Source organism: Sceloporus occidentalis, unplaced genomic scaffold, assembly GCF_023333645.1.
Source record: "Sceloporus occidentalis isolate IW3139 unplaced genomic scaffold, rSceOcc1.0.p SCAF_2, whole genome shotgun sequence".
NCBI lineage: Eukaryota > Metazoa > Chordata > Lepidosauria > Squamata > Phrynosomatidae > Sceloporus > Sceloporus occidentalis.
Genome location: NW_028316982.1, coordinates 240168641 through 240240729, shown reverse-complemented (window position 1 = coordinate 240240729; position 72089 = coordinate 240168641). Strand labels below are relative to the sequence as shown.

The 72089-nt window shown below is 43.4% G+C and overlaps 2 protein-coding genes across 9 annotated transcripts in view; both read right to left on the bottom strand.

Annotated features, from left to right (window-relative positions):
* Positions 1–11958: 11958 nt before the first annotated feature.
* Positions 11959–63003, bottom strand: CCDC169 (coiled-coil domain containing 169). Of its 7 annotated transcripts, none has more exons than XM_089508198.1 (10): positions 61560–61608; positions 58514–58568; positions 54819–54901; positions 52981–53091; positions 52835–52902; positions 37499–37555; positions 34597–34695; positions 34338–34391; positions 28867–28943; positions 11959–12263 (listed from the first exon to the last, which is right to left on the bottom strand). In XM_089508198.1, the coding sequence occupies exons 3-10, from the start codon at positions 54895–54897 to the stop codon at positions 12161–12163; spliced, it is 648 nt and encodes a 215-aa protein (XP_089364324.1). In that variant the 5' UTR covers positions 54898–54901; positions 58514–58568; positions 61560–61608; the 3' UTR covers positions 11959–12160. The 7 variants fall into 7 exon arrangements, with proteins under 7 accessions (XP_089364324.1, XP_089364323.1, XP_089364319.1 ...); XM_089508193.1 differs by lacking the exon at positions 58514–58568 and adding an exon at positions 62941–63003 and having other exon boundaries at positions 11960–12263; positions 61560–61678; XM_089508194.1 differs by lacking the exon at positions 58514–58568 and adding an exon at positions 62604–62656 and having other exon boundaries at positions 11960–12263; positions 61560–61678.
* Positions 63004–71814: 8811 nt separating this feature from the next.
* The window catches only part of SPART (spartin), a 23733-nt gene continuing 23458 nt past the window's right edge, over positions 71815–72089 (bottom strand). For both annotated transcript variants that reach the window (XM_089512499.1, XM_089512500.1), the window contains one exon: positions 71815–72089. This exon is cut by the window's right edge and continues 974 nt beyond it. The gene's annotated coding sequence lies outside the window, so the exon portion shown is untranslated.

Here is a 72089-nt window from a genome sequence, read left to right as displayed (position 1 = left end):
TGGACTAAATCCTCCCTACATATGCTATTAAGTAGGGTTACCAAATTTTGAGAAGCAAAAAAAAAAAAAAAAAAAAGGAAGAAGGATTTATGGACTTCCCACCCATGTGTACTGGGCCTTTGACAACTTTCACTTTAAACATCCTATGACCTCCTTATGGTTTTAAGAGAAGCCAGCTTGTGTCAGCCCAACAGACATGACAGAGATTCCTTGCAGCTGGACACCATCCCAGTGGTGGCAGCAGGGTGTCTTTCCCAAGTACCATCTTCCTAACTGACAAGCCTTCCACTCAGGACAGAGCAGGATGGTGGCCCTGACCCCATTGGAAGCTAGTGAGTCACTGGGTAACTTCCACAAGGCTGAGGGTGGGCTGCTTTGGAGAGTTCTCTCACCCTGCTTTAACCTGGCATGTCTCTTTTTCTCCTCTTCAGGAATCCCCCCCCCCAAAAAAAATTGTTGTATCTTGGAAAAAGATAATTTGTGAAAACCTTGTATTATCAGGCCCCTACTACTTATTCAAATTTCCGTGTCCATCTATTAATGGTGAGGAACCATCTCAGGCTGTAGAGGAGGAACAATGTTCATCTTGAGCACAATGACCTCTCCCTTTAGTTCTTTGGACGCCAGGGCTGTGTATGTCACACAGTCTGCCCTGCCCTGCCCATCCTAGACAGGCCAGCTGTCTTTTGGTGTGGCAGAGGACCCTAGAACATTGCCATTAAAGTTCAATTGCCAGTCCTGTCCATTTCTGTGGAATGGAGGAGGGTACCAAATATAATCCTTGCAAATTACTGGTTTCATTCAGTGCATAGTGACACCCTAAAAGAAGGCCTGTTCTTACCAGATGAATTCAGAAAAAGAGAGAGAGCTGAGCTGGAGGAGAGGCGCTGCAGTTGCAAGAGATAAGAATTAGGTCTTTTTCACTTTTAATCAAGCAATAGGATTTTCATTTATGTGTTTAGGAAGGGACAAAAGGGACAATTCCTTATAGTGAAATTTCTGTTATGCACTTGTACCTATTTTATATCTTTCATTTAGGGCTGAAAGGTTTTACCTTGATATCATTTCCTTTAGGCAGCAAAATCTTCTGGGCTTATTTTAACTATTAACCAAGGAGGAAAGGACAAGAACATTATTTATGTTTGCCTCATCATCCATGGAAAATAGCATATTTGGGGGTTAACAGAAGGATCATGGAAAGGAATAGTTAAATTATTCATCTCCTATTATCACTTTTCCCAATTTCATGGAAAATTTTAATCAGAAATTTTAAAGGCTAGTTTTGTCCTGCACTTTTGAGACAAGAGATGGATAGAAAATAGGAAACTGGAGGTTAAAATACATGAATGGGATACAGCTAATTATTGTATGTAATTTCTACTAAGCATGTGCTGGACAATCAACATATACGAAAAACAACTTCTACATGCCTACTGGACTTAGCTTCAAATAATCAGAGCAAAAACAAGCATTTGGAAATTATTTTTCTGGGATGTAAGGTCCAGAGTTTCTTAGCTTCTGGGGATCTGTAATCAAAACTCTGGCAAAAACAACACATGATACAACAGTAAGGCAGAGCAAATGGAAGAGACTGGTAAAGTACCATAGTGGTGGGGGGACTTGGGGGGGGGTGCATTCATTCTACATTGTGCACTGATTTTGTTTTGCTCAGAGCTGTCAGACTGACATTGCCTAAGCCTTTGGTTTTCCCAAGTCTAATCTCCTCTGTGAGTGCAGTCATCTTTATTCAAAGCTCAACAAAACAGGAAAGGTATTTGTCATCAGCCTGCCTGGAAGCAAGGTTATGACAGCTGGTGATTCCAGGAATCAGAGATCCAGTTTATAAGTAGGTGTTAGTGTGGTTTGGGTTTGGACTAGGCCTCTAGGAGACAAGAGTTTGAATCTTTTCAGCCATGAAAACCCACTGGGTGACCTTGTGTCAGTCACACTCTCTCACACCCTCAGAGGAAGGAATGGCAAACCCTCTCTGAGCATATTATGCCAAGATAATCCTGTGATAGGTTTGCCTTAGGTTCACCATAAGAAATGACTTAGTATACAACATGTGAATAACAAACACAGTAAAAGATTAAAAGGGATAACACAGTACGCCCATTACAATTGGAAAGTGAGCAAACAAAGACCAAACGCATTTTGACTATGCGTCTTCATCAGTGGTCATGGAAAACTAATATAGCAGCCTTGTAAGGTATATTATAAAATCTGTAGAGACATCCAGTCACAGTAAGCAAATTGTTGGTCCTCTTGGACCTGGTATGATGCCAAAGACTTGGATGTCCCACATGTAAATACAAGTCCTTTCTTTTACTAAGAGGTGCAAAGAAATTTATCTACCATCGCATTGGTATTTTGTATGTCTGACACCTCCTCTTGTTTTGCTTTACTATTCGGGATGTGCAGTTTACTAGCCTAGTACTGATTGGTATCACTAGTCTTGTTTGTTAGGGCGTGGCTTACAGGCCAGCATAAGCCTGTTTGTTTTCAGGATTGCATATACTTTATGCTTTTTAAATTTCTTTTATCCTTTTAGCACCCATTGCAACATATTGTTCTAATAAAATTACAGTGTTTCCTATTTTCATTTCCCCTAGACTTTTTGTCTGCACACTGCACATCATACAATCCAGGGGCCACATGCGACCTGCCAAAGGATTTCAGGTGGCCTGTGAGGATGTAGAACAACTTCAAGGATCCTCCACTGCCCTGCTTTCTCCCAAAGAGAAGGCTGGGCAGTGGAGGAGGAAGATGGGTGTACGCTCACTCTGCAAGGCTTCTCCACTGCTCAGCTTTCTCCCAAGGAGCAGTGGCATCACTATGATTGATATCACCCAATGCAGTAACTCATGGTGTCACCCCTCCATTGACTTTCTCCCATTTCACACCATACAGAATCCTCAGTCATGCTTTTTTTGCACTAATGTTACTTGTAAATCATAACTTCCACATACCATCGAATGTCATGCTATTAGCTGTGACATAAACAACTTGCAAAATTAAAATTATACCTTCAAATTACAATATCATACACACAGCCTAAATATATTTACCTATACATAGTTAAGATTTGGTTAAAATGTGATGTTTATAAAAAAAAATTAAAAGAATAAAAAGTGTGAAGTCAAAGGCTTTCATGGCCAGCATCCATAGCTTTTGTGGGTTTTTTTGGGGCTGTATGGCTGTGTAAATTCTTCCAGAACATGGCCACATAGCCTGAAAAACCCACAAAAAACTAACAATATAAAATTTTAAATTTTAAATTTTTAATTTCAATTTCAATTTTTTAAATTTGAAATTTTAATTTTAAAAAATTCTGGTGCCCATCCTTTCTCCTCTCACTGAGCCTAACCCCATTGCCACCATCCCTTAAAGGATTTTAAAGGGAAGCAGGTGAATGCCACAGCCCATTTCTGCCAAAAAGTAAGTGTTTGAGTAGCAGTGCTGTTACTCTCCTTAGGGTGTCACCTGGTGCAGTCCGCACTCCCCAAATGATGCCAAGGAGAAGCACAGATGCAGGAGGAGGATGGGCAAACACTCGCCCTACAAGGCTCCTCCTCCACCTGGCTTTCTCCTGAGAAGGCCAGGCGGTGGAGGAGGAAGAGGGACAAACATTCATCCCTCAAGGCTCCTCCATAGCTTGGCCTTCTCCTGAGGAGAGGTCTGGGCAGAGGAGGTGAAGGAGAGACAAGGCTCCTCCACCACTTGGCTTTCTCCTAAGGAGAAGGCTGGGCAGAGGAGGGGGAGGATAGAATTAATATTAATTAATTCTAATTAATATTAATTATTATTAATTAATAAATATTTAATTAAAACCCATTTATGGCCCTAAGAAGTTTAGCCTATTTTAATTTTGGCCCCTACCTACAGCCAAGTTGTTCAGGCCTGGGCTAGATGTTCACATAAGTTTCATGTACTCCCAGGTATGAACGAGATGACACTTGATGTGCTCCCATGCAGTTTAATTACTTCTCTTTTCCTTCCTCCTTTTATTGTAAAATGGGACATGTGGCTTTTGTTAGTGGATGTTATTAAATATATTATGAAATGTCTTTTGATCCACAAGTGCCCACAAAGTACTGTCAGAGGAAATAAGCATGAGACCTGTAGGGGTAATCTGAGATTTATGGATCTCACCTCATTAGTAACACTGGAAAATCTGGTCTCAACAACCTTGGTTCATTGTATGAATTACAAATCCTATATAAATTACAGCACAATTGTATCCATTTCAATGCAGAAGGCCTATTAATTTCGGTAGGACTCTTTCCCACTTAAATATTATTTCATTTGATCCAACTTTTCTTCTAAAGCTGGGACCCAAGGCAGCACTTAGCATGATTAAAAACAGAAATTCAAAAACACAATTAGATGATAATGTTAAAATACAATTAAACAGATTAACATTTTAAAACAACAGCAAGATGTAAAACAATGTACCTGAAGAATCAAGTGCCTTAAAAAACATAAACAATGGCGGGATACAGACGGGCAAAAAGGGGTGTATTCATGACGTCATGAAGGTAGAGCCTTCAGACGGCCCTTACCTGAATGCTGCCATGAACACGCCCCCCGCACGCCCCAAGCGGGAAGAAGCGGCATTAAAAAGGTGCTGCTTTTCTCCGCTTCTTTTTGATTTGCGGCGTACGTGCGCAGCTCCGTATGTAAGCTGCTGCACCGGTACGCCCGAATTGCTACGCCGCAAATATAAGTTGCCCGTTTAAAAGCTCCGTGTCAGCTGCGTCGCATAATGGGTCGGGGTCCGGGACATGCGTAGTTTGCAGTCAAGCTTTAATTGCAACGTCCGCTGCCATGCAGCTGTGGAAGCTGCAGCACAGCTGCGGCGCATTTTAAGACTCGTAACCCTAACCCTAGAGCCACTTGTGCGCATGCGTTGCTGGAATCGCGGGAAGTTGTAAGTTTTGCCGGCGGATGTTTTGGTTGTAGAAAGTGATAAGGGAAAGTTTGGAATTTAAAGTGACCCCCTACACACATTCCTGCGCCATGTTCACCTGGGAACGGGCACAGTTCTGCTGCTCCTGGCACAGCTGTGCGGCGGCTCCCCTTTGGCACCAGGCAGGATGGCACAGCCATCCACCAGCACCCCAAAAAAAGGCAGGGGGACGTCTTGGTCTCATACTGAGACGGCTGACCTCATAGCTATATGGTCCCAGCCAAACATTTTTCAGAAACTGGAGCAGTCCTACCTGAATGCTGACACATATCGAGAAGTGGAAGAAGCCATGAGAGCTGCTGCACCGGTACACCAGAATTGCTACGCCGCTAATTTAAGTTGCCCATTTAAAAGCTCCGTCGTATAGTGAGTTGGGGTCTTGGAACATGCGCAGTTTGCAGTCAGGCTTTAATTGCAACGTCCGCTGCCATGCAGCTGTGGAAGCTGAGGCACAGCTGCGGCACATTTTAAGACTCGTAACCCTAACCCTAACCCTAGAGCAACATGTACGCATGCGCTGCTTGGAAAGTTTGGACTTTAAAGTGCACCCCTACACACATTCCTGTGCCATTTTCACCTAACAATTAAAAACGCTAAAACTGTAAATATTGACATATGTACAAGGGAGGTGAGGGGAGATGGCAGGGGGACAGCGGTGGCAGCGGAGACAGCTGTGGCTGCACACTGCAGATTCAGCAGGAGCGCGGGGACCAAAGGAGAGGAGGCATCCATGATGCTGGTGACATTGGCAACGTGCAAGTGGACAAGGATGCCAACACCAGCTGATCACCAACTGGCAGGAGACCACCATTGTTTTTGGGCAGAGCGGGGGGGAAAGGTTTAAAGGGGCTTGGGCACTTTAAATATGCCCATAGGCTTTCTGCCGCCCCTGCTTTAGCGCTGCGCAGCTGCGCATCCACCAGCCGGCAAACGAAAAAAAAAAAAAGAGAGACCCCGGAGCTTGAATGTGCCCAAGACCTTTTGATGCCCTCTAAACTTGCCCCCAAAAGCAAAGGGCAACTACAGGGGGCCTGGGCCTGGGATCAAGGGGCAGGGAGCACTGATAAGGCAGTAGGTCCCATGATGTCCCATAAAGACATCATTTCGCCTCCCAGGGCATGTGTTCCCTCCCAGCCCTATCTACTCTATTCTACCCTTCCTGTTCTCTCCTCCCACCAGGCCTGGCTCACTGGTCCCCAAACCAGCAATCTCCAAACTCTGTCCTCCCAGGCGTTTGGACTTCATCTCCCAGAATCCCCAGCCACCTTGCCCTGTGGTCTGGGATTCTGGGACATGACGTCCAAATGCCTGGAAGGACAGAGTTTGGAGATTGCTCCCTCCCAGCACTCCTGCCTAGCTTTAGACTGCACAGTTGCGCCTCATTCACACTCACAGCCACACTGCCGCAGTTGCGCATAATTAACCACACAAATTTTTTTTTAAAAATAAACTTTTTTATTAACAATAACAATAAATTTTTTTACTATGTACATATATACAAAGGGAAGGGGGAGGGTGAAGAGGGGTGGTGAAGGGGAGATGGCAGAGGGGGCAGGGGAGGGAAGCTGCTTCAGGGAGGGGGAGGAGGCGGTGGGGCGGGAAGCCGGCGGAGGAGTTCCTGCAGGGTCTCTTCGATGGAGGAGACTCTCTCCGCCAGCTTGTCCACCTTCTGTTCAATGGCAGCGAACCTCCTCTCCGTCCGGTTCTCTGTGGGGGGAAAAGAAAGAGGATGGTTAGGGTCAGCCTGTGGAGCCCATCACCCACTCCCACAGGCAGGGTTTCTGGGTGCCCCCGCTCCCTTCCCTGGGTTCACCTCTGCACTTACCTTGCTGCCGGGCTTGGAGGACACGATCCAGGGCACTGGCATCGAGGGCCAAGTGCCCTGGCTGTCCTGGCAGGCGGCGGCTCGGCCCAGGCTCCTCTTCCTCGGCAGCAGCAACAGCAGCGAGGACTTCAAGCCCTGCAAAAGAGGCCCAAGTTACCATGCTGGCATGGCAGACGAGGGCACAAGTGTTGTGGGGGCTGCAGTCAGGCAACCCCCACCCCTCACCCTGGGGACCTACCTGCCGCCAGAGGAGCCTGCTCTGGCTGCGGAGGGGCCACAGCAGCTGGTCCCGGCTGTGGCCCACCCTCGGGGACATCCTCGTCCCCCGAGGATGGTGGAGAGGGCGACCTGGCACGGTGCCCTCCCTCCCTCCGCCTCCGCCTCGGCCGCACGCCTGCAGAAGGGAAGAGGAGGGATGGCATTGGCACCATGCAGGAAGGAGAGGAGGGCAAGGGAAGGGTCAAGGGGGGGGGGGGAGGACAGGGCATGGCAAGAGCTCTGACTTACCTGGAGGACGGCGATCTTCCGGTCTGGGCCGATCTCCCCTGATCCACAGGTCCTTCAGCCGCTCAAAGAATGGTGGCCGCCTGTCAGCCGGGGGGTGCTCCCCGAAGTCTTCGAGGGTTTCGAAGAAAGATGCCTTCAGAGTTTTAAACTTTACTCTGCACTGATGCATCTTTCTTCGAAACCCTCGCTCTTCGAGGGCACAGGACGCCTGGAGAAAATACCCCCGGTTCGGCTTGTTGGTGCTGGCCATCACCCTTCGAGCGGCTGCCTGCGGCATCAGGGAGTCCAGGAGGATCCCGACCTCCTCGTCGGTCCAGTAGGCCATGCGGATCGGGACCCTCCTGCGTGGCTCTGCCATGTTGATCGCCGTCCTGGGGTCTTGCACAGTTGCGCAGGGGTATATATGGGCACCTGTGGCTCAGGGCCGTTAGGCCAAGGTGGTCCTAGGCCAATGATAGCTTTCAGAGGAGCAGTTTGAATCTCTCCCCCAATAGATGCCCTCTGGGTGCCCTATTGATACATTCAAATGGGCCATTAGGAAAGCTTGAATTTGAGGGGGATTGATACATTGTCAAAGGGGCAATTGGCAGTTGGAGCTGATGTATCTTTTTCACCCAGGAAAACAGGCGCCAGGAGACCTTTTGTGTGTGTGTGTTTGTGTGTGTCCCCCTCAGGCACGTGGCAAAACATGCCCACAGCACAGATCAGGAATGATAGGCAGACACAGGCTGTGGATAATGGGATACATTTATTCATGTGCTTATGCTATTACAGAACATTGCACTCTGACATCACAGATGATGGCACAGGAGCCATCCTTCAGATTCTCCTTGTCAGAAAAAAATCTGCCAGGGCATTCCTCACATCCTCCCCTGCTGCCTTCTTGGCATCCTCTTCATCCTCCATGATTGCTCCCAAGGTGGGCAGCACAAAACGGCGCCTATATCGCATGCCCTCATCCAGGACCCTGCCCTTGGTCTCACAGATGTTGTGCAGAATGACACATGATGCCAGGATGGGCACCACGTTTTCCTCTGCCACCTTTGTTCTTGGGCAGAGTGAGGGAAAAAGTTTTAAAGGGGCTTGGGCGCTTTAAATGCGCACATAGGCTTTCTGCCGCCGCTGCTTAGCGCTGGAGATGCGCAGCTGCGCATCCGCCAGCCGGCAAAAGAAAAAAAAAGTCGCGGTTTGGGCCGCCCGTGCGGAAGCTGCCCCTTTCTTTGCGGCGTCCTCCGAGGCGGCGGTATGGAAGCTACGGGTCCGAAACGGACCCAGGTGAGGCGTCTTCACTGCCCCCCGTGTGGAAGCCCCAACACCTGAAGCACGTCCCCGGGGCGGGCCGTCTGGAAGCTCCGCATTGAGCTAAATACACCTCCAAGACGTCTTCTCCTGCCCGTCTGTATCCCGCCAGTATGACTTTTGAGCAGATAGGAGCCAAAAGCCAAACCTTAGCCAGAGTAGACTACTTGAATCAATGGGAACCGGGGAAGGCTATACTTACATAAATTCAATTGACAATGTGTCTGCTCTAGATCAGACTAACAGTTGGATTTAGGCCATGGCTAGGATTGTACAGTTGTTCCATTTTAATTGAAGGCAGGGAGAGGTTATTTCTAGAATCATAGAATCATAAAGTTGGAAGAAACCACAGGGCCATCCAGACCAGTCCCATGCCATGCAGGAATACACAATCAAAGCACCCCCGACAGATGGCCACCCAGCCTCTGTTTAAAAATCTGCAAAGGACATTCTACCACACTTCAAGGGAATGTTTTCCACTGTTGAACAGCTCTTAATGTCAGGAAGTTCTTCCTAATGTGGAGCTGGAATCTCTTTTCCTGTAGTTTGCATCCATTGCTGTGTGTGCTAGTTTCTGGAGTAGCAGAAAATATCCTTAGTATGGCATCCTTTCAAATATTTAAACGTGGCTATCATGTCATCTCTTAACTGTCTCTTCTCCAGGATAAACATACCCAGCCCCCTTCACCATTTTGGTCACCTTCCTCTGGACATGCTCCAGTTTGTCAACATCCTTTTTGAATTGTGGTGCCTAGAACTGGACACAGCATTCCAGGTGAGGCCTGACCAAAGCAGAATAGTGGCACTATTACTTCCTTTGATAGACACTATACTTCTACTAATGCAGCCTAGAATCACATTGGCTTTTTTAGCTGCTGCGAAAATTCTGTTGAATTTAATTGAGCAAAATCTGATGAGACTTTTATCCAACTTCCACTTTTTATTGTCCTGCCTATCTCCTGAGATAGGCCTCAAGGCCATTTTCTTTAAAGCAAAATCACCTTCCCTGTTTGAACTGCCACAATAAAAACCTAACAAGGGCCTGTTACAGACTGCCAAAATAAAGCTGCTTCGGGTCTCTTTGGAGGTATGCTGTTTAAATGATGCATGGGTCCTAACAGTCTGGAAGTCGCGCCAAAGCCACACTCCATTCCTAAGCACTGGAGTGCAGCTTTGGTGCAGCTTCCGGATTCTTAGGATGCATGCATCATTTAAATAGCATACCTCCAAAGAGACCCGAAGCAGCTTTATTTTGGCAGTCTGTAACAGGCCCAAGAGTGGGGAGGGAAGCAGCTGTGGAGAGAAGCTGGATAAGCTTGGCTAAAGCCAGTCAAGCACCACTCAGGGAATGTTGTGAAGGGGGGCCTACAGGAGTGGAGGGATGGATACAAGCTAGAAGCTTGTTTATAAAAAGGTTTAGTTAGGGCAGTTTGAAGGGCCCTAAATACTGTAAAGGCACCAGTTTCCATCTGATCTTGGAAGCTAAGCAGGGTCAGCCAAGGTTAGTATTTGGATGGGAGACTGTCAATTAATACCAGGCATTGTAGGCTATATTTCAGAGGCAGGAACTGGCAAAACCACATTTGATTAGTCCTTACCTAAGAAAACCCTATGATATTCATGGGATTGCCATAAATTGACAGGTGAACTGAAGGCATATACACACACAGGCAGTCTGAGAAAGGCTGAAGTCTGATTAGGAGGTGAATAAAATCTGAAAAGGACTTTGGGAACTGTGAAAGAGAGATACTGAAGGCACAATCTCAAACAGTTCCAGTGAGAAAGAAAAATGGGAGGTGTCTCAAGAAACCAGGATGGATGACTAAGGAACTTTCAACCGAGCTAAGTTTAAAACAGAATTGGGAGCATACTTATCAAATTTGCAGATGACACCAAATTAGGAGGAATAGCAAATATTCCAGAGGACAGGATCAACATTCAAAATGATCTGAATAGACTAGAAAGCTGGGCCAAAGCTAACAAAATGAAATTCAACACAGAGAAATGTAAGGTACTGCACTTAGGGCAGAAAAATGAAATGCACAGATATAGGATAGGGGACACCTGGCTGAATGAAACTACATGTGAAAGGGATCTGGGAGTCCAAGTAGACCACAAGTTGAACATGAGTCAACAGTGCGATGCGGCAGCTAAAAAGGCCAATGCAATTTTAGGCTGCATCAATAAAAGTATAGTGTCTAGATCAAGAGAAGTAATAGTGCCACTGTATTCTGGTCTGGTCAGGCCCCACCTGGAATATTGTGTCCAGTTCTGGGCACCACAATTCAAAAAGGACATTGAGAAAATGGAGCGTGTCCAAAGGAGGGCAACTAAAATGATGAAAAGTCTGGAAACCTTGCCCTATGAGGAACGACTCAGGGAGCTGGGGATGTTTAGCCTGGAGAAGAGAAGGTTAAGAGGTGATATAATAGCCATGTTTAAATATTTGAAAGGATGTCATATTGAGGAGGGAGCAAGCTTGTTTTCTGCTGCTCCAGAGAACAGGACCCGGAACAATGGATGCAAGCTACAGGAAAAGAGATTCCACCTGAACATTAGGAGGAACTTCCTGACAGTAAGGGCTGTCCGACAGTGGAACAAACTCCCTCGGAGTGTAGTGGAGTCTCCTTCCTTGGAGGTCTTTAAGCAGAGGCTAGATGGCCATCTGCTGGGGATGCTTTGATTGGATTTCCTGCATGGCAGGGGGTTGGACTGGATTGCCTGTGCGGTCTCTTCCAACTCTATGATTCTATGATTCTAAGACATGTATTTTATGCATTTTGGTTGGTCCATTTAAGGTATCACTGTTTTGTGGATTTTGGATGTTATTGTACTTCTTTAAAAACAGTTCAGAAAGCCAACATATATGTTGAAATGCTTTCACATCCTGCATGACATTTGGGATCTAGGAAGTGGTGTGCGTTGTCTCTTGCCTATTAGAGAATGTCATCAGGATAGCATGTATATTTGGTACAGCATGTTGTTTCTAAACTTGCTAATTCATCCATGTTTGGAACCAACCCTGCAATGAAAGGACAAACCAGGTAGAGATGCCACAACAAACTGGACATTTCACAAATGCACACATGGCATTTTGATAAATATATTACAAATTAGATGGTGCATACACACAGGTATCATATGAACATTCAAACACAGAGGTTAATCCTTAGCACAATTAATATTAAAGTGACATATTTTAATATGTTATAATTTAAAGTAATAGTTTCTACTTTACTATGATTTCCACTTGGAAGAGGAATAATAAGAGAATAGAAAACCATGAATTAAAGTATCAAATGTAGAATTTCTACAGAAGAAAGGCAAAACCACTTTTTATTTATTTCAGAGGGTAAAGAACACTTTTGATATGATGACAAATAACATGGACTTAAGTTAATATTATTTTAAGCCAAAATCTCGGTGGAAGGACTAAAATAGCCAAGAAGAAGAATGAAAAGATGTGTACACCCATATAGCAAGACAGTTGTAAACAACAATATATGCTATATTTAATTGTTTTTATAAAAACTGTTATAAACTAAACTTTGAAAAAAGTATCAGAGCTTCAGTTTTGGAAGTTGTTTCACTCCTGCAGTCTTTTTAATGGGTCCTTTCTTTGGGTCCAATATTCTTTTGTTTCTTGGAATATTACACTTTCCCCTGAAATATAAAAAAGAGTTAAGAGAATTCAGAAAATCAGAATTATGTGACACTGTTGCTGCAAAAATGGAGATTGTTTTGTAATCTTCGTACTACCACTAGATCTAAATCCAACTGTTTGTACCTATTAGAGAAGGCCCACTGAATTAACTGCTTGACAGAGAGTTAATATTAATGAAAATCCCACTGATTCAATGGGTATACTCTAATTTGGATTACCCACTGGATTTACACTCATTTATGATCAAAATGTTATTTTCTCAGTTACAGAGAAACACATAGATTCATCTAGTTTTGGAGTGAAAGATGACCAATATGTATTAATTATCACCCCTAAAATTGCTATATACTGTGGCAAGAGTAAAGTAGATGGTATGACACATAAAGAACACTACTCAAAAGAACAGAAAACTCACATAGCAGTATCTCATCAATTCTTTTGAAATGTGGTGCTGGAGAAACTGCTTCCAGAAAGACAAAATCCAGAGCACATCAAGCCTTAATCAAGCCTTAATCTCACTAGAGGCCAAAATGACTAAACCCAGGCTATTTTATCATGAGATGACATGATTCACTTGAAAAGCCAACAATGCTCAATAAAGCAAAAGGCAATAGGAAAAGAGGAAGCCTACAACACAGGTAGATTGACTCAATCCAAAAAGCCATGGGCATGAGTCTGCAAGACTTGAGAGGCGCTGTTAATAACAGGGTTTCTTGGAAGTCTTCTATTCATATGGTTGCTGTAAATCAGAGCCACTTTAACAGCAACAACCAAAGATAACAAGAAAAGTCATAACACAGCACTAGAGATCTGATGTATTCATTTGACAGTTTACTGACATCTTTGATCTAGTCTCCAAAACATAGCCTAAAAATCCTGCAACTGTCCAGCTGATTAAAAATTTCATCCTTCCATACATATGAACAGCTTGGAATGGCTTGAAAGAGATACAGATACTGGATTAAATGACTTCCATATAGGTTCTTGATGTATTTTACGATTTAAAAATGTGTCAGTGTTTCATTATGCCCACAACTTTGACTCCAGATCATCCTTCAAGCAACAAAGACTAAGTTTAGATTCTGTAGACAACTAGCACTTTACATAAAGTTAGGGTATGTTATCTGGTGAACTAATGGTGACCTGATGTAGTTTGCTTGAGCCACCTAGTTCTGTATCCTTGGTTCTTTGCCTAATTGGCAGCTCATGTTCCCCCTGGCCTCGTGGCATCTTGTATGGATGACGCAAGCCAATAGCCCCAAGATTGGATAGACCAGATGCTGATCCAGTGGTCCTGTTCTGATCCTGGCCCAAAAGGTCCTTAGCATGGGTCAAAAAGATATGTCTTTTGCTATGGAGTTTCCTGGAAACTCCTCAGCAACAGTAGCAAACCACTTGGCCTCATACATCCCTTATCTTCCTTCACTGTTGCATCTTTTCAGATTGCCCCCATGCAACCTCTGATGTGGAAAGGGGGTGCCTGAGCATGTGAGTGTAGCCAAGTGCTGCTGTTTCCACTGTTAACAGCTGCAGTGGTGGACATCTGAGAAGATGTGGTGGTGGAGGCAGGTAAAGGGAAAGCAGCAGTAGTGGCTGCAATTGTGTGGCAGCTGCAGCAGCCTGGGGTCAGAACCCAGGGTAGGACAGCACGTCTGCTCAGGCCCACTTGGGGTGGGGGAACAGTGGAAATTGAGCATAGTCAGCAACTAAGAAATACCTCTCTTCAAGTATACTATTTTTGCTGTTAGATCTTTAAACACATCCAGTAGGAAAAGATCAGTTTCTATGTTTTATTTGCTAAGCTATGGAGCATTTCAAGCATTGGTATGAAGTTCAGTGAACCCTTGTTATACGCTAGAGTTTGGTTCCAAGATCTCCCGTGGATAACAAAATCCATGGATGCTCAAGTCTCATTAAATATAATGACATAGCAAAATGGTGTCCTTTATAAAAATTGGAAAATCAAGGTTTGATATGCGAAATTTATATATTTTTTTGAACATTTTCAAACTGTGGATAAGAAATCCATTTATAAGAAGGGCTGACTGTATCTAGATTTTCAACTACAAACAAAGTGATCATACAGCAGTCTCCTTTTATAAATGGGAATATAATGTCTTTTCATCATCTAAGACAAACCTTGCTGAAATCACAGATTACTGTAAAACTGTCTGCCAGTGAGTGAAATTCACCAATCACTATTTGTCTTAATTGATTCAGTGACCAATGGTGTTTGGTCTAGAAACCTCACCAGGTGAACAATCAGAGATTAAGTCTGAATTTTTGAGCTTCTTTAAGAAATTCTACAGGCAAGTAAACATCTATTGCAGGAGTGGAAATCATTCAACCTTCCAAAGCTTAATGAACTTCAAGTTAGAAGAACCTAAACCAGCATAAATTGAGGAATGCTGGGAGGTGCAGTTCAACATCATTTGGACAGCCACATGATTCCCACTCTTGATTTAAAGGTATATGTTCATTACAATCACTACCATTAGAAGTACTTATCGTAGATTCTTAGAGTGACCATTAAGCAAATTAATGTTCCTGACACTAATATTCAAAACTATGTTTTCATTTAATGACATATTCACCAACAGTTACCATGTTTTTCTGTGCTTGTTGCTTCACTGAGGTTATCAGATACTATTTCTGATCTGCAAGTTCCCATTCATTATCTGTCCTGTATTTAGCATGAATTCCCAACAGATTTTTTCCCCCCTGTTATTCAAGTCCTCTCAAATAATTTGTTTGGGTTTATAGAGGTAGGCCTATAGTTGTTATTATGTGCCTTCAAGTCGACTTCAACTTACAGCAATTTTATCCTAGGGTTTTCTTGGCCAAATTTATTCAGGAGGTTTGTCACTACCTTTCTTCAAGGTGGAGTGTGACTGGCAAAGGACATCCAGTATGTTTCTGTGGTTAAGCAGTGGTTCGAATCTTGTTTCCCAGAGTCCTACTCCAACACACAAACCTCAGTGCAACAAAGCCCATATACTTTGGCCTAAAAGTTGTTTTAGATGTTTTGACAATAATTTTTTCATTAAATTACTGAACAGTTCAATTATATGAGGGCTCAACAAAGAAAAGGAATTATTTCCTGATTTTAAAGCTGTATACCCATCTATATATTGATATTTAAACAGTAAGCTATAGCATTTGAACTATTTTTGGACACATTAAGGTATTGTCAGCTTTAGAATGGTGAGTTCATGTCTTATTTGAAGGTAAGCAAATCCCTGAGTAATTGATGACTCTGTAATTTGCATGAGTAATTGTATACTGGCATTCATCCTTATCTGGAGTCCAATACTTAGGTTCCATTAGTGTCTGATCCAAGGAGCCCATTCTAAAATTAAAATCATACCTAACAAAATCTGGGCAGTTGGTGGCAATGCAATTAAAACTAGAAAACATTCTTCAACCAGGATTCCATTCCAATTTTGTTTGTACCAGGAGGTAAATGTGTATTAGCAATAATTACACTCAGTCCATTGAATCAAAGCAAAATTGCAATTACGTAAGTCTTACATTAGGGAAATTCCTCCCTCAATGTAAACATCTACATTGTTGGTTGTCTTCCTGGGAAAGCAACTGAGCAGGCTAGTACTAGACCTATCCTTCTTCATAGTTTTCATTGTTGCATTAAAAGCTCTCCATTTCTCCCTCAGAAATGTTTCCCTCCTGGAATGATGGCACAGCATTAGCATTGTTCCAGGATGAAAGTATTCAGAAGGATTAACATGGCAGTCTGAGCCCCACTTCAGCCATGGTTGAAAATAAGGGTACAGAACCTATGCCCCCTAAATATGATGGACCCTATTTCCAATCACCCCTTGCCAGGCTGGCCGATGGTGTAGGCTGATTGGAACAGCAGTTGCTTAACATCTAGGGAGTCACCAGTCTCCCTTCCACTAGCCCTGGTTTATACCAATCTTGTCAAATCTAGAGCCCTACAGATGTTCTGGAGCACGGCGGCTATCATCAGTTATGATCATGCTGGATTAGAGCTGATGGAAGCCGAAATCCAAAACACTTGAAAACACCTGGACAGCGGAAGGCTGTTGTAAACAGTGTAAAGAAAAAAAGAGCTTTAAGTGCATCTGTCAGTGGTTATTAAGGTTTAAACCGTCCAATTAAAAAGATTGTATGTGCAGCGCTGTGTAAATTTACAGCGCTTTATTAATAAAGGTTAATAATAATAATAATAATAAGCGGAAGAAGAAGAAGAAGAAGAAGAAGAAGAAGAAGAAGAAGTAGAAGTATTTAGTATCAATAAGCACTCCTTTCCCTTCCCTCTGAACCCAGCTAAATCCTTTTGCGTCTTCAAAACTGGGTAACTCTAATTCTGAGGTGTTTCACCACAGATATACCACATCCTGCCACTGTGAAGGACAGGTTGCTTACCTGTAACAGTATTTCTTCAAGTGGTCATCTGCGAATACATACAAATGGGTTTTACTGCGCTTGCGCAGTGCTGTTCGGAAACTTCTGGAATCACTGGGCAAAGTTTACTTTGCAACATATAGAAACTTTTTGGCGGTAACTCCGCCCACCCGTTATAAGGCCCCTGCCTTCCCGCTCTTTCCCCAGTTCCGCAATTTTTCCGCCAAGCAGGCGATGGAAAGAGCCAATAAGAGCAGGACACTGAGGGGATGGACGGGTGGGATTTGTATGTATTCGCAGATGACCACTTGAAGAAATACTGTTACAGGTAAGCAACCTGTCCTTCTTCTTCGTGGTCTCTGCGAATCATACAAATGGGTTTAGACTGACAAGCTTAGGTATGCGGCTGAGGGAGTGTCCTGAAACCACAGCTATGGTAAACCAAGGTGTATTTATTGGAACAATAAACACTTTGAACCATAAAAAGAGTCAGTCTCTTGTTGATGCACAGACCAAAGATAGCAATAACATTGCTAGACCTGGGAAGGGAACAAAAGGTCATGCAAGACCAGTCCCATAGAAATTGTGCAAACCAACATTTAACAAATTGGAAACAGTGGCATATGTACATAGGCGCTGAAACACAAACCATCAGTAGTGCAGTCAATGCAACCCTGAAACCAACACAGCCCTCCCGAAAGCTGCGTCTCGGATGGCTCTGGTGTCCAACCTATAATGTTTAATAAAAGTCAGAGGTTGGGACCAGACAGCAGCCTTGCAGACATCCTCCAAGGAAATCCCCGACAGGAATGCAGAGGATGCTCACATTGCCCTTGTGGAATGAGACCGAACCCTGCCCAGGAGAGGTTTGCCCAAAAGTTCATAGCAGAGGTGGATGGTACCGGCCACCCATTTGGAAAACCTCTGCGCAGACACCGGCAACCCTTTCTTCGGCTCCGAGTAGCACTGGAAGAGTCTTTCGGAGCGGCTGGAGGCAGCAGTTCTGTCCAAGTAAAAAGCCAGTGCTCTCCTGACATCAAGAGAGTGCAGGCTTCGCTCCGCATCCGAAGTCGGGTTGGATGCGAGAGTAGGGAACACAATGTCCTGGCACATGTGGAAAGCAGACACAACCTTAGGCAAGAAAGTAATGTCTGTCCGAAGGACCACCTTGTCCCTGTGAAACCTCAGGAAGGGTTGGTCCCTCCGCAAGGCACAGAGTTCGCCCGCACGGCGGGCAGAGGTGATGGCCACAAGAAAAGCGGTTTTCCAAGTCAGTAGTCTCAAGTCCGCTGTGGCCATCGGCTCGAAGGGCTTGGACTGGAGCACGGACAGTACCGCCTCCAGGCTCCAAGCCGGCGCCGGTACCGACACAGGAGGATGCAAGTTGGCACATCCCGTAAGGAACCCTTTCACCAAGGGATCCCTGAAAAAGGAAGCCCTCCCCCCGAATTGGTACTTGGCACAAATGGCAGATAGATAGCACTTGATGGATGCGAGGCACAGCCCCTCATCCAAAAGCGCCATCAAAAACTCCAGCACCACTGGACACTTGAGCAGGAGACAAGCCCTTTTGGTCAAGGAAGAGGCTAAACCTCTTCCATTTCAGGGCATAGGACCGCTGGGTGGAAGGTTTCCTTGAGGCCAGGATCACCGTCCTCACCGCCTCCGGCAGGCCGGTTAGGACTGTATCCTCCAGGCCACCAGCAGCAGGCTCTCGATGTCCGGGTGCAGGATCTGGCCGTCCTGGATCGACAACAGGTCGGGACGGAAATCGAGGCGGAGGAAGCATCTCCTGGAGAGGTGGAGAAGGGATGCGAACCAAGGCTGTCTCGGCCACCACGGGGTGATCAGGATCGCATGCGAACGGTCCGTTGTCATCTTGGACACCACCCTGATGATGAGAGGGAAGGGAGGAAAGGCGTAAAGCAGCTCTCCCGTCCAAAGGAAGGCAAACACGTCTCCGAGGGATCCGTCCATTTGCCTTCTGGAGCAGAACTGGGGACAGTGGCTGTTCCACTCGGTCGCGAAGAGGTCGATCCGGGGGGTTCTCCACCTCTCGAACAGGTCGCTGACCGTCTCCAGATGGAGTCTCCACTCGTGGCACATCGAAGAGGATCTGCTTAGGCGATCTGCCAACTCGTTGTCCTCTCCTGGGAGGTGAATCGCCTGGAGGAGCACCTGTCTTTGGATGCACCAGTCCCAGATGCGAAGAGTGATCTCGAGCAGAGTCCTGGACTTGGTGCCTCCTTGCTTGTTGATGTAATACATCACGGTAGTGTTGTCCGTCCTGAGGAGGACCACCTTGCCTGTGACAGTGAGCTCGAATGCCCTCAGGGCCTTCTCGACTGCGAGCATCTCCAAAGCATTGATATGGAGAAGCTTGTCCTGGGCCGACCACTTGTCCTTGACCACCAGGTCGAGCAGGTGGGCGCCCCAACCCTCCAGGGAAGCATCGGTCGTCAAAGTCAATTGCGGCTGAGGTTGATGGAAGGGCATCCCGATGCAGACATTGTGGCCGTCCAGCCACCATCTCAGCGAGGCGGCCACTGGTCTCGGTACCGTGAGCCACTTGGAAGGAGGGTCGTCCATCGGAGAGAAGACTGAGAGGAACCAGGACTGCAGTGGTCGGAGGCGAAGCCTTGCCCACGGCGTCACGAACGTCGTCGACACCATGTGGCCCAGCGCCACCTGGACGTCTCTGGCCCTCACTCTTCTATGAGAGGTGCAAGGCCTCAACGATGCCACCAACGCCTGGAAACGGTCCGGAGGGAGAAAGGCGGAGCATCTGTCGGAGTCGAGGATGGCTCCGATGAACTTGGCCTGTCTGGTCGGAGTGAAGTGGGACTTCTCTTCGTTGACGACCAGACCGAGAGAGTCCAAAAGGTGCAAGGCAAATGAGACCGCCTCTCGGAGCTCGCGCTGTGAATCGGCGGCAAACAACCAGTCGTCCAGGTACGGGAAGACTCTGTAGCCCCTCTGATGAAGGTATGCCACCACCGGGGCCATACACTTCGTGAAGACCCTCGGGGCTGTGGCAAGACCAAAGGGGAGCACGTTGTAGTGGTACGCGGTGGAGCCGACGGCGAAGGCGAGGAATCTCTGGTGGGACTCCCAAATTCCGATGAGGAAGTAGGCATCCTTCAAGTCGACCGTCGCGAACCACAGGCCCTGGTGGAGAAGCGGTAGAATAGAAGCCAAGGTGACCATCCGGAACCGACGGTATTCAAGAAAAAGGTTGAGTTCCCTCAGATCCAAAATGGTCTGATGCCCCCATCCGCCTTTGGTACCGTGAAGTACCTGGAGAAAAAGGCCCTGGAGGACTGGTCAGGTGATAAAGGGGAGATTGCCCCTTTGTCCAGCAAAGTGCGCACTTCGTCGAGAAGGGTGTCCGAGGGGGGAGTGGACATGAAGGCTCCAGTTGGGGTGAGCTCTTGGAACTCGAGGGCATAACCCCTACGGACGATGTTGAGGACCCACGAGTCCGATGTTATAGAGGCCCAGGTGTTAACAAAGGGCCTCAAAATGTCCAAAAAGAAAAAGGAAGGAGAGACGAAGCGCGCTGCAACCCTTCAGGCTCTCTTCTTCCCCTGGTCGGTATCCTGCCGGCGGGACTTTTGGTACCGGGAAGGAAAGTTGCGACGGCCAGAGGAGGAGAAGGACTGAGAGGGGTACCGGCGTCTCTGGGAGCCCTGCTGCTGAAGTTGACGGTCTTGTTGAAAGGTCCCCTGTGACTGACCTTGCGGTTGCCACGGGCGCTGCCTCTTTCTGAAGGGCGAGATGGGAGCCGATGACATCCCGTGCTTCTTCGCCACCGCCTTCATTCTGAACTTGCAGTTCAGGCGCTCGTCGGTCTCGGTGTGGAAGAGGCCGCTACCATCCAGGGGCATGTCCTCTATGGCTGACTTGACGTTGGCATTGAGGTCCGAACCCCTCAGCCACGCATGCCGGCGCAGAGCCAACGAAGCCGACATCGCCCGTCCTGCACAGTCAGCCACATTCCTGGAGGCAGTGATGAGCCAGCTGCCGATCGAATGGGCCTCATCACGGATCTCTACCAGGCGTCGCTGGGTCTCATCTGGGACGTCCGGGACGAGTGGCGAGATCCCTTCCATGAGTGTCTGGATGTATGCCCCCATGCAGGCGTTATAGTTGATGGCCTTGACTGCGAGGGCTGCCGCCGAGTAGGCCTTCTTGGCCAGACCATCTACCTTCTTCGCTTCCCGGTCGACTGGGGAAGTTGCCTGCTTGGGGACGAAGCCCTGCTGCGCCCCTTCTACAATTGCCGAGTTCTGCTTGGGGTGATCGGCCAACCAAGAGCAGCTCGAAGGGGAGATCCGGTAGAGGGACTCGATCTTCCTTGAGGATCCGACGAGTGAAGCTGGCGCATCCCACGACCTCCGGACAATGGACTTGATGGAGGGCAGCAACGGGATGGAGGGGGGTGTGGGCACCCGGCCATGCACCTGACGTTCCACAGGGTCCCGAGCCTCCTCCTCGGGGTAGGAGAGCTCAATGTCCAGGGCCCTTGCCATCTTAATGATGTGCTCATTAAAAGAGCGCACATCATCCGTGGGGGAGGAAGGCTCCGGGTGGTGCATCTGCTGTGGAGACGCCTGGATGGAGGTGTCATCATCGTCGGAAGGCTCTCCCGACGGCAGCAAGGGTTCCCCCTCAGAGTCGGTGTCAGATGTGAGCGGGATGTCTGGGACCCTGACTCGAGTCGCCGAGCGCGCCGGGATCTGCAAGGGCGGTAGCTGTGTGGGGGAGCGACGCGGTGCAGAGGCTGAGGCTGTAGCATGGGAAGGGGCAGGCTCGTCATCTTGGGGGGCCACCGGGCATAGGTTGAGCCGGGTGAACTCCCTGAAGGCAGTCTCCCTCGGCACTGACATGTAGTATCTCCCGGAATCGGGGTCAAAAAACATGTCAGTGTCCCTCTCCGTTGGTTCGTCGACCTCCGAGTGGATGGAAGGCGAAGGTGACAATCTCCGAGGGAGCTCAGTTGGCAACTCATCGGCGCGGGCAAAGTTGACCGTCGACGGTAGCGGAGTGTCCAGGACAGTGGCTGCATGCGAGGTGGACGAGCCATCGGGGCGTGAAGAGGTTGGTGTTGGAGCCTTCTTCGCCGGAGAGCGCTGCTTGTGGGAAGCGCGCTCCTTTCCCTTGGAGGAAACCTCCGACCCGGTGTGATCCTTGGAGGACTTAGGCCTCTTTGGTGCAGAGCCCTCCGTTGTGTCCTTGTGGTGTCTCTTTTTGGACGAGTGTGGTGTCTCGACCCGATCCTCGGGGGGGAAGAACGGGTTGTCCGGCAGGTCCAGCAGGACGGCAGCTCTTGTGGATTGAGGCTTAGATGTCTTAGCCTTTTCCACCGGTGCAGTCTTTCCTGACGAGGATGCACCCGTCTCGGGCCGCTCGGAGGCGTGTCGAGATGGCTTCGAAGAGGCCTTGGAGGACGGAGTCGGGACCGACGAGGCCTCCGCACACTCCTTCGCGTGCGAGCCCACCGGGGACAGCTTTCTCCCGGGCTTTTCCTTGGGCTCGGTACCCTTAGACCCCGACTGTTTGTGGGGGTGTTTGGAGCGCTTGTCGGTGGCACTGGGTTTTCGTGAACCACGGGCCACATCGGTGGTGGTGGACGAACCCGCCATCGGTGGGGCAGACATCACGCTGGAGACGCTCGCCCGGGAAGATGAGGCAGCCGGCGGAGCTGAAGGAGCCGATGATGGACGGGGGCCTCCCTCCTGAACCTTGCCCAGAGCAATGGCCGAAGTCAGCCGGGACTCACGGTTCTTGCGAGCCTGGGATGAGAGGGACTTGCAGAGTGGGCAAGCCTTTGTGTCATGGTCTTTGCCCAAGCAAAGGAGGCAGGAGGAGTGCGGGTCCTGGATGGGCACCTTGCCCCCGCAGACATCACACTTCTTAAATGGAGCAGGCATTTTCCGAAGTCGACAAGTTGAAAGGGAAAGTCCAGAAACGAGGTCAGCAGTCCGAGAGTTCGAAGTTACCAGGGACGGGAGACAAAGAATGGTCAAGAGACGGTCCGAGGTCAAAAACGAAAGTGATTCCAAATGCAAGCTAAAGCGAGCGAAGTTCCCTGAAGCAGCTAGCGCGGCGGAAAAAAGGCACTGGGGAAAGAGCGGGAAGGCAGGGGCCTTATAACGGGTGGGCGGAGTTACCGCCAAAAAGTTTCTATATGTTGCAAAGTAAACTTTGCCCAGTGATTCCAGAAGTTTCCGAACAGCACTGCGCAGGCGCAGTAAAACCCATTTGTATGATTCGCAGAGACCACGAAGAAGAATTATTATATAGCATGGTTACCTAGGCCCTGAGGGATAGATGGGATGCAAACCTTTTTTTTTAATAGAGTTAATACATCTATAAAACAAGATATTCCTACAGGCACCAGTAAAACATTTTATTTTACAATCATTACCTTGATCCTGAGGGACAGGCAAAATGCAATTTTTTTTAAACAGAGTTAATAAAAGTATAAAATAAGATATTCTTACAGGAACCAGTGAAACATTTTATGTTACAGTCGTTACTAAAACTATCTATTGTATACTACTGGGATGACACGATTTATAGGAACAACAATTAGAATGTTGGAGAAACTCCAGAAACGTTGCAGTCTAGGGATAACTGAGATATCAGTTACTTCTTCAGAACAGATTGAAATTGTTCTCTGTAGCTCTAATTAAGAATTCTCTGCAGGAAGTATTCTCTAGAGTCAGTCTTCTTCTTTGTGCTCTTATGTACAAATTTAAAGTAGCTGGTCAGCCACAGTCTGTTGTCTTCCTGGGAAGTCTGTTGCCTACAGAAAATCTAGACAGACAGAACCTGTCAGCATATCTCCTGCTGAGACATACTGTATACTTCTGGATTTACACTCACAAATTGCCTACAGGAAAAGGAACAGCCTGACATATTTTGGCCCATTCTGAGGGATAGGAAGATGAGAAAAGTTACTTGTTTGGACTATCACTCCCAGAATCTTCCAGTCAGCATGACTAATCCAATTGTTGTTGTTGTTGCATGCCTTGAAGTCATTTTTGACTCAGTTGCATCCCCACCTCTTGTGTCACCCAGTGGAGGGTTGCTGGGTGGGGCAGCCAGGTTGGCAGTCAAAAGGGTGCACTGGGCCTCTCCTTTGCTGTGGCGGCAGAGGTCTTTTCATGAGGAAGCTGCTGCCACTGCAGCAAGCCAGGAGTGGGTTACTTGGTCCACTCCTTTATTGCAGTAGTGGAGATTTTCTCATGAGGAGGCTGCTGCCATCACGACAAGCTGGGAGTGGCAGTGTTAAACACTTCTCTATACAGAAATTCTCCATGGAGTCCTCACAGCTCATGTAATATAAGAGAGGTGACCAGGGAAATTGCCTGTGATGAGGTAAAGGAGATTTTTCATGCCATCCATCTCACAATGTCTTGGTTTTAAGGACCTCGCAAAAACAGGTCTTAGTGAAATAAGACAGTTTCAAACAGCCACGGTCATGCAGCAGTGAAGAGAAGCATATTTGTTGCTGACAGCACTCCACCACATAAAACAACTGCTGCACCAAGCTCCAGGGTGGCTGTGTATATTTCACTAAACTCTAGGGAGGGACTTCAGCACAATTGTCATGACCCTGAACAAAAGGAAAAGCTAAACTTCTGATTTACCTTCATTTTCTCATGTTGTGCTAACATACCACAAGGCTGGCACACTATTGGTGGCATACACAGGTGTAAATAAATCTTATGCATATTTATGTCCATTTAGGGTCACTGTGGAGGTTGGACCTACTGTAGGGTCACTGTATCTTCCACCCACACCATACTATGCCTGGTGGAGAGCAGGAAGGATTTCAGAAACATCTGGCTTAGTCTCTTTAGTCATACAGTATGTGAAATTATTACATCAGCTGCTAACACTTCCAGAGGACCTCAGTGGCTGATATAACTGCTTTGCGTCTACTTACAGGGACACTTCCAGATGCTTCTAACCCCCTCCCCAACCAGATACAGAATGGCCATGGGTGGGGGCTTCAGCAGCTATGGTAGGTCCAGGGGGAGTAGTGAACGGCTTGGCACAATGTAATTCTGCATAGTGTGCTATACTGAGATAGAGAGGACTGCAGCCTTAGATTGTATGCCATAGGCAGGTTTACTCTTATATATTTATTGTTTTTATGTACAGCGCTGTGCAAATCTACAGCACTACATAAATAATAATAATAATAATAATAATAATAATAATAATAATGTGTTCATATAATAGAAGTGAGCTGGGTTTAGTAAAAATAGGTCAAGCATGGTTTCACTTGCAAACTGAAGAGGAAATCAAGCTGTGCTAAATAACTGGTTAAACAATGAGTCTCACAGGTTCAATTTTAGACTACCTACACTGAAGATAATTAACCCAAATATAGTGGGCATATCTCTTGTTGCCATTATCCCCTCAAGAAGACCACCATACATTCAAAATAATCAACAGTTGGCCTCTACATTTGCAGCTTTGACTTTTGCAGATCTGACTATTCACCGATTTAATCTCTACATCCTCCAGCACAATTCTGCCAGACATTGACCACAGAATCATGCTGGAGGCCCTAGTGATTCTTAGAGAAAAAAAATTCTTTAGGCATTTGTAGGTCTTCCAGTGCTATTCTATGGTTAAACTCTGGCAGATGTTGACCATAGAATTGTGCTGAAGAACCTAGAGATTCCTAGAGGGGTGTTCTCGCAGGTAAAAACTGCCCTTCAATAGTGCCTGTTTAACAAACTTACTCTAACAAACTGTTTACTCTAACAAACTTTTAATTAGTATAGTTAAAGAACAAAATCAAGACAGAAAGCTCTCTTTCTGGACATACACATAACCATTTCAACATATCAGTGACTGTGAAACTGAAACTCCTGAAATGATATTTCTTCCTAACAAACTGTGTGGGAGACAGACATTGGAAATGCCATGCATATAGGCTTTCAAGTTAAAAATTTCACAGAGGTTTTGTTGTTGTTGTTTTAGGCAAGGAATACTCAAGAGATGCTTTGCCATTGCCTTCCTCTGAAATATAGACTATAGCACCTGGTATTCCATGGTGGTCCCCCATACAATTACTAACCAGAGCTGATCTTGCTTAGCTTCCAAGATCAGATGAGACCTGATGCTAATTGGATTATGACTCCTCCTTAAATGTAAATCATTCAGAAAACTAGTATCCCATAATCAGCAGTGTGTTCTGACTGGCCTCTGGAGCTGCCCACTAATGCAGTGCTCACAGGGAGTCAACTGAAAACAATTGGTTGCCAGAGGAATAGAAAACTGGAGCCCACATCACTCCGCATGCTACATACAGAAACTAACTGGCCCAGTAAGTGTAGCTCACTTCAACAGTGGCAATGAGACACCATCCTTCACATATTTCACACACATCTCCAACAGAAAGGGACAACCAGGAGATTTAGGAGGAATGGCTGATAGACTGCTACTGCCACCACTAGCCTCTGCTCCATGAGGCAGTTGCCCCTCTCTCCTATATTATACAGCTGTGGTTCTGAAAGCTTGGTCCTCCAGATGTTTTAGATTTCAGCTCCCAGTATTCCTGACTTTTGGCCAAGCTGCCCAGGACTTTGGGGCTGAAGTCCAAAACAACTGGAGGACCAAAGTTTGGAAATCGCTACTCTAAAGTAACATGGTCCATATGTTCCATCTGCAACTTCCTTAACATCTATTACATCCCTTTATTCCTCTTAGTACCAGATGTGGAAATTTGTCCAAAAATGCTACTATTTCCTAAACCCTTTTAATGACACCAAACTGAAACAATTGTTTGCCACAGCGTAAGTGGGTTATTAAAGTTTCAACTTTATCAAACATATCATTGCCCAAACTGGCCTATCTCAAGAACTGTTTAAGCAGTGAAGATAGTGACTTCAATGCCAGTGCATTGGTGTATCTGTTCTGGATTTCAGTCTGAATTTGAAAGGAACTACCCAAGGTTCTGAGTCTATTTTGAGGATACCACCATGGACAGCTCTTTTAATGTTCAGAATAAACTCAAAGCGGGCTCACTGCCCCACTGATATCAGAATAATTATCTTCTACTACTTAAGTAGCTCTTGTGAAACTGGCCATATATTTGAATTAAGATCTTTTCTATGTACAAAGATGTTCAGCATCTGAACACTTATACAGTCGCCTCTCCTAACGCACAAATCTGAGATCCGTGGCCTTGAATATACATGGAGGGGCGACCTCCACTATTTGCAATGGCGCACGCCCGTGCCACACTGCATTCAAGCCTATGGGGCTTGAATAAGCGTGAGCCTCCATTTTCGCTGGGGTGGGTACCGGAACGGATCCCCCGTGAAAATGGAAGGCCAACTGCGAAAGATTGCATTTAACATGATCTATCAAAGAATATTTTTCTGAATTATTAAGACATAACTTGCCAACTGAATTGATCTATACATGTTTGTTTTAATACTGTAAGATCTGTTTAATGAATAAGACAAAGCAATTAACTAACAAGTCCTTAATCTGTGATCCGTCAAACTATGAATATTATGATAAAAAATGAGACTGCTGGATTTTGTTTAAATAATGGGGCACTTTATTCTAGGTAGATTTTTTAATGCAATAGTTATCTTCTACGTATAAACTTGGCACAGAAACACTACACTGCAGAACAATTTTGTATTCTCAGTCCCCTCAAATATATTAGTTCTTGGTGCATCATGAACATTTAATAATATGGAAAGATTTCTGCTCCACCGGTATAATTAAAAGACAGAGTTTGACTTTTAACAAATTCATCCAAAGCAATTACAAAGTGGCATAGTGCCAGCTTAAAATTATCCACCTTATTAAAAAGAGAACAATAGCATCTCTAAAATATTAAAGAACAGGTAAAAATTGTTGCTTAAGTATTTTGTAGTACAGAGGGAAAGCTGGGGGGACCGAGGAGGAGTTGCTATAAGGAAGAAAAACTACTTGTTAGAAAGAAGAGTAAACTAGGGATATTAACTATTACCCATATCTATTTAACTTGATCTGTAAGCCCCCCCAAAATTCCTGGCTTCTATCTTAACTTAAATTTATATTAAATATTTTTAAAAGATTCTGGATGTGAAAAACGATAGATTACTTCACAGGTGCTATGGAATTAAATAGTTTGTCAGCTAAGTACTATTTGTCAGGAGTTAAAAAAAGACTGGACATGACCTGCATACTTATGTGAGGCAGTTCCAAGTAAGGTATTTATGTATTTATTGCTTGAACTAACCAGACTACTTCGGGCAGTGTACAGAATATTAAAAATATAAAATACTTATTCTAACAATACAACAGCAACAGAACATACTAGTGACTAAAGGTAAATGAATATAAAATCAGTATAAATTCATTGTAGAAAGTAAAAAGAGAGAGGCAGGCCAGCTCCACCAGGCCTGCCTGGAAGAAGAAATGCCCTCCCTCCATCCACCGTCTTGAGGGAGAGAGAGGCAGGCCAGCTCCAAGAAGCCATGTCCTCCCTCCAGTCCATCTTCCTTGGTTCAGGCCTCAGAGGTAGAGAAGAAATGCTGGATGACATCCTCTTCCCCGCCACCACTCCCTTCTCCTTTTGTGTCGTGTCTTTTTAGATTGTAAGCCTGAGGGCAGGGAACCGTCTAATTAAAAGATTGTATGTACAGCGCTGTGTAAATTTACAGCGCTTTATAAATAAAGGTTAATAATAATAATAAAACATTACCTATTGTAAGTTCAGAAAGATTTTTTTATTGAGGTGCCAGTGAGAAAGGCAAAAACAGACACAATCAGCTCCATTCATACACCCTCCCAAGCAACATAGATGTACATTGTAGGAAAGTTGCTGCCAGCTGTTCTGGATAGGTTTGGGACTAATAGCTAATGCTAATGGCTAGAGAGGTTGTGGATATGGGTTAAGATTGCAGCCAGGGCTCTGAAGACAAATAATCAGACTGTGGCCTGAATAACAAAATATATCAAGTTGGAAATAACAGTGCGTTGGTTTCTTCAAAGAGTGCCCCTGTGCTCTTTCCGTTGTTCAGCCATTAAATTGCTTGAATAAAGAAGAATCGGTAATTATCAGCCTATGCAATTTTATATAACACTGTGATAAAAAGAGGTACATTTCAATACAGGCTGTAATGAGCTACTTCAAAGTTAGGGCTAGATTTGTTTTTAAGAAACAGTTGCAGAATGAGTGTTACATACTTCAAAAGCTGATTTTCCCTCTTCATATCTGCTGTTTCCATTTTCTGCCTCTCAAATGGTTTCAGTGATCCTGATATCTGCAGATGGAAGCACATGTCAATTCCTAAATCTATCAGATCTTTGAATATTGTTTTAAAAACCACATTTTTTTTTAAAAAAGAGCAATATCTGTTGGACATTATGTTCCCTTACTTCTATATTTATTTATTTACAAAAATATGGTTAAAAATAGGAAAAGGGCCTCCAATCTCCCAAAACATGTTTCAGAAGTCATGTGTTACCTTCCATTCCCCAAAATGAAGTTACTTCATAAAATAACATTGTTATGCCCAGGTAATAACACTCCTTCACCAAAATAACATGACACTATGACTTGTAATGCATTAATTCCAAATCTGAAATATATATGTGCTGGAAATACTAGACCATAATTAGGAGATCCCTGACAATAATATCCATACAAATTATGCTGAATTTAACTCCTATGTTGTCTGGCTCAGCATAAAGTCATTGTAAAAATTACTGGGTAAGACAAACCAACACTAGTAGGAGCCTTCAAGAAGAAATCTTCCCCGTAGCAATCGGTGTTCAGTTTTGGGTCTGCAGGATTGCCATATAAACTGTAATTTTTCAGTTCAGTTCAGATAAAACAGTGAACTACTCTTCACTTCAAACCATGAAGTAGGGAGGCAGCTGCTATACATAAGAAAATGGAGTGTGCAAGCCAGGGCTCCTCAAAAGGATAGTTCTTGTAGCCATTTGGCTATATAAATATTATTATTTACAGTCAATGAATTAAAGCACATAATTGTGACTTCTATCCAAACAATATAGATATGCTACCCACTGACCATTATTATTAGTGGATTGCCAGTTAATACTCCAGGATATTGAGTTAATAAATTTGTTACAATCCAGTTGCAGAGCTGTTTAGGGCAGACATCAGTGAGCAAGAGAGACTTTTACTATTAATTCAAAATGATGACTACTCTTAAAATTTATCAAAATCAAGAAGGAAACAATAGGAAACACTATGTGGAGCTTAAGAACAAGTGTTCACAAGTTTACACATATTTCAGTCTTATTACTGTACTATTTCTATACTGTCGTCCAATATGTCTAAAACTTTGTGAAGGAGAAAAAAGAACTTTATAGCCAGAGACATTAATCTCAAGAGTTATACCTTGTCCTAACTATAAACTGCAGAAACATCCAAATGCAAACATTTAAAGAGTGCCCACTTTTCCCCTGGCTTCACTAAAAGGTTAAGAGCCTTGTCACGTAGCAGTGTTGGGCAATTGTGGAAGAGGCTGGGGTCATTCTCCCTCCCCGCTGTACCTCCTGACATGATCAGAGGTGACATCATTTCAGTTCTGGTTTTGTTTTGGCCAATAGGGAGAGTGGAATGGGGGGAGTTTGGATACTGTGGGAGCTAAACTGCTGAGTTTTGTGGCAGTTTTGAACCATTTGGGGGGGGGGGACATTTTTATTCTGGGGAGATCTGGGACTTTGGATTTTTAAAGAACTGTTGCAGTTTCCAGGCCACATATTCCCTACCCCTGACATACAGGAAATTAGAGAATTTAATTTGAATTACAAAGTGCCAGTGAGTGAACATACATAATGCATGTCTGCCTTCCACAACTTGGTGCCTTCCCAAATATGGCATGCTAGCTGAAGATGATAGGAATTGCTACAATCTAAGGCTACAATTTGCAGATGGCTGGTACTGGAAATGGCTCGTATACTGATACTGTGCATGTTGCAAAAGACATTCACATCAACTGGTGTACATGGGAGAATGTTCTTTAGCAATTACATCTCATCCCAAAAGACAGAGATAATTACATACTTGGAAACACTGCTAATTGCAGCCTTCTCTTTTCCTTGCACTGGTAGACAAAGAATTGAATGACAGTTGTTTGTTTGTAGTAGAGGCAAAGTATCATGACAAGCTCCTGCTTTTTATACTATTTAAAGAGCAGTTCCCTTAAAACAATATAAAGCACTGGGGAAAATATCTTTCTTAAAATATATATTATAGAATCTGTGTATTTGACTATCAGAACATCACTGGCTGATCACACCACAGAAAATTGTATTTCTTACAGTATTTCCCACTGAACTGGGCCCATATATGGCCCCAAAAAGAGCTCCAAGTATAAGAGCTCCAACACTGACATTTATACATTTTGCACACAAAGTCACAGGAGTCACAGAAGGAGTCACAGACAGAATAGGCAAAGTGGTGAGGAAGCACAACCTTCAAATGGTTTACAAACTGACAAAGAAAATACAGAAAATGCTGCACTCAGCCAAGGACCAGAGAGACCCTCTCACAGTCGCAGGAGTTTACCGCATACCATGCAGCTGCAGACAAATTTACATAGGGACCACAAAATGCAGTGTGCAAACAAGAATTAAGGAACACGAGAGACACTGCAGACTGCGCCATCCAGAAAAATCAGCAGTAGCAGAACATGTCACAAACCATCCTGGGCATAAAATACTGTTTGAAAACACTGAAATTCTGGACCATGCCAACCACTACTATGTCAGGATGCACAGGGAAGCCATTAAAATCCACAAACACCTGGACAATTTCAACAGAAAAGAGGAAACCCTTAAGTGAACAATGTTTAGCTACCAGTCCTGAAAAATAGCAAGATAAAGACTCAACAAATACAAATGAGAAATCTCCCAGCAGATGAGCACTATCAAGCAGATACTAATCCTCTTTTGCAGACCCTCCCACCCTGAGGCCTGCCATTAGCAACAAAACAATACACATGCAAATCACTCCTGCCTTTCCAGGTCACACAATATATATATACCCAAGTCCTTTCCAGGCAAGCATTCTCTGAAGATGCCAGCCACAGATGCTGGTGAAATGTCAGGAAGAAACTATTCTAGAACATGGCCACATAGCCTGAAAAACCCACAAATAACTAGAGAGCATTCAGTGTAAGGCCCTGAATATTCTTCAGTCATCTACTTTTCAAAACATCATTATCCATGTTAAGTACTGAATCTACAGAAGCCTGAGCCAAACAAGTCTGAGGAATGACAGGTTGACACTATGGGACTGTATGCCTGTAGAAGGAGCTACTACAACAGTTACCTTTTGAAAAGTCCATAAAAATATTATTCCTAACTTATAAATAAGGACTCATATAGCTGAAGTTGAAGGCTTTCATGGCTGGCATCCATAGTTTTTTGTGGGTTTTTCAGTCTATGTGGCTGTGTTCTAAAAGAGTTTATTCCTGACGTTTTGCCAATAGCTGTGGCTGGCATCTACAGAGAATGCTGGCATGGAAGAGAGGGGGGTATATATACTGTTGTTTGAGAGGAAGTGATTTACATGTTAATCTGTGTATTGTTCTGTTGTTGAATGGGTTTCCCAGCAGACAATGGATCATTAATTAAATAGACACCCAGAGGCCTTGCCATTCAGCAACAGAACAATACACAGATGAACATGCAAATCGCTTCCTCTCAACCAACAGTATACAGTGTGCCTGTGTCACACACAGGTGCTCCATATGCGGCTTTGATCTTATGCTGAAAGCCGTGCACCAGAAACAGTGATGGCACGCGTGCTGTGCTGCATGCACAATCCCCATTGTTTTCAATGGGGCTCAAGGTTATGTGGTATCCCCACGTAAAGGAAGGGCTGATTGTATATACTCCACTCTCTTCCACGCCAGCATTCTCTGGAGATGCCAGTCACAGCTGCTAGCAAAACGTCAGGAATAAACTCTTTTAGAACACAGCTTCATAGCCCGAACACCCCCCCCCCCCAAAAAAAAAAAACCCTCATATAGCTGCCTGTGAGTTTCTGTTTCAGATCCAATTCAAGGTACTGGTTTAGACTTTTAATCCTATGCACACTCATTGGGGAGTAAACTCCACTGGAAAGACCAGAATGTATCTCTAAGTAAACATGCATGGGACTGCTCTGTTAAGTGTCCTAAAGGCATCTGTATGTAAAGGACCATTTTCCTCAGTAACAAATCTATCTGTAAGCTGAGATTACCCTCAAATACTCCTCTATAAGGGCATACAAACTGATTAAATTAATAGGTTCTCATGCATTAAGGAAGAAGCTACCAAACTGAAAGATTTTCCTAATAACAATCACATTCTCTAGACAAGTACACTTGGCAGCAACCAAACTCTCTAGGAATTCCTACTCAAGGATGCTCAGGTGGTATTTCCATTGTGCGGCTTCTTGTTTGTGGCATCGTAAGGGCTGCGATGCAGCCCTTATGCAGCTTCCGCTAAAAGACGTGGGGGCTCTCAGACGCCCACACGTCATCTCTATGCCCCCATGTGGGTGGTGCTGCACAATAGTGGCACTATCCGCATGTAGTAGGGCTTGGGAGCGTGTGATTGGTGTGCACTCTCGAGCCCTACTATCGCTGCCAGGACACCGCTTCCTGGCGGTGTGTATCGAGCCATAGTTAACTGTAATTAGTTACTGGTTGTATTTGTGAAGGGTTGTTTTGGTAAAGAAGATATAACGAAGTTACAATTCAAAAGTAACACGAATGGGAATTAAGTTACAGTTGGCCCTTCCCTTACGCAGGGGATCCGTTCCAGACCCCGCCACATAAGGGAAATACCACGTAAAGTCAAACCCCATTAGAAACAATGGAGCTCATTCCCGTGGTGTGCATGTGGTACGCCACAGGTGTGCACCTCATTGTTTCTTCCAGGGCACGGGAGAAGCCTTTCTGGTGCGGCTCCCAGCATATGCTGGAATCCACGTATAGCGTGCCGGCGTATGACGCAGGCGCACTGTACTTTATTGGTGCACTGAGTTATACATTCTAATAACTGTTTCAAATCACCTTTAAAGACATTTTGACATATTTTTCATGTTTTATGCCATACTGTGATTAATTTTAGCATTTTTAAAGTGACAGAAATTAAGGTTTAATGTGCAATGCAATTAGTAAAGCAACACATTTTTCCCAATATTCTAACAAGCAAAAACAATTAATTATTTTTGAACAGTATAACAAATAATGGGGACAAATTACTTTTGCAAACAACTTTCCTGACACAAATAGTAAAGAGAGACTGATTCATCTACTGTCTCCTTAAAGACAATGGTCCAGAATGACTAAGGAAAATCACAATAACTGGAAAATGAAATATATGAGTGAAAATCTTTTACTTTATGGGGTTTTCAAAGAGATACAAAGCTTTGGATTATTTTAATAGAACTAACTTATGAAAAAGCAACCTGGGAGCATAAAGAGAAGGAAGGAGTCTTATGGCACCTTTAACTAGTTTATTTTAGGATAAGCTTTTGTGAATTCCAGACTGCTTTTTCAGAAGCATGTCCATGAGCAATATTACATATGTCTGTGAACAACACTGCCTGATACAAAACCAAAAATGAGTCAGAATAAAGTTTAGGATAAAATGTTTTCTCATCAAGCTATAGAAATTCTCGTACTTACTTGTGAAATCATCGCTAAGTATGCACGGCGTTCATCGTTAGCTTTATGGTAAGCCTAAATGCCAAAACAGTAACAAGTTACAAAGGAAGAGCTGACGAAAAATTGGAAAAAAAATGAACAGCCCAGGATTAGTACAAACACATGCCCTCCTCCAAGATGTATTGTGTTGCTCTCATCAATACTGTAGGTAAAAATATATCAGATAACAAAGCATATATTGCAAATATGTCTAAGCCAATGGCTATGGCAGAATACAAACCTTTGCTTCTTGCTCTAGTCTAAGTTCATAATCTTTCAGTTGGTTTTGGAGACGTTTCTTCTCTTCTTCCAGGTTTTTAAAAAACTGATTTAAAGAACCCTGGTCCAGAAATAGAGCAAAAACAACAGGTTACAAATAGTAAGGTTACTATATGTAACCACAGATACAGAATCTGTGGATGTGTGTTTTAACTGCTGAGCAATTGTGGCCACTGCTGTTTAACAGAGTTTCTACTTTGATTTCCTCAAGGAGATGCGAAGAGGACAAAACAGGCTGAATATTACCATCAATTTAGCACTGCAAAATTTTAGGCTCTTTACAGACGGCCAAAATACGGCGGTCTGCCGGCGCTGCTCTTTGCTGCGCGAGGGAGCCACTGCGTGCAAACCGCACGACTCCCTCACGCAGCAAAAAAGGAGCTCCAAAGTGGAGCTCCTTCTCGCAGCTATTACGCCGCGAAACGCTGCTGGCGCACTTGCGGCGTCATAGCCGCCGCGACACGTGCGGACGCACAGCATCCGCTACGTAAAAATGATGGCGGCCGTCTGGAACGGCCGCTGTCATTTTTTACGCGCAGAGCGCGTATTAGGGTTAGGGAGGTGCGGAAGCACCGCACCTCCTTAACCTTAGTACGCGCTCTGCGCGTACTTTAATGGCGGTGTGTAACCCACCTTAGTTTCTGAGTAACATGGTTCTCATTGAATTCTGAACTAAAAAAAAAAAAGGGGGGGGGGAGTCCCCTGTTATTCCACTCTAGGTAAATGCAATGATTAGAAAAATAAAGGTTGGTAAACTGTTTAAGCTTACTTTGGTTTACAACTTTCTTGCCTAATCAGTAACACAGCATTACCAGTACGAATTACAAAAATCTGCCTCTGAGCCTTTTTTTTTCCAAATCCATATGCATTGTCCCAGTTAAGACAGAATAAGAAACTATGGCTGAAATCCAGCTAGTAACATGCATGTACGTGAAATGTGGCTTACATGCATGTATATCTCTTTGGTTAGAGCACAAAGTGTAATTCTGCAGCCACTTGCACAATATCCAAACCCCCCTCCCCAGGTGCTAAATCCCAGGAGAAGTTCTGGCTGCTTACTGAGGAAGACAGCAAGGAGAGAGTGATTCATGTTTTCTTTTCCCCTCTGAGCTGAGACAAGCCACTTCTTTAGCATTTTATGTGCCTATCCAAGGCTTTCATGGCTAGGGATGGAAGAGGTTTTGGATGGTGTACAAAGGGTTACAGAAAAATCGCTTGTACCCCATTCAAAAGAGACATGTGTGGTGAACACAGAACTGCACAGAGCACAGTTTGATGCAGAATATGCTTGGTGCAGAATCATGGCAATTATCTCTTTGCTACTTGAACAGAATTGTTCAAGTCATTGTATTCCCATCACCATGTATGGATGTGAGAGAGCTGTACAATTCACTTTTGTTGTTGCTGTTAATTAATTAATTAATTAATTAATTAATTGCCCCCAAGTTGTCCCCTATTGTATGGGGTCCAAGACCCCTGTCCTATACTGCTCTGCTTAGGTCTTGTAATTTCAGGCCCATGGCCTCCTTGATTGAGTCTATCCATCAGGTATGTGGTCTTCCTCTCCTTCTACTACTGTCCATCTTTCCTAGAATTATTGTATTTTCCAGTGAGTCATGTGGCCGAAGTATGACAGCCTCAATTTGATAATCTTGGCTTCTACGAAGATTTCTGGCTTTATCTGCTCAAGGACCCATTTGTTTGTCTTTTTGGCTGTCGATGGTATCCTCAGCACAATTTTCCAGCACATCATCTCAAATTAATTGATTTTCCTCTTATCTGCTTTCTTCATTGCCTAGCTCTCTGTACATCATGATGCGGAATACAATGGCTTGGATGATTCTACCTTAAATGTTCAGTTGTATATCTTTACTCTTTAGGATCTTGTCTACTTCCTTCATATCTGTCCTTCCCATTCTTAGGCCCCATACAGACAGGCCAAAATAAAGCTGCTTTGGGTCACTTTGGACGTATGCTGTTTAAATGATGCATGCGTCCTAAGAGTCTAGAAGCCGTGCCAAAGTCATGATCCAGTCCTTGGACTGGATCATGACTTTGGCACAGCTTCTGGACTTTTAGGACTGGAGCACAGCTTTGGAGCAGCTTCCGGACTCTTAGGACGCTTGCATCAATTAAACAGCATACATCCAAAGTGACCCGAAGCAGCTTTATTTTGGCAGTCTGTATGGGGCCTTAGTCTTCTTTGTGTGTGGCATTGCAGTGAGAGCTGCCTCTCTATTCTGTATATTATCTTTAGCTGGAAACAAGCTCCACTTACAAACATGCTTAGGATTTTCATTATAACTCTCTCACTAGAACTTCAGCAGATTCACAAATTCTTTAGAAATTCAAGCCATGTATATTGTGGGTTAAATGACATGTGCACAGAAGACAAATAGTACATAGTTGCAAGAGTCATTTGGATTTGTTCTTTAAAAAACATATACTAGAAGAGCTATCTGTTTTTGAGCTTTCGTAGAAAGAACTGTTTTAATGTCAGACACTAGACTTCAGTGAAGTGAGCAAAGGTGACATGTTATTAAAAAATATGCTGGCATGCCTCAAGAAATTCCCTGCTGATTTTAAAGTCAGAAACTGGCACCAGGGCACAGATTTCCAAGAAACTTCCCCATGACTGGGTCACTAGTTGTTCTCTCTTCTGTAGTGAGGAAGTGGCAGGCAGCATGACAGTATTCAAAAGCTATTTTTATTTCATAAGTTAAAAAACAAACCACAATAAACCAGGATACTGTCTTTTCATGCATCTAGAAAAGTAATGGGACTGAGCAGTAGCAACTTTAAGTTGGATGATGGAAATAGCCAAACAGATACATAATGCATAGCTAAGCTGAATGAATACCTACCCTGATATTGATGTGTCTATCTGCTTTGATCATCTTGACAATGCTTTCGTTGTTGGGCTGACAACAAAGGTGAAATAAGTGAGAGCCTTTTCGGTTGTTTAGCTCTCCCTACAGCAGTAAGCTTGCTTGGCAGCTTCTTATTCTCCCAAGTTTTTAAATACATTATCTGTGTACTTTGAGCACTAAAAATATTTTGTGTGCTTGTTTGCTGTTTTTGAAGCTGCTGTTTCATCACTTTTTATTATCATTTGATATTCCTTATTACTCTTTCTTGGGCTTTACTATTATTTCCATATTGTAAATTGCCCTAGAACCTGTTAGGAATAGTAGTACAGGCTGAATCTCCCTCATCCAGGATTCCAAAATCCAAAGCTTTTTTTCATGAGTGGCTGTGACAGTGACATCTTTGCTTTCTGATGGTTCATTATATGCAAGCTTCGTTTCATGCACAACATTACTCAAAAATATTGTATATAATTATCTTCAGCCTATGTGTATGAGGTGTATATGAAAGAAAAAATGATTTTTGTGTCTAAACTTGGGTGCCATCTACAAGATACCTCATTAGGTAAATATATGAAAATTCAGGTATTCTAAAAAAATTTTTTTTTAAATCTGAAATCCAAAATATTTTTGGTCCCAAGCATTTCAGATACAGTGGACTTAACCTGAATATACATCTCCTCCATAAACTAACACTAATGGGGAGAATTCACTGTTGTAAATTGTTATGGTAAAAGTCAGTATCAAGGTATTTACAATAATCACAAATAGATTTGGTTTTGCCAATGAATTAGAATGACTATGGTTGGGGCATAGGGACAGTTTTCAAGAAAAAGAAATAATGAAGTATGGCTCTGATAGTGAATGTTGTAGGTTTATTCCAGTACCCACAGCCCAATGGCTAAAATTCCATTTAAAAAAATTAAACAAATATTATTTATTAACATTTATTTCAAGAGTCCACATGCACACACATATATACCAGTACAATACCCTCAATGTCAAATGGAAGTGGTAGAAATAAAAGTCTTATATTTGGAGTACAAACATTTCTTTTAAATTTTCAATGGGTTTTCCCCCCTCAAAGCAATTGGGAGAAAAATCTTTGTAGTGAAGACAGGATGAAAAAACATCAGGCATGAAAAGTCTCAACTGTCATACTAAACTCACTTGGGATTTGACAAGGCAAACTATAACTGTCACTGAAGGATGAAACAAATATTTACCAGTGGATATCCCATGTCATTTGAGAGACAAGAAATTATAAACTCAAAGAGCTAAAGAATAAACAAAAGAGCAAACAGCAGTATTTTGCTGCCAAAGCTATTGCTAGAAAGCTTCAGTGCAAGTTCTATTTAAGGGAATATATTCCTTCACTAACTACTCTGTGCATATTTTTAATTGGTGATAATAGAATCATAGAATAATAGAGTTGGAAGAGACCGCAAGGGCCATCCAGTCCAACCCCCTGCCATGCAGGAAATCCAAATCAAAGCATCCCCAACAGATGGCCATCCAGCCTCTGTTTAAAGACCTCCAAAGAGGGAGATTCCACTACACTCTGAGGGACTTTGTTCCACTGTTGAACAGCCCTTACTGTCAGGAAGTTCCTCCTAATGTTGAGGTGGAATCTCCTTTCCTGGAGCTTGCATCCATTGTTCCGGGCCCTAGTCTCTGGAGCAACAGAAAACAAGCTTGCTCCCTCCTCAATATGACATCCCTTCAAAGATTTAAACATAGCTATCATATCACCTCTTAACCTTCTCTTCTCCAGGCTAAACATCCCCAGCTCCCTAAGTCGTTCCTCATAGAGCATGGCTACCAGACCCTTCAGCATTTTAGTCGTTTTCCTTTGGACATTCTCCAGTTTTTCCACATCCTTTTTAAATTGTGGTGCCCAGAACTGGACGCAATGTTCCAGGTGGGGCCTGACCAGAGCAGAATATAGTGGCACTATTACTTCCCTTGATCTAGACACTATACTTTTATTGATGCAGCCTAAAATTGCATTCACCTTTTTAGCTGCTGCATCGCACTGTTGACTCATGTTCAACTTGTATTCTACTTGGACTCCCAGATCCCTTTCACATGTAGTTTCATTCAGCCAGGTGTCCCCCATCCTACATCTGTGCATTTCATTTTTCCACCCCAAGCGCAATACCTTACATTTCTCCATGTTGAATTTCATTTTGTTAGCTTTGGCCGAGCTTTCTAGTCTATTCAGGTCATCTTGAATTTTGATCCTGTCCTCTGCGGTATTAGCTACTCCCCCTAGTTTGGTGTCATCTGCAAATTTGATAAGTACGCCCCCAGTTTTGTCCTCCAAGTCATTGATAAAGATGTTGAATAGCACTGGCCCCAGTGGGACCCCACTGGTCACTTCTCTCCAGGATGAAAAGGAGCCATTGTTGAGCACCCTTTGGCTTCGCTCAGTCAACCAATTGCAAATCCATGTAAAAGTCTAGCCCACATTTTACAAGCTTGTTTGCAAGAATGTCATGGGGAAATTTGTCAAAGGCCTTACTGAAATTAAGATATACTATATCCACAGCATTCCCTTCATCTAACAAGCTAGTAATTTTATCAAAGAAAGAGATTAGATTTGTCTGGCATGACTTCTTTCTCTGAAACCCATATTGACTTTTTGTGATTATGGCATTGCTTTCTAGATGTTCACAGACTCTCTGTTTAATTATCTGCTCTAGAATCTTTCCTGGTATTGATGTCAGACTAACAGGACGATAATTGTTGGGATCCTCTTTTTCCCCCCTTTTTGAAGATGGGGACAACGTTTGCCCTCCTCCAGTCTGCTGGGACCTTTCCTGTTCCCCAGACGTTTTCAAAGATTATTGCCAAGGGCTCCGATATTACATTTGCCAGTTCTTTTAATACCCTTGGATGTAGTTCATCTGGTCCTGGAGACTTAAATTCAGTTTGATTAACAGGGTATTTCTCTACTATGTCTTTACTTATTCTGTGCTGAAATTCCCCTATTCTGTCTTCTGCTCCATCATCCTCAGGTTGAGCACTCTTTTCCTTTTCTGAGAACACTGAGGCAGAGAAGGTGTTGAGTAATTCTGCCTTTTCTCTGTCTTCTGTTAGCATTTTGCCATCTTCTCCCCGGAGTGGCCCTACCATTTCCTTCTTCTTCCTTTTGCTGCGGACATATCCAAAAAGCCCTTTTTTATTGTTTTTAATCTCTCTAGCAAGCCTGAGTTCATTCTGCGCCTGTCATGCCCAGCCTGGAGGACGGCTTGGAGGACTCAGAGGATGAGCTAGAGCCCCTGGGACCTGAACCTGTAATGGAGGAGCCAGAGCCCCTAGGACTTGAACCTGTAATGGAGGAGCCAGAGGCTGGCCCTAGTTCTGCTGGAGCAGAGTCTATGGCCCCTCCAGAGGTTCAGCAGTCAAGTTTGCCTGGTGCCGAGGCTGTGAACATGGAGGAGGATCTGGGCAGTGTGCCTACCTTCAATGAGCGTCGAGCAGAAAGAGAGGGCCTTCGAAGATCTCAGAGGCTTTATCAGAAGCGTCTTCGTAATCAGACACAGCTGAAGGCTGGCTCCTTGCCTTCTTAAGCACCTGGAGCATGTGTGGTTCTTTGCCAGTGGATATCTGACTCTTTTAGAGGAAAGACTCTGTCTCTGGCTCCTTGTCTTGACTACCCGGAAACCTTGACCTTGGACTGCTTTATCGACCTGCCTATCTGTTACCCTGAACCTCGGACCGTCTGACAATTCTCTTGGTAATCCCTTTTGGTAGAACTACTGTGAATCTCCAGGACTGTGTAGCTTACACTGACTTTGCTGTGCTGGTAGGGGGTTTGTTTGTTTGAGAACTAGCTGCCTTATCAGCTCTTTGGCTGCTTTCCCGGACAGCACCTTAGCTTTTCTGACTTTACCGCTACATGTGCTTGCTATTTGTTTGAATTCCTCTTTGGTGATTTCCCCATTTTTCCATTTCTTATACATGCTCTGTTTAAAAGTTAGCTCAGCTGAAAGTTCCTTAGTCATCCATCCTGGTTTCTTGAGACACCTCCCATTTTTCTTCCTCATTGGAACTGTTTGAAATTGTGCCTTCAGTATCTCCCTTTTGAGAAACTCCCATCCATCTTGAACTCCCTTATCTTTTAGTATTCCTGACCATGGGATCACCCCCAGTATTTCTCTAAGTTTACTAAAATCCGCTCTCTTAAAATCTAGAAGGCGTGTCTGACTATGCCTGGCTTCTCCTTTCCATTGTATAACAAACTCCAGGAGAACATGGTCACTTCCACCTAAGGATCCCTTCCCTTGCACTCCATTAACCAAGTCATCCTTGTTGGTTAGGATCAGATCCAAAATAGCTGCCCCCCTTGTTGTCTTTTCCACCTTTTCGACAATGAAACTGTCTCCAAGGCAAGTGAAGAATTTGCTAGACCTTGAGGATTTGGCTGAGTTTGAATTCAAGCAAATATCAGGATAGTTGAAGTCACCCATCACTACTACACCTCTCCTTTCTGAGTGCGCGGTCATCTGTTCTAGAAAGGCATAATCCAATTCCTCCATCTGACTCAGGGGTCTGTAGTAGACTCCCACAATAACATCCTTGTTGTTTCCCTCCCCTTTAATTTTTATCCAGATGCTCTCCACCTGGCTTCCAGGATTGATGTCCTGGATCTCTTCACTGGTGTAAATGTCCCTCCTCCTTTCCTGTTTGGCCTATTTCTCTTGAAATTGTTATACCCCTCTATTCCTACATTCCAATCATGAGACTCTTCCCACCAGGTTTCAGTGATGCCTAGTATATCATATTTGCTTTGTTGTACTAGGAGTTCAAGTTCAGCTTGCTTATTTCCCATACTCTGTGCATTAGTGTAGATACATTTAAGACCATGTGCTCCCTTTACTTGCTGCCTGTGCAAACATTTTTTTCTCTCACTGTTGGGTCCTTACACTGCTTGTCTTGTTCCCTCTATGACAGTTTGGCTATTTTCTCCATCCCTGCTGTCTCCCTCCCCCACATAACTCAGTTTAAAGCCCTCCTGATCAAATTCTTGAGACTATTGGCAAGAACGTTTCTGCCAACTGGCGTGAGATGCAACCCATCCCTTGTCAGAAGTCATTCTTCATGGAACCTCAGTCCATGATCCAAGAATCCAAACCATCCGCTATTTTCTTCTCCCTTCCTGGACCATGCCTGTTGACTGGGAGAAGAGATGAGATGACAACCTGTGCATCCATCTCTTTCAACTTCCTACCCAAAGCCTCATAATCCCTTATGATATTCTGAGGGCTGTGCCTTGCAGTATCATTGGTTCCCACATGAACCAAAAGAAAGGGAGTCTTGTCAGCCTCTCTGTCACATCACGGATCTTTGATGGTGTCTAAGAACAAATTCTGTCATTACAAGTTAGTTCACTATGTGTGTCACCAAGACACAATAGTAAAATATATAGCCTAAATTCATACTATGAGGTTCCCTGGGCACTGAGATCCTCAAAAGAAGAGCATTTCACAGGTGCACTGGCCTTGGGCAGAGTGTGTGTGAGATAGTGCCTTCTCAGTAACTGCCCCTAGGGTTTAGAAATCCATTCTGAAGAAACAACTCACGAAAATTCATTGATAAGTTTGCCTTAGGGTCACCATAAATCAGAAATGACTTGAAGGCATACAGCAAGAACAATGGCTTCAACTTTGCTGTCCTTCCAAATACTTTTTTTTTATCCTGACAGGTTTATGACAACTGAATGTTTTTAAAGACAGAGTTTTTAATTTAGTGTTTTAATAGTGCTGATTTCTGAAAGCTGTTTTTGTTACCTTTAATTGTATGTTTTACATTGTTTTTAATGTTATTTATACTTGAACTCCATTTTATCTTTTATCGCCTTAAGCCTACGGTTAATCCTAAATAAAGCAGGGAATCCATAGGAATCAATGGGATTTACTTATGTTTTGACTCACTGTTCAACAATTGATTGAATAGGTCTACTCTAGTTCAGACTAACCCAAAAAGTGTAAGCCTAGATGTTTTAATTACCTTAAATTGTAATACAATTTAATTGTATTTAATTGTATTAATTGTAAATGGTATCAACTGAAGTTTAATTTGTAAGCTGCTGTCATGGTGACAACAAGACACTGCCATAATTTCTTAAAACCTTTAACTCTTTTTCACTGTGTGCCACTACCGCCACCAATATGTGAAGGTGAGGTGACTCTCACCCACTCAACTACTTTCCTCAGATGCTGGCACTCTGGCTTTTAAAATCCCATTAGCTTGGCACCATTAAGCGACAACTAAATACCCGCTATCTGAAGTGTCCCAACTAAGAAAAGGTCTCTCTTGGTAGCGTTTATATATGCTTGGTAACATGTATGATGTTATTTTTAACACACTTCAGGCAACTACTTGTTGAAACAAAGAAACAGAATTTATTTACAAGCAAAGTTCATTACAGTATCATTCTTGTCCCCAGAACACACATAAGCTTTCTTGGAGTAGTGCCGGGGCTGTCTAAGGCGGCCTTTTACCAGCCTGAATAGGAGCAGATCTTCTCCACTCCTATTTAGGCTAGTGGCATGGAAGATTGGGTCTGTGACATGTGCTTGCTTCAGCTCCAGGGCAAGCAGCTCCAGGGCTGCCCCTTTGGGGCAGTCTGTTTCACTCCTAAGTCTTGGAAGGGCACCTATGAAGTAATTAAATAAGATCATCAAATGTAAAGATGATGTCACCAAATTCAGGATCAACCATGCCATAGTATTTCTGATTTCTATGTATGGTTGAGAAAGCTGTGCAATGAAGAATGTGATGGGGGAGGGGAACCCTAGTCATTTGAAATGTAGTGATGGAGGAGTTTTCTACTGTCAAATAAACAAACAAACAAATAAATGGGTCTAAGAGCAAATCACACTTAAGTCTTCCTAGAGGCCCAAATGGCCAAGCTGAGGCTATTCTAGTTTGGTCACATCATGAGGCGACATGACTCATTGGAGAAGACAACAATAGCAAAGTGGGACTCAGTAGGAAAAGAAGACCACATTACAGGTGAATAGACTGGGGCAAAGCACACAGGCATGAAGGGGCGGCCAGTGGCCGCTCCATCTGTAACTGACTGGTGACTACGATGACCACACACCCTGCTCTCAAAGCAGGCCGCTGCCACAATCCCCAATGGGCCGCTGGCAAAAGCAGTTTTTCGCCACTCCTTTTGCCAGCAGCTTTGTTCTGCCTTAGGCAGCCTCGGAGCAGCTTGCAGCAACTTTGGGGGTGTGCATCATCTGCACGCCATGGCCCTGAAGCAGCCAGATGCTGCTCCTTTTGGCCCGTCTATTTCAGGCCTCAATCAATGAAGCCACAGCCCTCAGTGTGCATGACTTCATCAGGACTCTTGGAGGTTTCTCACTCATTGGGTTGCTAACTGGACAACACATTAACAACAACAAATAAGGAAAAACAAAAGAGGCAGGTATTGTAACAGTAAGACAGAGAAACTAATCTAAAATGAAACAGAGAGCACTATAAGGCATCAGCCAGAGGTAAATAACTCCAGGACTACCCATAAGTGTAGATTTCCAACCTACAATCGCCAGCAACATAACTAATGATGAAAAGATTATGGTTTTTTTGCTGCTCAAAAGAAATGGAGAATCACAGTTATTCATCTTTGGGGTTTTGGAGATGCAGAACACCTTTCTCTAGAAACTGAGGGAAAAGAGTAAAATACAAGAGACAAACTGATTGCCTTCATGTTTATTCACCTTGTATATTCCAAAATATATTCAAATATGACATAAATGTCTTCAGATATTCCCTTTTCTAGGATATCAATCTCTGGAATGTCTCACAGCTCAGGTAAATAGCACTATTAATGGTACAATGTTTAAATGTTTACCTACAAATTAGTCCCAGATTAGATTTGCATAGGCCAAACAAGAGCATCAGAAGCTGTGGTCTGTTTCCTTGGTACCATATCTATTCTTGGCATGAACCAATCTCTCTCGTTGCAGGGAATAATACATTTACCAAACCCTTATTTCTCCTTTTCTGTGGATGTAACACAACTGGTCAACAATTTTAAGTTTAGAAGAAGGTTTTTTGCTGCATGTTGCTTCCAGTTTTTAAAAATTATAAGCATACAGAGTAATCCTATTTTGTTTGATATAGCAGACTGCAGAATCAGCAATGAAAACAGCATTTCTCTTTAAATGTAAACTACATTTTGAAAGCCTTCCAAAAGGAACTGCACAATTTGCTTTTTCCCAGAATTTGGCGTATTAACACTGCCTTTCTGCATGGGGTATAGACACAGATGTTTGACATATTATGAAAATAGATTGTCACCATGAAGCCGCCATAATCTATTCAACCTGCCATTTCAAGTCAAATGCAATTATCATGTCATAGATCGAACAAATGTACTCTCCTATGAACCCTATCAGATAGCATCTTTAGCTGCCCTAATTACATATTTTAACATTATGGTCATAATTGTGGTGCTTTTATGATGCCAATGCTTAGATGTGCAACCTATATTAGGTTTCCTTAGTGGAAATTAAAGAGAACAAGGGCATGCAAAATTCCAGAGAGAGAATTTGTACTAATACTGGTAGAACCTTCTGCCATCAGTCAAGATATCAATGAGCTGTCTTTTAACAAAGAGGCTGTGACTGATGGATACGTGTCCCCCCCCCCCACTGATATGAAAGTCGTGTCTTAGTTATTCTGAATTTTATTTTGTTTCTAATAAAACTTGTGAGAGAATTGAAGATAAGACATTCTTCGACCAGACATGAAACAAATACAACATGTGTCACTAAGGCAATGCTACAGTAATTTTAAGCTCCATTGTTTTCTCTGAAACCAACTAGTCTGAAAAGTACCTGGCTTTCTTGCCTAGGTTAAGCCCAATAAATTGAATATCTAGCCAAACTATTCCAGGAGATAAATCATCCAAAACTAGGATCCTGGGCCTAATTAAAATGTGAAGTGCCCCCTGGTGGTCAATGTTTAAAGAGTACAATAAATTTATTTGGCTATTTTTTTCCTGCTAGTAAGTTTTCCTAAGATACATTCCAGACATAGTTCATGAAGTTGCCTGTTTAGAATACAATTCCCTGAATACCACAGCCAATATGGCACACACACAAGACTCTTTTTGTAATATAGTAGGCCCTCAGTATCTGCTGGGATTTAGTTCTAGGACTCCTATGAATACCAAAATCCATGGGTGCTCAAGTTGCATTATATATAATTGTGTGGTAAAATGGTGTCCCTTACATAAAACAGAAAAATCAAGGTTTGTTTCTTGGATGTGAAGTCAAAGGCTTTCCTGGCTGGCATCCATGGTTTTTTTGTGGGTTTGGCCACATAGCCCGAAAAACCCACAAAAAACTTTGGTCATTTACAGACAGCCAAAATAAAGCTGCTTCGAGTCACAGTGGAGGTATGGTGTTTCAATGATGCATGCGTCCTAAGAGTCCAGAAGCCACACCAAAGCCACACACCAGTCCTTAGAGCTGGAGCGTGGCTTTGGTGCGACTTCTGGACTCTTAGGACGCATGCATCATTGAAACACCATACCTCCACTGTGACTCGAAGCAGCTTTATTTTGGCTGTCTGTAACAGGCCTTTGTTTCTTGAAATTTGTCTGTGTGAATATTTTCAAACCATGTTTGGCTGAATCCATGAATGCAGACTCTGGATACGGAGGACCAACTGTACAAGTCTCAGAATCAATCCCTCAAGTGCCTGGGAGATTACAGTGGACCCTTGTTATACGCTGGGGTTTGGTTCCAAGATCCCCCGTGTATAACAAAATCCGTGTATGCTCAAGTCCCATTAACTATAATGACATAGCAAAATGGTGTCCCTTATAAAAATGGAAAATCAAGGTAAATTTATACTTTTTGGGAACATTTTCAAACCGTGTATGCTTGAATCAGTGTATAAAAAATCCGTGTATAAGAAGGGCCGACTGTATGTGAGTTGTAGTAAATATAGTAACTCTTCCAAGCGGGTTCCAGATCATACTGGGAGGAACTGGCACAGTGCATCTGGCTGAGTCGGTACGGGAAACAAGGTGTCTTTAAATAGGGAGACTCAGGTGGCATGCTGCCGCCCCTTTACTTGCTAGATCATGGCTGCGGCAACTGTACACCGCGGCCCCAATCCAGCCTCTGGAGAGCACAAAAAGGAGCCACCAAAAGCGGCTCCTTTTTGAGCTCTCCAATGGGTGCCACAGCCACAGTGGTGTGGCTTAATGATGCCTCTTCGGGGCTGCATCATGTAGATGCAGCACCAGAATTACATCATGATGGCAAGTCCCATGTAGACCAGCACACACGAAAATGGCATCCTGGAGATGGGGCTAGGGCATCCAGCATGTGGATGCTGCACCCTGGCTCTGCCCACAGGCTGGCACAAAGTGCTGGTCTGTATAGGCTCTCAGTCACTTCAGGGGTAAATCATAGATAATCAGTGACTTAGTAAAGAGATACTGAGAGTCCCACCACATTCCTTGCAATGTCTGTTGTAACATCAGGGGGGACATCAACGTCAGTTTCAGGATAAACTAGAATACCACCCCACAAGTATAATTGTAAGTAAGACTTTCCACCCTGGGAAACTGGACAGATTACTCATAATTTGATTTCTTTATAAAAATGCTAGCCGCCTTCTTACATTCAAAATGATCTTTTCTGTATCTCCACTGATCTCTGAGACACACATGTATCATACATACACAAAGGATGAGAGGCAAAATAGACAGCAGGGGGATGTTGCTCACTTCTGGTGTAAAGCAGTCTAAAGGCAATAGTTTTGCAGACAACAATGGGTTTTGACAGATGGGTTTTGACAGAGGCATTTCATTTTTCTCTTCACAGTGATTTTATAAGAAAGAAAATATTCATTTCACCATACAGTATCTAGATACTTTGGAACAAGAGCCACTACTTTATATAAGGAATGTCCTCCTCAAAATAAGGGTATTTTCACTCAGCTTCATTTGGGATAACAACAAGCCCTAGAAAATATGAACACAGCCTCAGGACCTACTTTTTATCAGCTTTGAACCTGAAACAGGTAAAGCAGTAATGATAACCACTGAGTATATGCAGATAATCCTCCCTCACTTCTAAATAAAGCATTAAGTCCCTCCTACACATCAGACATTAAGAAACAGGGCTGCCAAATCCGCTATGACCTGTTTAAAAAAACAACAGACAAATGGAAGTTTAAAATCAATTAGGTGATTGATTAATTTCTCAGAAAGTTGCATACTTGAGAAATTAAGTTTGAAACCTACTGCTGGATGTGTAACTCCTAGGCATAGCCAACGATTGGGCACATGTTCTCCACATGAAAAATTTAGAGGAAACATTTTCCCACAGAGAAGGAACATAAAATAATGAGGAACAACTGATTAGAATTAGAACCAGGAAGAGAAATTACTTGAGGGCTAAAAGAGAAGCAGTGGTCATCATGGGTAAACCACTCACCTCTTTAAGAGCTGAATGTAAAAATGAAATTATAGCGGCTGGATGTTTCTGTGTCTCATATTGTATGTCAATTCAGAATAACACAGAGTTGATTGATTAAGGCTTATGAAGGTTGTTTGGGTGGGCAATGGGAATTCTGTTATCATACAGAGGGACTCAAAAGTTGAGGTATACATTCATCTGGAAGGAACATGGACCTCAATATATCTGCAACATCTTTGGTGGTTAAGTAGACTGCCAAAGACCATACGCTATTCTGTTAATATCCTGTTAAATCACTCCTTGTTGAGGGAAAAACTTCATGTTTTAAACCCTGTCCTGGAGAGTGGTGGAGTCTCCTTTTTTAGAAGTTTTTACAAGATGCCTCTTGTAGGCAGAAGACAATGGCCTCACAGGAATGGGGAAAGATTGGATTGCAAAAGAAGAGTGCTGTTGATATGAAAATGGACTTTAAGTTTCCTGGACTTTGTTAAACTCCCAATTCCTACATGACTAGAAGGTGGAGGAGCCAGCCTGCAAAATTTACCCTCCTCATACCATCTTAACTAAGGACAGAAACAACAAAATGCAGGCATCTTACTAACATCTCTGATTTTTTTTCTCCTGTTTGGTTTGTAAACATCTTGCCTGAGGAAGAAGCCAGTGGAGCTTCGAAAGCTTGCAACAAGTATATTATGCATTTCAGTTGGCTAATAAAGGTATCACTGTTTGGTGGGTTTTTATAAGGTGACTCTAGCAATGTGTGACCTCCAAGAGCGCAAGTCACCAACTGCCCTGCTCAGGTCTTGCAAACTCAGGTCCATGGCTTCCTTGATTGAATAGTGCTATCTTCCTCTTTTTATGCCACCTTCTACTTTGTTGAGTATTACTTTCAAGTAAGTTGCGTCACTGCATGATACATCAAACTTACTATAGCTTGAATTTAGTAATTTTGGCTTCTAGGAAGACTTCATACCCAATTTGCTCTAGAAAACATTCATATGTCTTTTTAACAGTCTACAATATCTAGAGAACTTTCCTCCAGCACCACATTTCAAATGGGTTGATATTCCTGTCAGCTTTGTTCACTGTCCAGCTTTCACAAGACTTTGGTATATAATGATATATCATTTCAAGATCTGATCTAATTGCTTCATAGCTGCCCCTCCAAGTCTTAGCCTTCTTCTGATATCTTGACTACATTTTCCATCTGAATTTATGACTGTGCCAAGGTACAGAAAATCTTTTCACTATTTTGATGTCTTCATAACCCACTGTGAGATATGCAAATTACTGTGGTCATAATTAGTTCTTTCCTAACTAGGAAACAAGCAAACTCAAAAACTAGAAACATCTCAACCATATAGTAGCCTGAGCCATTCCCCTTCATTTGGAACCCATCTGCAGTAGCTTCCCCGTATCAAACATGGTGTGGGATCTAGTCTTACAAAGAACAGGACATCTCAACTATACTTTAACTGATACACCTGTAGCTATTTTCAACAAGAATGCTGTGGAGCTGAAGCTCAACAGTATTCATCAGTGTATTTGCATACCAGGCTCTCTCTATTAGGTTGCTTTGATGAAGGCAACATTCTGAGAGAAAAAGATGAAAGTTCCTCCTGCTAATGTAGAAAATTAATTGCTGAATAGAACTTTTGTACATTTCCTGCAATCTTTTTTTAATGAAAGGACACTGGTTGGCTAATTTTGCAGAAAGCAAATTTCACAATGCAGTAAAGCATGCTTCAAAGGGAGTGCATTTAGATTGCTTTATAATTATAAAATAAGGCATATAATATACAAAATAACTTGCCAATTAAATAGAGCTCACTCACAAGAGGAATGCCATTTAGATGCCCTTGATATTAGAGTGTAGTCTCAATAATCAATTTTAACAGGCACAAATACAGTTGCCCATTCTGTTATGTCTATCTGTTGTATCCTATTGTCTCTATCCATGCTTGTCAATTCTGCTCCATCGCTCCATTCAGGAAGAAGCCATGGCAAAAGAATATTCTCAGAAAAATCAGTATGTTCAGGTAAGAGTGGACTATAAAAGGCACAGAGCCAAAAGGAACTTTGAGAAAGCTGTATCCCCAGCAGAACAAACAGTAATGACCTGACCTTTCACAGCAATTGTGCCTTTTAAATCTAATTTCTTCCCTCATTCATCATCCAAGCATCTTCATTACCATAAAATATTCCATGATGACTCCAATATGCTCATCCCCATGATACCTAAACATTTTCCTTATTATAGCCTTCCTCTCCTGCATCCAGGTGGTTTGGATTACAATCCTCTTCAGCTGCAGCCACTCCAGCAATGGTGGTGACGGCGGTAACAGGAATTGTAGTCCTAAACATCTGGAGAACTGCAGGTTGGACAAGGTTGTCTTATTACTTTATGCCAGGGGTGGGATAAGTGCCTATCATGTGACCCCAGACCCATTTTAAGGCCACAATGCATCTCTAACTCCGGGGGGGGGGGGGGAGGACAACAACAAACCCACCAAAATCAAAATCATAATATATCTAGACAGAAACTCAGAGACATAGCCATGTTAGTCTGGAATATCCATATGCAAAGAGATCTTGTAGCACCTCTGAAACTACCAAGACCTGTGTGAAAGAAGTTGTACAGTAAACTTTTGTAGAGGCCTGTTACAGACTGCCAAAATAAAGCTGCTTCGGGTCTCTTTGGAGGTATGCTATTTAAATGATGCATGGGTCCTAAGAGTCCGGAGGTCGCGCCAAAGCCACACTCCATTCCTAAGCACTGGAGTGCAGATTTGGTGCAGCTTCCAGATTCTTAGGGTGCATGCATCATTTAAACAGCATACCTCCAAAGAGACCCGAAACAGCTTTATTTTGGCAGTCTGTAACAGGCCGTAGACTCAGTCTACTTCCTCAGATGCATGGAGTGAATTGTTGCCCAGGAAGGACCATTATGATCAGACTATATGAACAGCTATAGAAATGCAAAACTTGTGGGTATGGTGATGATGTGACTTCAGGTTTTTAATCTGCCTTTCCAATTCTGAGGCAATTAGGGTTGTGCTTGACCTGTGGTGGGTGCTGGAGTGACAACTGTGTTCCCAGGGCTGTCCATCCTTGCCTTAATTTAAGAGTATTAACAATTACAGGTGAAAGAAATATGCCCCCAACTCTTTATCCCAGAGCCATTGAAAGATACGTTCAATGTGGGAGCTATGTCACTACTATTGCCATTATCACTATCACCAGTGATATACAGGAATTACCATTTATGAGTAACATGAGTACAAAAAACATTACAGTGGACCCTCAGAGTGTGTGTGTGTGTGTGTGTGTGTGTGTGTGTGTGTGTGTGTGTATCAGTGGATGGTTGAATCCATGGATATGGAGTACCAACTGTACTGAGGATTCTGTATGGCCTGATACAGGGGGAGGTCCATGGGGGTGACACCATGAGCAATGGGTGAGACCAGCCAACCCTAGTGACAACACTGGCTGGGCCTGTAAGAGGACCACCTCAAGGCTATGGAGTTTCAACATGGGCTGGGAGCTAGTACACATACGCTTTTCTAGCTGCTTTTACCAGAATAGTGTAACACTACTAGTAGCAGCTATAAAGTTACAAAAGTAAGTCAAAATAGTGTAATAATTCAAGGATAAAATCATCAAAGAGATTTAAAGTATTTGTCATCCACAATGCTACAAAGCAAATACTAGTAGAAAGATGTGATGCAATACTGCCAAACTTCCACTCTATTTGCCGTTCTCTTTCTCTCTCTCTCTCTCTCTCTCTCTCTCTCTCTATATATATATATATATATATATTCCCTTACATAATACTATTTCTAGATATTTTTAAATTAAATGTCATTACACTTACCATGTGCATTTGATCAAAGGTGCGAATAGAAGCCAGTCTGTCTACAAATACGAAAAAAATACATACGTCTTTTGAGAAACACGGTGCAATTACAAATGTCTGTGTGCAGTAATTCACAACACTAAAAGAAAAAACTTAAGTCATACCGGTTGGGCTGCCACGAATTTGCTCCATCTTTCCTTGGAGAAGTCCAATCTGTCTTTCCAACTGTGTGTTCAATTCTATTTGTGTTTCATATCTGGTTTTCCATTCATTGTCTTAAAAAAATACATGAATGTTGTTATCCTTATTGTTAGTGGTGTTATGAATTGTCAAACTGGCTTCAGTTTATAGTGACTGTACGATTATCCTGCTTTGATTCAAGTCAGAATTTCTAAAGCAGAGATGGAAAAACTTTGTTTTGGACTAGTCTGAAAGGGATCTGGGAATCAAGGAGGACTCCTTCATACTGTGCTGTTCCTTGACTACCACATCACAGCACTGGCAAGGAGTAATTTTTAACAGAGTCTAAAAATTCCATGGCATTCTATTATCCATCTGCAGATTTCCCCCCTTATAACCGGAAGCAAAGGAAAAGCAATGAGCAGTACAGTGGGCCCTTGGTATCTGCTGGGGTTTAGTTCCAGGATCCCATGGATACCTAAATTCATGGATGTGCAAGTCCCATTATATACATTATATATAGGGTAGTAAAATTGTGCCTGAGAGCCAGAGTGGCGTAGTAGTTTGAGTGTTGGACTATGACTCTGGAGATCAGGGCTTGATTCCCTGCTGGAGTATAAAAACCCACTGGGTGACCTAGGGAAAGTCTCTCAGTCTCAGAGGATAGCAATAGCAAGTACATTTCTATACCGCTTATCAGTGCACTTAAGCACTCCCTAAGCAGTTTACAATGTGTAAGCTAATTGCCCCCAACAAGCTGGATACTCATTTTAGCAACCTCAGAAGGATGCAAGCCTGAGTTGAGCCTGAGCACCTGGCTGGTATTAAACTTGTGGTTTGTGGGGGAGTGGCTGCAGTACAGACATTTAACCACTGCACCACCAGGGCCCCAGGATGGCAATGACAAACCCCTTCTAAAGAAAATTGCCAATAAAACCCTATGATAGGGTTGCCATAAGTCAAAAATGACTTGGAGACACACAACAACAACAACATTGTGCCCATTACATAAAATGGCAAAATCAAGGTTTGCTTTTCGGATTTTTAAAACACATTTTCAAGCCATGGATGTTTGAATCTGTGGATGCACAATCTGTTGATATGGGGTGCTGACTGTACAACAAGACATATAATGAGTTATTCTTCTTCATCCTAATGAGAAAAGGGGCTTTTGAAAAGTAAGGCAGGTTACAGACCACCGAAAAGCGGTGGCCTGCACCCGCCCCTTTCCCCGCTGTATCGGGGCCTCAGCTGCCAGACCGGCAGCCTCCGAGGCCCCGATCCGCCGCTTTGCAGGATGCGGGGAAGCGGCAAAAGGCCACTTCCCCGCAGCCTGGAAAGGGGTGTCCTTGGGGCTTCAAGCCCCAAGGACACCCCAACAGCAGCAGGGACTCCCAGAAAGGGGCTGCTCAGCCCCTTTCTGATTTGCGTCGCTGGTACAGCTTTCACACGGCTGCACCAGCGACGCAAACCAGGAAGGAGCTCTGTTTCAGAGCTCCTTCCTGCTCCGCCGAAAGGGCGCATTAAGCGCCCTCACGCGGAGCGATGGCAGCGCATTCATGATGCCATCATGGCGGCGGCCGTTCCACATGGCCGCCGCCATTTTGTGCACGCGGAGCGCGGACTAGTGTTAGGGGGTGCAGAGGCACTGCCCCTTCCTAACTCTAGTACGCGCTCCACGTGTACTTTAATGGCGGTCTGTAACCCGCCTAACTTTCCAAATTGTGCTTGATACATGCTTCAACATCAGTGCCTGAAGATTCTTGATAATGTATACAGAATAATTTGCTTTTTATTTATAAGTCTAGATATACTCTCTTACCTTCATCCTCAACACTGGTGAGTCTTTTTTCCAGCTGTGCTACTGTATTTTTCATTTCAAACACTGACAGTTCTAGCATTTCTCTGCATTACAAGAAAGTAGTTACACAATCACAACAGACATTTAAAATGTGATGCTGACAAGCACACGTAAATGATCTTTGCATTTCCCATATCTGGGGCTGGAATCCAGTAGGCGAACTCTGTTCATGTATCTGCACATGCATTATAACTGTGACTCTAACATTGTCACATTTCTTCTGTATGATTTCTAACATCTTTGCCTGATGAAGAAGGCAGCGAGGCTTTGAAAGCCTGCATGATGTATTTTCTGCATTTTGATTCGCCAATACAGGTATCATTATTTTATGGATTTAGTTATCATTACAAACAAAGTTGTACTTTTTCCAAAATAGCACAGAGACAGCAAAGGAAGGCAGATGAAGTCATTTTCAGCAGAAAAAGGCTGCTGGTTTTGAGCAGTCTATTTCTCCTATACCTATGACAAGTTTCTGGGGTGCTCTTGGACCCAGGTGAAAGGTTGGCTTGAAGAGTAGTCCATCTTGTGGCATAAAAATTAGCTGATTAAGCTTTACCAGAGCTCTGTGACTCCAGAAATGAGCTGCTTGGAACCAACAGCCTTCCATTTCTGATGACATTTTCTTCCTTCACATTCACTACCACTACACACATGGAATACGGTAGTTACAAGATGACGCCTTTTTACATTACACCATTATAGCTCTATGATTCCACTTTAACTGTTATAGCTGCATCCTACTGAATCTTGATGAGTGCAGAACGATGAGGCACTAGAGCCCTCTGACAGATATTCTAAGTACCCCTCCCTAAATTGCAAATCCCAAGCTTCTACAGGTTAGAACCACAGTTCATAAAGTGGAATCAAATTGCTATTGAAAAAGGACTCAGTATATCAGCCAAATTCGTCCCCATGCTGTTTCTGCAGGATTCTTTAAATATGTTTAAAAGCACAACCAAGCACTTCTCAACGACTCTAATTTGCAGAGCCTATAAAGCTGTGGAGCAGCTGTCAGCACAAACAACATATTCCTGCCTCACCCAGTATTTTCTGAAAATGGACTTCCAAGTGCTAAGCTGAAGCAGACAGATGGTGATCTGAGTTCATGCTATTGAGCAAGACCCACATTAAGACTTTGCAAGTCCCAAGATATTTGGATTATTGAGCTCTCACGCCTACTGAGGCCATATGTACTTTTACTATCCTAGTATTTTAATTGATTATTCTTATATTATCATCCCCTTTTGGCTACAGGACTCATACCACCCAATTTAAAATAGGACGAACACATAGCAAAATACAGATTAACATAAAGTTAACAGCATTTCCATAATTATGCATGGCTATTAAACATCTGATTCAATGTTTTATACGACAGTCTTCCATTGTTTTTAGGCAAGGATACAACCCTGAGTTTGACAGACTCTGAAAGCAAAGGAGCCAGGTAGCAGCAAATTAAAACTGTTCAACACCAGAAGGCCATCCACACTACAAAATTATAGCACTATGATTCCATTTTAGCTGCCATGGTTCCATCCTATGGAATTCTAGATTTGGCAGTTTAGTGAGGGGCATTTCTCAGTCAGAGAGCTCCAGTGCCTCACCAAGCTACAAAGTCCAGAATTCTTAAGGATGCAACCCTGGCAGTTAAATGGATTAATAGTGCTTTAATGTAGTGTGAATGGCCTCAGAATTCAAATCACTGCTCAGCCATGGAAACTTGATTACAGCAATGGCAAACCTCCTTGCCAAGGAGTTTTCACTTATCACCTAAGTCAGACTTGACTTGAAGGCACACAATAACAAGTGTTATTCTATGCAGCAGAACATACTCCCAGATAAGTGTACATTGAACTCGAATCTTAAGACACCTAAAATGGTGGGCTTGGAGCACATGGGTCTTTATACCACATAACGCTTGTGAGTCTTTAAGGCTTCACAAGACTCCTTGTTGTTTTAGACTTCGGGTTTCAATTCCATCCAAAGATTAATGAACAAAACAGGGCTTACTTTCAATTAAACTTGCATTGTTAGGCTAACCAGGTCTCAGGCAACTTCTTGTTCAGCCCCATCTAATTATTTCATTTTGTCCTATAGGGCTGTTGTCAGGTTTACTGAAGGCACCAGGTCCTTTCCAATCTTGGTAGATAAGCAAGGGCAGCCTTGGTGAGTACTTGGATGGGAGACTGCCAATGAATACCAGATGCTGTAGACTATATTTCAGAGGAAGCAACTGGCAAAAGCCTGCCTTGCCTCAGAAAATCCTTTGAAATTCATGAGGTCTCCATAAGCTGACAAGTGACTTGGAGGCACATACATACATGTACAGGGTTCCCTGAGCTAGCAGTGTGATGCCTTTTTCTAATCACTAGTTAAATTATTACTATGACATATAATTAAAAACTATTGCAGTGTTGTTCTTTGTACAAATTGCTGCACGAGGAATATGTTGGAAGGGGGAGGAGCAAAGTACATTTCAGATGGAAAAACTGCCTTTCCTTGAAATACTGTACGTATATGCTCATATATATGTCTAGAAATTTTAGTCAAAAAATTGACCCCAAAAACCTGAGTCGACTTATCTACGGCCCACGGGTCAATGTATGTACTGTACTTTACCTCTTATATATAAAAAGGAAACACCCCTTGGTGAAAGGCAAGAGTCTAATATATCCTGGAAGCACTGACCCACCTCTACTTTTTCATCCATCCAGTCTCTAGGGCGAGCACAAAAAGTTATGCCTGCTGGAATTTTGTAAATTCTTTGGCATTGTTTTCCTTTGCTTCACACTTTAGATTCATCCTTTCTTACATGCCCCTCGGTTTTACTTTCGACTCAATGGGTCATATCAAAGTCCTTGAACTTGTCCTCAACTTATGCATGAGGTCAGCTTATAGTAGGGTTGCCATAACCCGGCTGCAACCAGGCTTTTCCCGGTTTTGGCGGCACCTGCCTGCTCACGTCACGGGTGCCGCCAAAACCCGGGAAAAGCCCGGTTGCAGCGGGGTTGCGCTGCAATCTGTGGGGCCTTGCTGCCCTCCTCTTCCACCTCGCATGGCCGCACGGAGGAAGAGGAGAACAGCGAGGCCTTGGGCGGACGAGGTGAAGGGGGAGGCGGTGCCTCCTGCGCGCGGCCGTACCACCCTCCCCGCCTCCCTGCGGCCCCGCGCCCTCTTTCCCGGCCTCCGAGGAGACCGAGAAGGAGGGCAGGCCCTGGCGATCGCCAGCGGCCCTGCGCCCTCTTTCCCGGTCTCTGCGGAGGCCGAGAAGGAGGGCAGGCCCTGGCGATCGCCAGAGGCTCTGCGCCCTCCTTCTCGGTCTCCTCGGAGGCCGAGAAGGAGGGCAGGCCCTGGCGATCGCCAGCGGCCCCGCGCCCTCTTTCCCGGTCTCCGAAGAGACCGAGGCCTCCGCAGAGGCCGGGAAGGAGCGTGTGGGGCCACCAGCGATTACATTATGAAATGTAGGACACGTTTTTTTAAAAATGGAGGCTCCATTAAAAAAAAAATGTCCTACATTTCATAATTTTGTCCTACACTTTTCCCGGTTTGGAGGTCCTGAGTTATGGCAACCCTAGCTTATAGTTGAGCATATACAGTAGGTCCAGAGGTCTAGCATGGGGCCATTAGAGATACCTGTTCAGCAGACAACTGCTCACCTCTTGTTGGAAAGACACCGTGGAGTTCATCCCGCAGCCCAGAGTTTGGGGCTCTCTGCATCTCCCAGTCAGAAACCAAGCATTTGAGAGGCAACATGCGATATCGGTTAGAAAACTGGACTGGGACTTGGGAGATCCAGTTAATAATGAGCCATGAAACTAATGGAATTAAAATTTTATCTCCTGGACTTTGGGTTGCTTTGTTCCCAGTGCCACATGGCCAGGAAGAAGAGGGACCCCCTCTTGCACAGATATTCCTCCAAAGAACAACACAATAACAACACCTTGAGAAAATGGGAGGCCTGTGACTAACACTGCCATTTTATAACTTTTTTCTCATTTTTTTTCAGATGTTATTTCACTCTTTATTCTGCAATACATAAACACTGTAATGTTAATGAGTTTATTTTAATGTACTGCTAACAAACTACAGTGGGCTCTTGGTATCCAGTGGGACTTGGTTCTAAGACCCAGCATGCGTACCAAAATCCGTTGATGCTCAAGTTCCATTATACATAATGGTGTGTAAAAATAGTGCCTGTTATATAAAATGACAAATCAAGGTTTGAGTTTGAATTTTATTTTCAAGCCATGGATATAGAGGACCAACTGTACTCCAAACATATAAAACAATCTTCTCCTATGCAATCAGTCTTGCTTTGTTCCCTCTCTGTGTGTTCCCTGTGTGATCTCATATGATTTTGTTAATGCTTTTGCCTGATGAAGAAGCTAGTAGAGCTTTGAAAGCTTGCATCATGTATTTTGTGCATCTTGGCTGGCCCAGTAAAGGTATCACTGTTCTGTGGATTTTGGATGTTATAGGTAGGCCATTTTATCTTCAGACAGTTGCCATCAAGTTGATCAGCTTTACCAACATGATGGGTTGGTTCACGCATGTGTGTTGATCACTCTAAGAGTAGGACATTAAGTGACTCTAAAATGAAACCAGTTCAGGTCTAGATGGAAGATGGATAAGAGAGAACTTAGCCCAAACATTCACTCATGAATTCCAGCATCTGGGTCTGTATCCACTCTGCAAAAATAATCCAGGTTGACACCACTTTTAACTACTAGGGTTCAATGCTAGGGAATTCTGGGAATTGTACAGTCAGCCCTCCACATTTGTGGCTTTGACTTTTGCAGATTTGGTTATTTACAGATTTGATTAATATGTTCTGTCTAGCAATCTCACTGCAACTCTATGGTCAACATCCACCAGACATTGCGCAGGAGGCCTTAAAAGATTCCTAGAGAGAAGACTTCTCTATGCATTTCTAAGACCTTCAGTGCAATTCTGTGCCCAACTCCTGGCCGATGTTGACCATAGAGTTGTACTGGAGGACCTAGAGATTCCTAGAGAGGTGAAAAGGTTTTTTAAATAAAAATTGCAGTTTCCCCACTTTCACAAAGGTCTGACATCCCCAGCCATGGAGAATGTGGAAGGCCCACTGTAGTTTGTGGTGGCCCCAGGGCAATCTGACAGAGAAGGGTAAATCTCTCACAAAACTACAGTTCCCAGAATTCTGCACCATTGAGCCGTGGCAGTTAAAAGCGGTGTCAAAATAGGTTACTTTAGCGGTGCAGATGAAGCCTTAGTTGGATTTACTCAGCCTATTCAAGATGGGGCTGGACTGTTTTTATTCCATGCAATTGTGGCAGCAAGAATGGTATTTGCAAAATACTGGAAGAAAGAAGAAATCCCTAAAGTGGAAGAATGCAGGCTTAAGTTATTTGATCGTTACGAAATAGATATATTGACCTCCTTGTAGAAGAATTTTATAAGGAATGGAACCTTTGGAAATGTTATATCCAATCAGAAGAAAAGGGAGATATGTTTACTGCTTTGATAAAGGAATAAAGAAAGATTATTAGTTAAGAGATGGTGTTAATTATTGTGTGCTAAGTTAGATATAGAGGCTGTTATAAATTGTTATAAAGGGTGAAAAACATAGAGGAAAGGGATAATAAATGGGCATAGTTATATGTTCATGTATGATAACAATCTTGTGGTGTAAGATAAAGTTAGTTAAGAGTAAGTGATAATTTTTATAAACAGTTACCCATCATTTATGAAAGTAATTCTGGTTTCTGTTTGGGCTCAAGGTACAGCCAAATGCCTCTGAGGAAGTAGACTGAAGTCTAGGAAAGCTCATGCTGCCAATTCCTTTCTTTCAGTTAGACTCAAAGATGTACAAGATCTATGCACTGATCCTACAGACTAACATGGCTATATCTTTGAATAGTGCAGCCAGTAGACATTCTTTTTACTGAACAAGAGAAAGTGACTTCTTTAATTTCATCCCAGTGTAAAATCCACGCAGGAAGCTTCAGTGTCCTTAAATAAAACCTTAAATAAAGGCACATACGTCATAGTTTGAAAATTAAAATAAAACCTGCATCTGCGATCATTTTTACGATGGGGGGAGGGTTGGGATATGGGGTTGTTTATAATTGTGAGATTTTATTCTTGTGATATTTCATTGTTATATTTGTGTTGTAATCCGTCTTGATTCCCTCGGGAAAAGGGGGAATATAAATAAATTATATTATTATTATTATAAATGAAATGTCAGAGTTAAAAGAAATGGGAATAACTCAGTAGTCTTAGGAAGTACAGCACAGGCAATGCTGGCTGTCTGTTTAAATGAGAGAATTAATGGCAATATAAAGGATGTCTAGGTAACTCAGAACTGTATGCTATGTTTGTGCTAATAATAATAATAAATAACAAGTTTGACACTGTTTTAACTGCCATGGCAAGCCCCTCCCTCTCTGCCTTCCTCCCCTCTCTTCCTCGGCCTGGCCTTCCTCACAGGGCTGTTGTACAGAGGAGGGAACCATTTATGATCCCTTGAGGCAGTGGTCCCCAAACTAGAGGATTTAGGACTACAGCTCCCAGAAGCCTCAGCCACGCTGGCCAATGGCCTGGGATTCTGGGAGCTGAAGTCCAAAATCCATTGAAGAGCCAAATGGAGGAAAGGCAGGGTGTCAGTCTAAAACAACGAAGGAATACTTGGACATAAATTTCCTGCCGAAAGGGACTCACTTCATCTCCTTCTCCTGCTCCAATTCGAGAATAGCCCCCTCAGCGTCCACCACTTCCCCCCTTTCTCCCATGATGATGGTTGCGTTCGCGCAGGCGCAGAACCGCCGCGTCCTTATTGCCTAGGAGAGAGAGAGAAAACGAGCGCTGCAGGTGGAAAGAGCGAGGGGGCGGGGACCGAGCAGCGTCACGTGACAAGAAGTTTTCGAACTTCGGCTCCCTTTATTCAAAAATGGCACAAAGGCGCGTTCCTTCCCGAGCCAGCCCGGCAGAGGGCGCTCTTTCAAAGGAGGCCGCAGAAGCGCCATGCGCATGCGCGCCTGAGGGGAATAATGAGCCATTACCTCAGGTGCAGTGTTTGAAATGCGATTGAAATGTCCCAGGCCAAAACGCGAGACAAAATGTGCCCCTATATCAACGGTTCCCAAACTTTGGCTCTCCTGACGTTGTATTATTATTATTATTATTATTATTATTATTATTATTTCTGTAAGCTGCTCTGACAACCTTTAAATGCAGTAAATAAAAGATAAATAAAAAATTGTCCTGGGCCCAGTGCTATTCAACATCTTTATCAATGACATGGATGACAGAATTGGGAGCATACTTATCAAATTTGCAGACGACACCAAATAGGAGGATTAGCTCACACCCCAGAGGCAGCGTGAGCCAGGGAGCAGCCCAAGAGGCAATGGTGGAGGAGGACCAGGATTTGATCCCTTGCATGGCCATAAAAACCCCACTGGGCTAGTTACACTCTCTCAGCCTCAAGGGAAGGTGAAGGCAAGCCCCCTCTGAACCAATCAGAAAACATTAGGGCAAGTCTCACTCTCTCAGCCTCAGAGGAAGGCAAAGTCAACCCTCTCTCTACACAAACCTTCCAAGAAAGCCCTTGGGGACGTCACACCTAGATTGCCAATGCCACGCTGAAAGCATGGCAAGCAGTGGCAGCGGAGGCCCCATCCTTCACCAGACCCCCTCCTTCGAGGCAGATAGAGGCCTCAAGAGAGAAGGAAAAGGAAGAAGGAAAGGGAAGGGGCATCTTACATTTTTCTGGGGTCCTGTTGTGCCATGCTCACAGGTGGCGTTCAATTTGGTAGTGGATGTAGTAGCAGACAAGCAAAACAGCTCCTGCAGCCACCAAAAACACATCATGGAATCACATGAGTCCTGATCACGGGGTGGCAGGCCTAATAGGCCAGCAGTAGGGAGATGCTGAGACCCCAAATGCCCAAAGAAAGCCTTCTAGGGCCTAAGGGCCAGGATCCTCGCATGAGGATGCAAATGGCCCCCACCCCAAAATTTGGAATTTGGCTTGAGAGACGGACTGCTGCACTGCCCTCGGGGTCTGCGTGTGTGTGCCTGAAGGACACTGTCAACTCACTGTCAAGAAAAGCTGACTTATGACATGACTGGGTTGAGAGAGCCTTCCTGAAGGCAGCGTGAAGCATCAGAAGGTCCCAGCCAGAAGAGAGGAGCAGGAGGCAAGTGGGGCAGCCCTTTAAATCCTGAACCTCTCCTTCAGCAATAGTAATAATAATAATAATAATAATAATAATAAATTTTATTTATATACTGCCTTTCATAGAATCGTAGAGTTGGAAGAGACCACTAGGGCCATCCAGTCCAACCCCCTGCCATGCAGGAAATCCAAATCAAAGCATCCCTGACAGATGGCCATCCAGCCTCTGTTTAAAGACCTCCAAGGAAGGAGACTCTATCACCTTCCGAGGAAGTGCATTCCACTGTCGAACAGCCCTTACTGTCAGGAAGTTCCTCCTAATGTTCAGGTGGAATCTCTTTTCCTGGAGCTTGCATCCATTGTTCCGGGTTCTGTTCTCTGGAGCAGAAGAAAACAAGCTTGCTCCCTCCTCAATATGACATCCCTTGAAATATTTAAACAGGGCTATCATATCACCTCTTAACCTTCTTTTCTCCAGGCTAAACATCCCCAGCTCCCTAAGTCGTTCCTCATAGGGCATGGTCTCCAGACCCTTCACCATTTTTGTCGCCCTCCTTTGGACACGCTCCAGTTTCTCAATGTCCTTTTTGAATTGTGGCGCCCAGAACTGGACACAATATTCTAGGTGGGGCCTGACCAGAGCGGAATACAGTGGCACTATTACTTCTCTTGATCTAGACACTATACTTCTATTGATGCAGCCTAAACTGGCATTGGCCTTTTTAGCTGCCGCATCACACTGTTCACTCATGTTCAACTTGTGGTCTACTTGGACTCCTAGATCCCTTTCACACGTAGTTTCATTCAGCCAGGTGTCACCCATCCTATATCTGTGCATTTTATTTTTCCGCCCTAAGTGCAATACCTTACATTTCTCTGTGTTGAATTTCATTTTGTTAGCTTTGGCCCAGCTTTCTAGTCTATTCAGGTCATTTTGAATCTTGATCCTGTCCTCTGGGGTATGAGCTATTCCCCCTAATTTGGTGTCATCTGCAAATTTGATAAGTATGCTCCCAATTCTGTCATCCAGGTCATTGATAAAGATGTTGAATAGCACTGGGCCCAGGACAGAGCCCTGTGGGACCCCACTGGTCACTTCTCTCCAGGATGAAAAGGAGCCATTGTTGAGCACCCTTTGGGTTCGGCCGGTCAACCAGTTATAAATCCATGTAACAGTTACCTTGTCTAGCCCACATTTTACAAGCTTGTTTGCAAGAATGTCATGGGAAACCTTGTCAAAGGCCTTACTGAAATCAAGATATACTATATCCACAGCATTCCCTTCATCTACCAAGCTGGTAATTTTATCAAAGAAAGAGATTAGATTTGTCTGGCATGACTTGTTTCTCTGAAACCCATGTTGACTTTTTGTGATTATGACATTGCCTTCTAGATGTTCACAGACTCTCTGTTTAATGATCTGCTCCAGAATCTTTCCTAGAACTGATGTCAGACTAACTGGACGATAATTGTTGGGATCCCCTTTTTTCCCCTTTTTGAAGATGGGGACGTTTGCCCTTTGCCAGTCTGCTGGGATCTCTCCTGTTCTCCAGGAGTTTTCAAATATGATTGCCAATGGCTCCGATATTACTTTTGCCAGTTCTTTTAATACCCTTGGATGGAGTTCATCTGGTCCCGGAGACTTAAATTCATTTAGATTAACAAGGTATTCCTCTACTAACTCTTTACTTATTCTGTGCTGAAATTCCTCTATTCTGTCCTCTGCTCCATTATCCTCAGGTTGAGCACCCTTTGCCTTTTCTGAGAAGACTGAGGCAAAGAAGGTGTTGAGTAATTCTGCCTTTTCTCTATCTCCTGTTAGCATTTTGCCATCTTCTCCACACAGTGGCCCTACCGTTTCCTTCTTCTTCCTCTTGCTGCGGACATATCCAAAAAAGCCCTTTTTATTGTTCTTAACCTCTCTAGCAAGCCTGAGTTCATTCTGCGCTTTAGCTTTTCTGACTTTACCCCTACACATGCCTGCTATTTCTTTGAATTCCTTTTTCGTGATTTCCCCCTTTTTCCATTTCTTATACATGTTCCGTTTCAAACTTAGCTCGGTTGAAAGTTCCTTAGTCATCCATCCTGGTTTCCTGAGACACCTCCCGTTTTTCTTTCTCACTGGAACTGTTTGAAATTGTGCCTTCAGTATCTCCCTTTTGAGAAAGTCCCATCCGTCCTGAACTCCTTTATCTTTTAGTATTTCTGACCATGGAATCGCCCTCAATACTTCTCTAAGTTTACTGAAATCCGCTCTCCTAAAGTCTAGGATGCGTGTCTGACTCTGCCTGGCTTCTCCTTTCCACTGTATTACAAACTCCAGGAGAACATGGTCGCTTCCACCTAATGATCCCACCACTTGCACCTCATTAACCAAGTCATCCTTGTTGGTTAGGATCAGATCTAAAATAGCTGACCCCCTTGTTGCCTCTTTCACCTTTTGGACCATGAAATTGTCTTCCAGGCAAGTGAGGAATTTGCTAGACCTTGAGGATTTTGCTGAGTTTGACTTCCAGCAAATATCAGGATAGTTGAAGTCGCCCATCACTACTACATCTCTCTTTTCTGACTGTGTGGTCATCTGTTCTAGAAAGATATCATCCAATTCCTCAGTCTGACTTGGGGGTCTGTAGTAGACTCCCACCGTAACACCCTTGTTGTTTCCCTCCCCTTTGATTCTTATCCAGATGCTCTCCACCTGGCTTCCATGATTGATGTCCAGGATCTTTTTCACTGGTGTAAATATCTCTGACATATAGTGCTATTCCTCCTCCTTTCCTGTTTGGCCTATTTCTCTTAATAAGGTTATACCCCTCTATTTCCACATTCCAATCATGAGACTCATCCCACCAGGTTTCAGTGATGCCTATTATATCATATTTGCTTTGTTGTACTAGGAGTTCGAGTTCATCTTGCCTTTCCAACAGATCAAGGTGGTTTATAGAAATGCATAATTACATAACAAATACACAAGTAAAAATTTATCCTCTTACCTTAACTAAGTACAGTTAAATTAATCAAAATACGGTTAAGTTAATTACATTAAAATATATTAAAATATGCTCCTATTAATGTACAGTGCTGCTACTGATTAGTCATGCTCAAAATGAACTAAGTTAAAAGCCAGAAAACACTCATAGAACGACCATTCCCTGCTTCTTAGGCATGCTCCAAATGGAGGACCTTTGGGAATGCCTCCTGAACATAAGAGTGAAATGGAGGGCTTAGAAGTATGAATTTACTTTTAAATGAGTGTTCTTTAGCTTTATTTGGCCCATTCTGTCCTACCTCCAAGGAGGAGGAGGCACCATACAATGGAGGACATGACCAAATAAAAGCTAAGAACACTCCTAGAAATGTCAGATCCTGCTTCTTACTCCTGCTCAGAATGGATCGAAATTAAAAGCTAAAAAGCACTCATATAAAAGTAAATTCACATTACATGGAACACTAAAGCAAGCCCTGCAAACAGCACCAAAAATGCCCACAACATGATTCCAACATGTGGATGACACTTTCACCATTTGAAGCCTTGGAGAAAAAGATGTGGCTGTGATTCTGATCCATCTGAACAACATCCACCCTAACATCCAATTCACTATGGAAAAAGATAAAGAAGGAACACTGCCATTTCTGGATGTCATCTGCAAACCAAACCTACGACAAACAGACCGATACCTGCACAAGAACTCCAACCATCACCCAGGACAAAAAAGAAGCACAATCAAAGCACTTGTAGACTGAGCAAAACACATCTGCGAACCCCACTTCTTGGAAGATGAACTGAAGCACTTGGGCCGGGCTTTACAGACCAATGGTTATTCCAGCTCAGACATCAGAAGGGCTGCCAGGCTCAGGAGAACCCAGAGAAGTGAAGACAAGCAGCCACTCAAAGGGAAGGTATTTTTACCATACATGAAAGGAGTCACAGACAGAATAGGCAAAGTGGTGAGGAAGCACGACCTTCAAATGGTTTATAAACCAACGAAGAAAATCCAGCAAATGCTTCGCTCAGCCAAGGATCAGAGAGACCCTCTCACAGCCACAGGAGTTTACCACACACCATGCAGCTGTGGACAAGTCTACATAGGGACCACCAAACACAGTGTCCAAACACGAATCAAGGAACACAAGAGACACTGCAGACTGGACCATCCAGAAAAATCAGCAGTAGCAGAACATGTTATCAACCATCCTGGGCATAAAATACTGTTTGCTAACACTGAAATTCTAGACCATGCCAACAGCTATCAGGTCACAATGCACAGGGAAGCAAGTGAAATCCACAAACATCTGGATAATTTCAACTGGAAAGAAGAAACCCTTAAAGTGAACAAAATTTGGCTACAAGCCCTGAAGAATAGCAAAATGAGGACTCAGCAAATGCAAATGGAAAACTACCCAGGGTCAAGGGCTTTCCCAGCAGATAATGATCACCAATTAGCAGACACTAATCCTTTTTGCATATCCTCCCACCCGGAGGCCCTGCCATCAACAACAGAATACACAAATTAATATGGAAATCACTCCTCCCAGAGTCACACAGTATATATATATATATACCCCACTCACTTCCATGCCAGCATTCTCTGAAGATGCCAACCACAGTTGCAGGTGAAACATCAGCAATAAAATCTTCTATAACATGGACACATGGCCCCAAAACCCCACAGAAAACAGAGGCCTGTTACAGACTGCCAAAATAAAGCTGCTTCAGGTCTCTTTGGTGATATGCTATTTAAATGATGCATGGGTCCTAAGAGTCCAGAGGTCGCGCCAAAGCCACTCTCCATTTCTAAGCACTGGAGTGCAGCTTTGGTGCAGCTTCCGGATTCTTAGGACCCATGCATCATTTAAATAGCATATCTCTAAAGAGACCCGAAGCAGCTTTATTTTGGCAGTCTGTAACAGGCCTGTAACAGGCCTAAGTAAATTCACACTTCCTAGTCATGGTCAAAATAGAGAGCCTTTTCCTCCTGGAGACAGACAGGCCCAGGAAAAGGAGGATGTCTGGCAGGGCGACCAGCTGACCTAACCACCGAGAGGACAAGACACCCCAAAATGGAGGACATGGCCAACTCAATGGTAAAAAAAAATAGAGTATTCAAAGGTCGATTCCTGCTTCTTAGTCCTGCTCAGAATGGGCCAGCTAAAAGCTTAACAATAATAATAATAAAAAAAACCACTCATGTAAAAGTAAATTTATGCTTCTTAGTCCTGCTCAAAATAGAGGCCTTTGGGAATTCCTTCTGGACAGAAGGTCAAAAGGAGGACAGGTTCTGGAAGAGGAGGACCTATTATGGGGTTTTCTTGGCAACATTTGTTCAGAAGAGGTATGTCCTTGCCTTCCCTGGAGGCTGAGAAAGTGTGACACCCAAGGTCCTCCAATGGGTTTCCATGGCTGAACCCTGGTCTCCAGAGTCATAGCCCAACACTCAGATCACTATGTCACGCTGACTCCCTAGTCCTGCTCAAAATGGAGGCCATTTTGGAGTTACTCCTGGACGGAAGGTTGAGGTGGAATCTCTTTTCCTATAAGCTTGCATCCATTGTTCTGGGTCCTAGTCTCTAGAGCAGCAGAAAACAAGCTTGCTCCCTCCTCAATATGGCATCCCTTTAAGTATTTAAACAGGGCTATCATATAATTATAATAATAATTATTATTATTTATATCCTCTCTTCCATTTTGGGGATCGAGGCAGGTAACAACAAAGTTTGTACAATATACAACAATAAAAACAACAAGCCTCACAAGACCCCGGCCCAACCCTCCCTCCCAAGTATAAAATTAAAAAATAAAACATGGTTAAAAATATGTAACAATATGACAAAATTACTAAACAAACCACTAATGAGAAAAATAATAAAAGGAGGGGGATTCAATTGGTTCTGGACATTATCAATCGGGGAAGGCCTGCCAGAAGAGAAAGGTTTTTATTGCCTTTTTGAAAGCCTCAAGTGAGGATAATTGGCGAATCTCTTCCGGCAGGTCATTCTGAGTTTTTAGAGCGGTGACAGAGAAGGACCTCCTGGAGGTCACTGCCAGTCTAGTCTTTCTAGATTGTAAGAGATTTTTCCTGGATGATCAGTGTACGGGAAGGATTGTATGGGAAGAGGCATTCCTTCAAGTAGACTGGACCCAGGTCATGTAGGACTTTATAGGTGATAACCAACACCTTGCACTGTGCCCTTAACCTTCTTTTCTCCAGGCTAAACATCTCCAGCTCCCTAATTGATTTCTCATAGGGCATGGTTTCCAGACCCTTCACCATTTTAGTCACCCTCCTTTAGACACACTCGTTTTTTCACATCCTTTTTAAATTGTGGTGCCCAGAACTGGACACAGTATTCCAGGTGGGGCCTGACCAGAGCAGAATAGAGGGACACTATTACTTCTGAACATAAAGGGAACTATTTTACAGCTAAGAAGAAAGTGTTCTATTCCCTCAAAAAGAGCAGATTAGACAAGAGAAACACAGCAAAAGGAAAGCTTTCTCTTCTGTTTTCAAATAACCCTTATGTCAGTGATGGTGAACCTTTTCGCGGCCGAGTGCCCAAACTGCAATCCAAAACCCACTTATTTATTGCAAAGTGCCATATCCCTCTGGCTTTCTAGTAACAAACTCTGGCAAACTCTCTGCTGGGGCGACGGCACATGTGCCCACAGAGACAGCTCTGAGTGCCACCTCTGGCACGCATGCCACAGGTTCACCATCACTGCCTTATGTGCATGTCTTCATAGTCAGTCTGCACACTCTCCGCCTTTTTTTTCCTTTTCTTTTTTTTAGGTTTAAATGACTTTTGGCTCGTAATGTTAGAAAACCCAGAACTCATTTATAAGGGTTTTCACACAATTCTCACAGGCACAGAACCTATGCCCTGCATGCTGCCATAACCACTGGCCATGCCTCAAACAGCAACACATATAGTAGTCCTCTGTAAAAGTCCAAAACCCCTGGTTTTCCTCCATACTAGATACAAGTGAGTTAATGGAGGAAGGACCACTACAGCAGATTTACACAAAAAACTTTTAAAACAATAGATTAATTACAATAGATTAATTACACTTAATTAACATTTATATTTATCTCATTAATTCTAACCTGGCATTAAGATTTCCTCTCTCCTTCCTGGAGAGAAGATAGCACACCCTCACTTTAAAAGACAAGGCTCTGAATAGGCTGCCTCACTCAAGCTATACTTTATCTTTCTGAGGCTTTGAATTGTTAACCACTTTGAAAACTAATCTTGGCTAGAAAATGGTGTATAGAAATGCAGTTCCATAACATAATTCTTTTTTTGCGCTTGTTTTCTTATATCACTAAGGAATAGCAGCACTTGGAATATATGCCCTGTGGTTATGAAATATAAATGTATAAAAGTGGATCTTCCATCACATTGAATAACCAAATGTATGTACACAGTGAATTGTATTGTTCTAGACAGAACCCATGTGGCTGGTGGTGTCAATAAACAAAAACAGGCCACACTGCATCAGAAATAACCTCAAGATTAATGGTCTTTGTTCATTTTGATTTACATGATGAACTGTAATAATCTGAGACTTTAAAGAAGACCTATTGAGATCAGACTCCAGTCTCAGAAGCGCGTTACAGACCGCCCATTTGGGGCGGCCTGTAGGCGCTCCTTTCCCCGCTGGATCAGGGCCTCAGCTGCTAGAACCGCAGTCTCCGAGGCCCCGATCCACTGCTTTCCAGGCCGCGGGGATAAGGAAACAACAACAACAACAGCAACAATAAAATTTATTTATATCCTGCCCCTCTACAAGATGCAATCGGGACATTAAATATCAAAAATATCAAAGCCAGACCTGTTAGGGTCTAGCTTTAAATTAGAAGAGTAGCAGAAATGTGCCTTTGTCTAACTATGCTTCCCTAAGAACTGAGACTGACTCCAAAAACAACAAACATGTAGCTTGTAGTTTAAAACAAAAGTTTACTAATGGCTTTCATCTATATTTACATAAAAGCTATATCTTAATCTAGGTAAAAAGATATATTTATCTCATCTTTCCAGAGAAAACTGAGACAGGAGGAAAACCAACAGTTCAGTTGAAAATCTCGAGAGAGAAAAGGTCTGTTAGTCCCAAAGTGGGACTGACTTAAATCATATGGTTAGTCTGAATGAGAGAGAGGGAGAGAAAGTTTGCATGCAGAAAGAAGAAAAAGCCATCCATTCTCCACTCCGCAAGACTAGGTTTTAATACGCACACTTTCACTATTTGGAGAAGGACCCTCCAGCCAAACTGTTTTTCTGTCTAGGACAATAACCATTACCTCTGCTTTATTTCCTACTTCTCTTTCTGTTGCATGGTTAGAAAGCTACATCTGCTATGAGCACACCTTTCTACAGTATGTTCTTTTTAAATGCTGCTCTTCTCAAGTTATACATTACTGTAGAAAATCAGCAACAAATCATTTGAATTGCAGATAAAATTCAGAACATTAGGTTTCTCAGATTTTTGTGTTATTTTGTAACAATTGCAGTTAAAGACCTGTTGTTACACAGCTACATTTTACCCTAGGTTCGTTATAGATCAATTCCTATAGTTGGCAAGAGCCTTAATAGGCCTTGGCAAGCAGTCAAAAGGATAGCTTATTATTTTTAAAAAACCCTATGATAATAGTACATATTGACACAGGCGCAGTCTTACTAGCAAAGATATTTAACTTCGCATACAAAAAATGAAATGCCAAACCCTTCATAATATCCTTACATCCTCAATTGATTCTCACTGCATCTTTTCCATTCAAATAAAAATGCACGTAGACAAAGTATGCATCTTAAGTTTATTTAAAGTTTTAAATCCATCACACTTTCAAAGTGGTTAGCTCTTTAACTAATGGATGTGTTGCTGCTGTAGGTTAAATAAACACTACAGTTTCTGTAGTGTTCACAATACAAACCTCACAGTGAGTGTAATGTCAAAATCTGAAGCAAATACAGTGAAAAGTGTTAGATCTCCATCTTAATAGCAGCTGAACTTTTATCTTACATTCTGAAGTGGAGCAAAGCCTAATACCCAATATGTGAAATGCACCACATTACAT

Excerpts from the sequence above, each read along its gene's own strand:
- CCDC169 (XM_089508193.1), bottom strand. The coding sequence starts at position 61,630 with ATGGGAGAAAGGGGGGAAGTGGTGGACGCTGAGGGGGCTATTCTCGAA. Across the intron at positions 54,902-61,559 it reads GAGCAGGAGAAGGAGATGAA|AGAAATGCTAGAACTGTCAG; the intron begins GTGAGTCCCTTT and ends CTTGTAATGCAG. Across the intron at positions 53,092-54,818 it reads CACCAGTGTTGAGGATGAAG|ACAATGAATGGAAAACCAGA; the intron begins GTAAGAGAGTAT and ends TATTTTTTTAAG.